The sequence below is a fragment of the Aplidium turbinatum genome, chromosome 10 (genome assembly GCF_918807975.1).
Source record: "Aplidium turbinatum chromosome 10, kaAplTurb1.1, whole genome shotgun sequence".
Lineage (NCBI taxonomy): Eukaryota > Metazoa > Chordata > Ascidiacea > Aplousobranchia > Polyclinidae > Aplidium > Aplidium turbinatum.
The window spans coordinates 24,412,321-24,484,409 of NC_137481.1; the positions used below are offsets into that span (position 1 = coordinate 24,412,321).

The 72,089-nt window shown below is 40.2% G+C and overlaps 1 protein-coding gene across 5 annotated transcripts; it reads right to left on the reverse strand.

Annotated features, from left to right (window-relative positions):
- Window positions 1-223: 223 nt before the first annotated feature.
- Window positions 224-26,701, reverse strand: LOC145777912 (beta-1,3-N-acetylglucosaminyltransferase radical fringe-like). 5 transcript variants are annotated; one of them, XM_082589271.1, is made up of 10 exons: window positions 26,590-26,701; window positions 20,568-20,824; window positions 19,445-19,530; window positions 16,543-16,668; window positions 15,648-15,747; window positions 11,690-11,810; window positions 6,263-6,358; window positions 3,998-4,089; window positions 3,555-3,723; window positions 224-699 (listed from the first exon to the last, which is right to left on the reverse strand). In XM_082589271.1, the coding sequence occupies exons 5-10, from the start codon at window positions 15,665-15,667 to the stop codon at window positions 556-558; spliced, it is 642 nt and encodes a 213-aa protein (XP_082445397.1). In that variant the 5' UTR covers window positions 15,668-15,747; window positions 16,543-16,668; window positions 19,445-19,530; window positions 20,568-20,824; window positions 26,590-26,701; the 3' UTR covers window positions 224-555. The 5 variants fall into 5 exon arrangements, with proteins under 5 accessions (XP_082445397.1, XP_082445398.1, XP_082445400.1 ...); XM_082589272.1 differs by lacking the exons at window positions 19,445-19,530; window positions 20,568-20,824; window positions 26,590-26,701 and adding an exon at window positions 18,167-18,569; XM_082589274.1 differs by lacking the exons at window positions 19,445-19,530; window positions 20,568-20,824; window positions 26,590-26,701 and having other exon boundaries at window positions 15,688-15,747; window positions 16,626-18,567.
- Window positions 26,702-72,089: the final 45,388 nt, after the last annotated feature.

Consider the following 72,089-nt stretch of genomic DNA (forward strand, 5'->3'; position numbering starts at 1 on the left):
TAGAGACTGAAAGCATCATTCTCAATATCATGACGTCACATGCGTGCCAAAGGGGGGGTTGTAACCCCCAAAACCCCTCCCCCCCCCTTGGCTACGCCACTGTATGAAACACCCTAATGTGGTACCAGCTTTCTAGTCTGTCCTATTTGAACAATAGCAATTGTTATGTGTGCCTAATGCCTCCAATAATATTCAAGTTAAAAAGGACACTTTCAAGTAAACGTTTTGATATTTATTGTGGATTCACACATACAACAGTTCACAATTTCTAACTACAGACGAAACGATGGCTCACAGCATCGTTGGTACAATATTTGTGTGAAGAGTGTTTAGCAGGGCTTTGTGCAATACATGAAATAAGCTAAAGATCTGTTGAAAAGACAGAAATCTATTTTTTCTTCAAGATAATATTGCAGTACTTCTTACAAGTGCCATCGTATGAATGAAGCATACAATGTAGGCCTACATTGTACAGGAATGAGCTGAGTGCGGTGTTTATTGTTAGCAAGCACATGTTAGTGAAATTTGAATGGAATCTTCTTTTTCACATCGAGATTACTTTGGACAAATCTCATCGTTTGGATAAAGCAAGCAATGTACAGACATGAATCGAGTGGGGTCTTCCCTCTCGGTAAACGCAGGTTTGTTGAATTCAAATGGAGTCGTCTTTTCAGGCATTGCCCCGAAATAATAAGTTACCTGAAATGTAAATGCAGTGTCAAAAATTTTGTTTATTATAGCTACTTACTCAAGAGATCTATATTTTAACCAACTCAGAACGAACTTACTAGTCAACTACACAAAGCGGCCATTACACAAATTAACCAATCATTGTTTCCGTTGTTTAAACAGATATGGGGACCATCCGCTAGATCAGTGGTTCTTAACCTTTTTCCTTGTTGGCACCACTTTCAAATCACTGACAAGTTCTCGCACCCCCTTCTAGAATTACTCAAAGGTAATGTTATTCTCATCGGTAAATAACAAAATCATCGTCTTAACAAAGCACTTGTCTATTCATATATAACTGACAATAAAATATCACAGTACGATGCTCCTCATACGGGAGATATCAAAATTGCGTTTTTTATGTTTTGTGTCTGCCTTCATGTCTACGATTTAACGTCCCCTCTTCTCCGTATTGCGAGGGTTGGTGGCCAACAGTCTTCTATTCTGTGATGGCATTCTCCATTCCATAGGCTCCTAGGATCGACCGAGACGAGATCTGCTGTTTTGTCAACCGTAGGTCTTCTCCAATGTAGTCTAGTCAACGCTTCTTAGGACACTCACAAGGGGTATACATTGACGTTAAAGAACTAAACTTTCTTTGGCCACGCGTCTTATTCCATGCGTTGCACATGTCCGTACCAACGCAGCCTTCTCCATCTTATAACATCTCAAGCTGATAGATGCCAAACCATGATTAGCTCTTCCATCATCATCCGGTCAGAAAGGCACTTTTAATAGATCCATCGTTCCATGGAAATTATTGCAACATGGCCGATTTCGCTTTTCAAGAGTGGTGGATCAGGTCTCACGTGCATTCAGTAGAACATTCCAAGCACACATATTATGCATGTGATCTCGACCACCGAAGGAAATATCCTTGTCCATAACAATAGGGATGAGCTCACGGAAACTTTTCCAACCCAATTGCACCCTCACTGCCATGGTATACTTACAGCCTTCCGACTGGCCAATCATGTAACTGAGATAGCAAAAGACAGGAACGACGTCGAATTCTGTCTTACCAATTGTCAGCAGTTGCCTCCGAAATTGCCTTTATTTCGTTAGTTATGTGAAAATGCAAAATAATTTCTCCGTAGTGGTGATTAAGCAACAAGCTCAGCGACGTTTTTTCTGTTGTTTCCTGTTGATGATGGCATCAAATCGTATTGTGTGTGTGCTGACTACTACTTGTGTGTGTGCTGACTACTACTTGCATGTCAAGGATCAAATCAATGTTTTTTTTATAGGAAACAAGCAGGAATATCCTGATTCCCTCATAACCCTTTAAAACCAACCTAATCATTCAGACTTCCCGCACCCCCAAAAACAGCTCTCGCACCCTTAAGGGGTGCGAGATCCCCTGCTCTAGATTGAAACCTAACTTGGCAGCTTACATCTTTTAGCATGATGGTCTGTTTCCACACCTCATAGTGGAAACATCGAAAGCTGGTGAGAAGAAGCAACTTTATTGTGTCTATGTTATTATCGTGTCGTTGTTGTGTGATTGTGTCTAGTTTTTCTTACACTTTGCGGTTATGATTAAACCAGTAAGATCACAAGGACAGTTTTCTTGTTAATCTCACCAAGCATAAGGCCTCACGCACTGGCACAAAAACACAAAACGATTGAACGGCTTCAATATTCGCTCAGACTATCATAGACCTACAAAGAAAATCTTCTTTTTGGCATCAGTTCAATCTGAGTAAACGAAAACATATCTTTAAAGCGGTTAAATTGTTTTTTGCAATATTGTTCATTTGTTATGTGTTAACAAAAGAAGATTGTTTGCCAACAAGGTGGAATGCATTGTAAGGTATTTATTGTAAGGAAGAGCTTTCTTAAGCGATATCGATTTGGGGAAATGGTGGGATAAGAACCTTCTGATGATCCCAATAGGGGTGAAACAGCCTGTGAAGGTTTTGAAAAGTAACTGTATTTGATGTAATTCGCTCTGCTTGGCATTGATCACTTTTTGTAGTATTAATAGCATTTTTTGTTTTAAATATTCATGAAGTAGTAAAAATGTACTTGCAGGGATCCAGAAAACCAATTGCTCTCAAAATTTTTATCTTGTTTTTCCAAAAAAAAGTGTTTTACACTAATGCAACCTGTTGATACATTTTCTTCCTCAGAGAAGAAATATATGAGTTGTAGAGCTCAATCTTATGTAAGTAAATTTAAGGCAAATGCAATTTCTAATAAACTTTTTCAGTTTTTCAAATCATTGGTTGGCAAATAGTCGAGCCCGGGATCAAAACCAAAGTGGCTTCCAATCGTGATGGAGGTGAACTCATCCTTGTTTTTAACAAAATTGGCACCATAAGTTTTACCAATGTTTGTTTGAGTAGGATAAACGAAAGTGATGCTAACGTCTTTTAACCTCTGTTTTAACAGCTTCTCAATGTTTATAAAGTTATAGATTGCAAATTATAGGATCCAAAGTGTAAGATGCAACTAATTACTAAAAAAATGAATATATCCAGTCAACAAAAACAGTCAAATTTGGTGATTTGTATGATTTAGTTATAAAAGTTTCGCCACCGCCAAGACGACTTCTCACTTTTTCGATGTTCAAACTTCAGTGTTCAGAAACAAATTCGAAAGATCCATAAATTATGCCAGTTACAGAACTTGGCTGTTTTTTTACTTTTGCTTGAGTGCTATGTTTTACACGACTTTTGGACTAAAAACTTTTCAATTTGCAAAAAACATTATAAAGCTTGAAACGTCATAATGAACCTTGTACGTGTTCAGTTTGGCCTTGACTCAGGTAGTTTCTCGCATGATCGAATGTAAAGACAGAAAATGCAAGTTATGTGACTTACCCTGTGTTTAAGCTCAGTATATCGCAATGAACGACCGTGGTTGTCCAGTTGCGTATGAAACAGCGCAGTGTCCGTTGTTGGAATCTTCAATATGTGATGAAGTAATAGCGCTAATGACGCGTCATCAGCAAGATCGAAAAGTGCGCAGGTTTTAACAAAGTTTCTTCCTCTGCAAATAAATATTTAATTTTGGAGTTTCAAATTCAAAAATGTGATATAGATTGATTTGAATGGAATTTGTTTGGTTCTTTACAGAAATTGTACGGTCTTAGAAAAAATTAAAATCAGCCACATTACCAAGTCAACTATAATATAGTTTAATAAGCTATTGGCAAAGAAAACAATACTAATGCCTTCAAATAAGTAACAGCATAATTTGATTAATGTATGTCTTATTTAAATAATAAAAATATATTATAAAATAAAACTCTATTAATTCTGACTTCAACCATGGCTCCATAATCTTGACTAATGGTCTTGAAAAGCACATTGCATGCCCCGGAACAAAATGAATGAATCGATTCTTCGGTCCAGACTAAAAATAAAAAGAGATTACTTCAACGGTATATGTAGCCTACAACTTCGATTTTTTTACCATTGCTTTCGCACGAAAATTAAATTTTACTTTTGTAACTTTAAACTAAATGAAAAAACCTTGGACACATATTTTCGTAATAACATTGTCCACAGTTAGAAACCTCAATTTCTGGTTTGAGCCATCATAATTTTAATACGTTTTAGCAAAGTTAAACTTGAAAGTGTTTTTTGTCTTGTCCAGGATTAAGCCAGGTGGTTTACATGGAGCGAATGGGAAGACAAAGACATCAATCTTTGTGCTCACCATCAAGTACGGCATTCAGGCTCTTGCCAAGCTTTACAGCGGAGGAGAGTTCGTATTTTTTTCGAAACAGATTTCATATTTTTACTATTTTGCACCAAACTGAGGCCGGAATCACACAGAAAGAAAGTTATTTGAAATTACGTTAACCCTAACGCAAGTTCTAACCCTTGAGTTGCCAACAAGTATTTATCCTCACCGCATACTTCGAGTGGTTTAATAAATATTCGTATGAACGACGATTTCATTGATTTTAGAAAATTTAAAGCGGTATAAAAATCCAAACTCTCGTTTAAAAATTCATTTTTGAATACATCTAGTGTTACTGTCATATTATGATCAGTGCTGTATTCGTAGGGTATACGGCGGTATACGCACCATACTCTCTGCTTTTTCGAGCAATTATAGTATACCCTCTGATTTTCCAAATAGAGTGCGTATGCTATCCTTAGGCTACTGATTCTTGACAACTACTAACTAACTACTTAACCCTTTGAGGACCAATGGTATACGGGTGTACAATGGTACAAGGGTGTACCATGAACCCGTTCTGAGAGTTTTATCATTCAATCAATTCATTCACAGCATTGTTAGCAGAATGCAAATGAGACTTTGCACTAATGCCGACACCAACAATGGTCAGCTACTGGTTGATATCGCTAACTTTGCAACCTGAAAAAATGATAGAAGAAAGTTTGCGTCATGGAGAAGCAGAGGTGAGATGAATTTGTAGACGCTTTGACATTGATGAAATACAGTCAATCCAAGGGTTAAGAGACTTTAGTGAAAAAGTTGAAATTGTGCCCAATAATTTGAAGCCTCTCTTGACAGCTATTTCAACTTTCCTTGTTCTACAGCAGAATGTGAACGTGGTTTCAGTTTATTGAACGATATTACCACAGGTTCAAGAGCATCTTTGCTTATTGATAATGTGGGCTGTTTGATATTTACTAAACTTAATTGCAATGGACCACCTGTGAGTCAATTTACTGCTAAAAAATGTGTAAGATCCTGGCTGCCAAACCACCGATCAGCTAAGGATACTAAATCCCAAATTTGTAAACAGGATAAAGATGTAGATTCCTCTCGGCAGGCTGTTTGGAATGTAGGCCTATTCATAAAAAATAAACAATTTTGTACCTCTCATTCAATTTTGATAATTCATGTTATGGTAGAATAAAGATTAGTATTTTGCAAGTTGTGTATTTATCATTTTATCAAATCTGAGACAGTATACCCTGTGCTTTTTTTACGAATACAGCACTGATTATGATATTGACTTATGACGTTTAAACCTCTTTGAAATAATGTCATTATTTATTATAATAGTATGTTGCAGATGGTTGACATGAAGTAAAGTACAAGGATATTCCAACAAAATTACATTACTTTTGATTTTTAAGTTCAAGCAACAAAGCAAGCCAATATTCAAATCGTTAAGTCGCAAAATTTTGTTGAAAAATAATCGACAACTTATGACTTGGACATAATTAAGCAAAAAGTAAAATCTTGCTGACAGCTGCAAAAAAGGTGATTGATTGAAATATCATTCCTCAGGAGGCAAAAACAGTGTTTTTCCTTGCGACTTCACTTTTGTTGTACGATGTATCCAAGCTTTACACCTAGTGGTTAAAGATTTAGATGAAGTGAACGTTAAGGAAAGCAATCTTCGTGTCCACCTTCACTACGAACGTCGTACCAGGCCTTATAGGGTGTTTCTTAGGGTGCTACACACTCATACTAATTTCCAACTTTTTAAGACACAGATCTCAACTTTTGTTTTCTAAAGAACCCACCAGAATCATCACACGTCGTAAGCACGGGCTTAAAAAATAATTAAACTAAAGGTTAGATATAAATCAAAAATTACCGCTGGAACACCTGCTGGCCATTTCCAAGGGACTACGTATTTGTAGTAAGTTTTATTCGTCACTAAGTTCCATATGTAAGGAGATCCGGCGGTCCCCTAAACATAAAAAAAAATTCTACACAAATTTTCATGTCTTTTATATTTACTGGAAAAATGACAGTAACATTTGCATGCAATGTACTGATACTACTGAACGTTATAGGCTACCAGAAAGGACACTCAATAAAAGCCCTTTCTATTATTGAGGCAAAACCAAAACGTTTAACATGATCTAAATTAATTCAAAAGAAATGTTGTTCCAGTGCTTATTTTTACAAAGATCCATGCAAGTAACCCTTTCATTCATGAATTGTTTTTTAACGAGGAATACATTATATTTTTCTTTCCGAAATGTAAGACTTACTGCATAAGAAATAATACTTCATCACTGGATATTTATTGATATTTCAATTAATATTTCATAATAGTATTCTTATATTTGGTATGATTTTACAATGCCATGTTTTGCTTTTTAAAGCATTATGCAAGGTTGTGCATGAAAGCAGGATACGTAAATATACCCCAGAGAAAAAACCAACAACTATTTTGCTTGTCAGTGAACAAAACACCATTTTAAATAAGATTCTAACCGTCTAACGGGTGATATCTGCTAAAATTAAATAGTGTAGAGTTAGTTTTCTTTGGTGTTTGACCTTGAAATGCAGGAAGGTACTGGTCACAGCGGTAAACCATAATCTCTTCGTGGGAAAATTGTAACATAAAGTTCCCGGATCCGTTTGTCTGCATATAGTGATCGAAAAGAAACACTCCTCGAAACGTCTATTCTTAAAGTGTATTCCTGTAAAATTAGCCCGCGGCTATCGAAATCGAGATGCAAAGCCGTACACCTCTAAAACTGTCACTACGATACAGATTACTTGGATAAAAGACGGAGAATTTGTCCAGCTAGCAAGCACCAAATAAACCAGTTAAATGTGCGACCGACTTCCAACAAACAACTTCGAGAATGAATCAGAAAAATTTGTGATAACTCAAAGGCACGCCAGCAGTAGCGCGACGCAACATTTCATGTTTAAACAGGTTTCAAACTGAAACAGGTTTAAACAGGTTTGACACAGGTCTTACGATCGATGGTGCAATTTTGGCTCATGTTTTAGGAATTTCCATGACGTAATATTCAGTAGACTTGAACGGTTTTTATATGACGTTTGACCAGGCGAACAACCGTCTGGAACAGGTACTTATTATTCTATTTTATTTCACAAAGGTTGGTTTTTCAATGTTTATCCTCGGACTGACAAAGCCTTGATAGATTATTCCTGTAGTTTCGCATACTTGTAGAGGCTTTTGACGCAGGCCGGTTACCGAGATTGGCAGAGTGAAGTTTCCGATTGTTGAAGTGTTGTTGCCGGGGAATTATTCCATCTATTACAGAGGTTCTTAACTTTTACTAACCTGCCGAACCCTTACACTAATCTGCAAGGTTTCGTTGAACCCCAAATTTTCGCCGAATCTCAAAAACAAGAATCTACCACATTTATTAGTGATACAGTAATGTATTAATAAGACTTTCTGTTGTTGTTTTTCTGAGACCAATAATGAGATTCGAGGCTTTGTATCGGAAACAGCAATTCCCATGTCACTTTCGTATGCAAGCCGGTATCGTTTTTCTATTTTAACATCCACACGAATAAAAAACGCATGCTCGCATAAATAAATGGTTACGAATGGCATGAGAACTTCAAGAGCAACTTTTGTAATAACAGGATAACTTTCAATTTGTTGGTACCTGTCTTCGTGCTTACTTTTATCATTCTTTGTTATTAAATATGTTACATTAAAAAAGTTACATTTAAAAAGGTGTGGCAATCATGAGCCTTTCTTTTTTCTAGCATAAGTATCTATATGTCTTAATACAGTGAAGAAAAAAAATGTAGGCCTACCAGTCCGATACTCACTGATGACTGACTACTGAACACTACCGCCAGTCAATACAAAGCCTTAAGCAAACCTGCCTACAAAAAAGTACAAATACAGTAAAGTAAGCGTAGGCTAAAAAAATTTCCTTCGATTTCCTTACAAAAAAGAATTTTCTTAAAAATTGAAAATAGAACTAACATGCAAAAAGCAAACGTGAGGAAATTCATCTTTTCAGAAAATCAAGGTTTTCTTACCGATCGTTTTTACAATGTTTTTACAACATTCTGTGTTACATGCAGATGGCACCATTACATCACGTGTCAAACATACAGATGTTTATTAACCATCACGTAAGCCGCAATTAAGTTTCGGCTGGACAATATTTTCCAAAAATATTTGCTGATATACCATTCGGTAGGACGGGTGCTAATGTTTCAGAGGACGTTCGCGCCGAACCCCTGAAACAGCTTCGTCGAACCCCAGGGGTTCGATCAAACTCAATCGAACCAGCGCGGCGTGACTGGTACTTGGTATTGAAATAGTATGAAATGTTTCTAACATGTGAGGGGATAGGCTCTTGCTTGCAATGATTTTGGTAACGAATGCAAGCATCGGTGAAAAAGGTTTTATGGAGTAAACTACATTATCCTTGCATGTGCGCAAACACACCCGTAAAAAGACAATATTGTGAGTCACAAGTTGACTTTTCATTGTATTTTTACATTCTTTGATCACAGTTGCACCTTATACACTTAAATACAATTCTTGTCACCCAGCGGTCATAAGAAACTTGTCATACAGCGGATATTTTACTGTTAGCATCCACTCTCCAGTAGGCTGTGCCAAAAAATGGCGAGGTTCATGGATTTTTTTTAACTTTCTGAAAGTTTGTAGTGAACTTTTACAAACACAAACGCGAAAAAAAAAATTGAAAATAATGACGTCACACGGTCGCACTGGCAGGGCCGGATTTAGCTGATGGGGGGCCCGGGGCACTTTTAGATCGGGGGGCCCCCGTGCAAAAAATTTTTTTGCGCCTACGGCGTGTAAAACCATCTCTACGTCTACAGTAGCATCAGTCCAGTACTGCACAGCATTTTGCAGAAACTTTAAAGGTCAAAAGGAATAAAATAACACAAAATCACATTTTTTTCCACATAGGGGGGCCCTTCAAAAGTCGGGGGGCCCGGGGCAACTGCCCCCTCTGCCCCCCCCCTAAATCCGGGCCTGCGCACTGGGCGTTTTTATGGTTACCAGTAGGCCTACTCATTTTCATAAAAATCGTCATATTTCGAAAACCACTGGAGATAAAAAGATGAACGTTACATCAAAAGCTGCAGCAGTGGCATGTTTATATGTGCTCTAAGAACACTTTTTATTCTAGGACTACTTGAAAAATATTTATAAGCAAAAACTCAATTTTACTTTTTTGTAGTAGGGGAGATGCAGGACCTATTACACATTTTTTTCCTTTTTTGCTCTCATTTCTTCAGCTTATATCAAAATAAGGCAAAATTTTTAGAGAATACGGCCAAGGTCAATGTTTATTGACTGTGTAAATATCTTGACAATCGAATTTATTTTTGTGAGGTTAAAGCTTATACAAACTTTTTTAAAGAGTGTATACTCGGTCCTGCCCCTGAAGGACCTAGTATACACAAGCAAACATTGAAAAACAAAACATGTTTTTTTACTTTCATTGCAAAAACAAGCACATAAAAATGTGAAATAATAATACTTAGTGTCTATAAACATTTTAATTGCTAAAGTAAGATTAATTAGCGTTACATCAATAGCTCTTAATTGTGTAAGAGGCGTCTTCATAAGGGGGTGTTAAACTCTTTTCTGCCACGGCCAAAAGTCACTCTTTTTGTTGAAATGACTTTTGGAGCGTACATGTAATATAATGTTGCTAGAAAAGTAAGCTTTATTTTTAAAACGTACAAAAGTTAATTCTTCAAATTAATTCTTAATACCAAACTCCCTCTTGCTTTTAAGTTGGATGATACGTGGAAAGGTTGATTTTATTTTGAAATTGTACAAAATCTACAGGCATCACATTTAGCTGTCACTTCGAGTCATCATGGCATGGAACACTAGTTTGTAAATGCAGTGACAACTTTTCAATCTTCTCGCACAATAAATTAGAAATTGCTGGGTTCCAGACTTTAAAACCAAACATCTGTTGAGTTGTTTGACAAGTAGACTAACGTCTCTAACGGACATTATGAACTTGTTTAGCAGGTAGAAGTGAACGCTTGTAAATACAACCTTGGTTGCTGCATCCGCTATATTCACTAAGAAACTTCTAAAAGCACACATTCTTCTGGAACATAACTGATGTTTATAACTTTTTAATCTTCCAGCCTCTTGCTAGTTTGATCCACTCCAGTATATATCCAGTTATCCACTCCAGTGCTGTAGCCTAGTATACCTAGCTCGGCGATACTTGCTAGATTGATTGATTGAATCTTTATCCTCGGACTAGGAAAGCTTCTTGCAGAGCTTAATCCTGGCAGTTTCGCATAATTGTAGAGGCTTTAAATCACTGACGCAGGCCCGGTCACCGAGATTGACAGAGTGAAGTTTCCGATTGTTGAAGTCTTGTTGCCGGAAAATTATTCCATCCATTAGATGCCGCTGAATGGAGAGCAGTCCTTAACGTGCGTTGCTCAAGCGCACACCCCGTTACACCCAGCGCACACCACATGCTCAAGCGCACACCCCAAGCGCTCACCACAGTGTTAACTGCAATGAGGATTTTGGTCCAACATTCTTTCTGCTGTTTAGATGTGAATAAGGTTATGATTCCTCATATTCATAAATCCTTCACTCCTCCTCATTTCATCATTTACTTATCTGAACAAGCTAACTGATTCAGAAAATATACATCACAAAAATGTAAACTGCGTAGACCAAACTTTTGGTACCAAAGTAACATAGATTACGTCAAAACATAGAAACATAGATAACAAAGTAACATTGGTACCAAATTAACATAGTGAAGACATAAGTAACATAGATTACAATGCGTATCTATTGAGGATCAAATCCATGAAGATGTTGGACATGAAAAATGATAAATCATCAAAATTAAAAAAAAAATTTAAGCGCCAAAATTCCCGGAATGCTTTTTTAAGCCAACAAACTCTATATGAACAACCAACGGAGAATGAAATGGCTTAGTTGCAGCTCACAGAAAAGCGCAATGCATTGTCTCTATATTTTGATGAAGTCAGAAGTTTTGTGATCCCTTTATTCATGACGTTAAGGAACAACATAATGAATAAAGGGATCGCAAAATCAGCCCTTCCCCTCTTTAAGGCCCTGGCTCTTACGCCTATGGCAATCGTTAGGTAATCATATACAAATATTATTCTGTGTGTTGTTTTTTACCGGGAGCTTTTTGATTCTGTTGTAAGTTAATAATGATGTCAATGATAGCGTCAATAAAATAATCTAAACAATATACGCACTAAGTTGTTGTTGCCGATGTACATGACTTACCCAGTTCATGTCGGAATATAAACGTCCTATGCGGATCGGTTCACTGGCATTGAGAGAGTTGAGTAAGACCAACAATTGCTTTGTGTTGACGTAGACATCGTCATCGAAATGACACCACCATCTAATGGAAAAATTTAAAATATGTCTATTGTTCCTTTTTAGATTCATTCGCTGTAACTTAATTTGAGCGCCATGGTAATACAACAATACCATCGACAATAACAACTTTTTTTTAAACATTTCATATTTGAAATATCTCAACAGACCAATGTATTACATTAACCATTTAGTTTGTCTTTGCAACTTTTGAACACTAATTTTAATAATTTTCAGTATTTATAGCCTACTTTGCTTGCATATCCTCCCCGATAGCTGAGTTGGTTAGCGCGTGCCTTCTGGAATAAAGAAGCTTCAAGATCAAGCGGCTCTGGTTCAACTCTCGGGGTGTGCACTTGAGCAACGCACGCTAAGGACTGCTCTCCAATCAGCGGCATCTAATGGATGGAGTAGTTCCTCGGCAACGACACTTGAACAGTCGAAAACCTCATTCTGTCAATCTCGGTGACCCGCCCGCGAACATTTTTTTCCCGCAAACTTTCTGTCTCATTTTTGTACTTCTGTTAGTGTAGCCATTACTGATTACCGCACGCGGTAACTGTTTATACCAGTGGTTCTCAACCTTTTTGTCATGGTGGACCCCTTTTGGTGCCTTCGAAGCGGTGGCGGACCCCTAAAAATTTCTATTTGAAATTTTGGTATATTGCGTCTCCTTATGGAATCATATGTTACATAAGTTTCAAAGCAACACACTTAGAAGAATTTGCGCAACGCACTTGACGACGGTGAGATTGACGAAATAATGTTATGAGCTATAGCCAATGTTGGTACACGGGATCAAACATCACTGATCTATATGCTTATTTGATGTTTTTCTATAAATTTTATCAAAAGTTAATCGAATAGCCTACTTGCGAGCGTTACAAAGAATTTATCCCTTTTTTCATTTGTAATCAATATTAATTCGTTATAATTGCAGTCATTGCACAACTGTCAGTGGTAATAGACTATTGACTAACGTTTGAATTTGTAAGTCAATCATTGATCAATCTGCTGTCTCAAAAGAATTAAGTTGAACAAAGCCAACATAGCCTTATTAAAAGGTTTAAGTCATTTATATGATATTTTTAGTTAAGAAATCAAACCTTTGTGCAATGTCCTTTGCAATTTCAAACGACGCACCAGTGCGCTGCGACTTACAGTTTGAGCAACACTGTAGGCTAATACATGAACAAGGTTGAAGAAAGTCACCTCTCTACCAAAACTTATAAACAAAGCATAAAATTTTTTTAAATTTTTTAATTTATTAATCATGCTGAAAACCCGAAAACTTTCGCGGACCCCTTGAAATCCCTTCACGGACCCCTTGGGGTCCGCGGACCCCCGGTTGAGAACCACTGGTTTATACCGATTCATGTTTCTCGCGCGGTTTTCAAAGTCAGCAGCTAAATTTCGCCATACAGGTCCAAATTTAAACACTGACCTTGAAAAAAACAAAGCCTGGAGACACAACCAGTCAAGTCAAGTTTAAAAAATTGTGAAAAGAAATTGATTCTGGTCACTAGTCTAAAAGTAAGATTTTTCGAATTGACTAAGAATTAACCATAACCTTACTTATTTTGAAAAGTTTTTGTGCACCGCAAAAATTAATTTAAAAAAAAACAAAATTGAATTCGATGGGCGTCGAACCGTTGTTCTCAAGAACATTAGGCACAATATGAAACCACTGAACCAAACATGCCAACGAAAAAATGTTGCATTCACACAGTATTAATACAAACTCTATGCGAAGTAACCGACAGATAAATTTACCGCACGCGGTAACCAATAATGGCTATACTTACCGAAATATGTAAATGAGACAAAAAGTTCGTGGGAAAAATTTCGCGACCCGGCCTGCGTTAGTAATTCAAAGCCTCTACAAGTTTGCGAAACTGCCAGGATTAAGCTCTGCAAGAAGCTTTCCTAGACCGAGGATAAAGATTCAATCAATCGATCAAATCATCATGATACTCACAAAGGTTTATTGGCTTAATTTTTTTTATCTTGGCACGTCAACAAGATGCAGTAGGCTGCTTCAGTTAGGAAAGCATCAATCAGCATTACAGTTACATGGTGGGTGTGGAAGTACGAAGTGCCACAAAATCTCATGAATACATTGCTGCACAGCAATGGAGCGTTTCTCAGAATACTGAAAAGTTTGGGTGTTTTACTATCTCTTTCATCAGATGAACGTGGCAACTAGTGCTAGAAACGAGCGTTTCTCAGTCGAACAGACTGAATGACTATCTTGCATAGATCTTGCAACTATGTTTTCATTCCAGTGGAGATATCAGTTCCAGTAGATCATCATCTCAGTATTTACAATGGAAATCCACCAGACTGAGATTAAAAGTAGATTTTTACATTAACCTTCAATTCAACGAATTTAACGAACGAAATGAGAAGCAAATTGAGACAATGATGACGTGCAGTGGCGGCTCGTGCCATGGAGCTGCAGCCCCACCTGAAAGAAAAAGAGGGAAAATATGTTTTCCGCTGTGTTTGTCTGACCCGGTTACTTTTTTCACTTGAGGATTGCGGATCGAAAATCGAAATATTAAAAGTTTTGTTTGGCAACATGGATTTTGGGAAAACTTATCTGCAGCCCGAGATTATGGATTTCAAGCGTTCTGATTAGCTAGAAATTATCCTTGAAGCTCCACCTCTTTTGGTATGTTACAGCACACAGATCAGCAATTTTTGAATCAGTTGAGGCTGCATGGAAAACAGCCCCCCCTCCCTAACCGAGTAACTTTACAGACTTTTTAAAGTTAGTTTTTATTTATTTTTCAGAGTAGCGATGAGCCATGAATGTAGAAGTGTTAGCTGTAAAGTTAGGGTATTCAACAGGTTATAGGAAATGCTAGTCCAGCCTAAGGTATCTCAAAATCACTTGAGCCTTGTATACAACTGCTAGGCTAGTCAAGACCAAGCTGAAATACATCAACTTTCTAACAAAGTTTGAATACATTTTTTCAAATCTTGGAATAATGATATGATCAAAACGCACCAAATTTAATGTGATTTTTTAAATTTTTCTGGGGGAGACCCCCAGACCCTCCAATAAATCGTTCGCCTTCGGCGAACTAAGAAATAGGCTTCGCTTCCAGGATTATTTATTGCAGCCCACTGCTAACAAACAGCATCAGCCGCCACTGATGATATATCTATATTGTCGCTCTACAACCGCTAGAGTCTTTAAACGACAGGACTTATATTCATTTTTTGTATCATACTTTCGATGTCACCACATTTGTGGTGATTTATTTTCAGAATAATCTTCATTGCGTTGTGCAAGAAAGAACACAACCTGTGCTGCTTTTAAAGTCTTTGGTACGTCCCGACATGCAATCAAACCTTGGCCCAACCTACGATTATTGGGGCTGACAACTACTTGGCAACTGAGCTGGTTGAATCAAACAAATGACGACGACATGAGATTGCACAATCAACAGGTCCATAGCAACAATGGAACGGCAAGGAAAAGCTTTGTATCAATCTAAAGAAGTTCGTCCTTACTGTTTGAAGAGAGCCAACTGATCTGAGGTTCATTTTGTGCATGTCGTGCATGGATTCGACAACGATTGATGAAACTGATCCGTGCAGCAAAGTCGCTGTTGCATGATGGACGCTAGAAAGATGATTAGATGGGACTCTGGCCAAGACCTCGGCTGTTGCGATATTTTCATGTGTAAGAGCGTCACCTTCAGTATGTATTTCTGAAAAAATGTAGGCTACAGAAAAAAATGAGTGGCCCATATGAAATGTTTGCAGAGGGCCCCTGATGAAGTTACGCCCTGAGTCTGATATTTGGAATGTCTGTTGTTTATCGATAGTACTGTTAGTGTGAAATACTTACAGTACAACGATTAATTGCATAAACCCAACTGCGTAATTACTTTCCGTTTGTTTCCAGGAAGGAAGTGCATTCCTCTCCTATTTTACAGCACAGATCATCCCTGTAAGCAGCAGTAATTGTTGTTATCAACGATGAATCAATTACTCAATATTGGTGAGCAAGAACATTGCTGAATATCTCATTATCTTATGCTCTACTAGACTATGATATCTTTCATGTGAAGCTCGACAGTTGCCCTTTTGATAATAACAAACAACACTCTATTTGAATAAGGACCTTCTGATGATCCCCCTTTTAAGGTGAAACAGGCTGTAGAGGTTTTAAAAAGTAATAACTATATTTGATGTAACGACACTATATATTATATATACATATATCAAATGGTGTCCGACAAATTGTTCGTAAGCAATTGTTCGTAAAGTAATTGTTCGTAAGCAATTGTTCGTAAAGCAATTGTTTGTAAGCAATTGTTCGTAAAGCAATTGTTCGTAAGCAATTGTTCGTAAAGCAATTGTTCGTAAGCAATTGTTCGTAAAACAATTGTTCGTAAAATTAATTCTTCGTAAAACAATTCTTCCTAAAGCATTTTTTCGTGCATGCAGTTAAAATTTGATGTGTATGAAGAAATGCTTTACGAAGAATTGTTTTACGAATTTCATTTTACGAAAAACAGTTTACGAACAATCGTTTTACGAACAATTGCTTACGAACAATTGCTTACAAACAATTGCTTACGAACAATTTGCCTATAACCTATCAAATATAGTTATTACTTTCTAAAACCTCTACACGTACAGTACAAGTACATTGCACAATGCACATTATTCAGTTGTTCACCAAGTGTATTTCTTCTCAGAAAGTAAATCTACAAATTCACTAAAATATTCCAACATACCGTAGTTAGCGAGCAAGAACATCGTTTAAAATACCGGAAACGCAGCATTCGCTTTGCATCGACAAACTTATGCTGTATCATACCTTCCGTGTGAAGGCGGACAACCACTTTCCACCAGTTTAATGGCTGAAACAACATGGGTAAAATTGTCTATTTAAAAATGACAAACAACAAACTGTATCTCAAAACAAAACTTTGTCATTAAACTTTTCATCAAATCATTTAATGACCTCACCAATGATTCAATAGAATGCGTACCGGTAGGGTGTTAAATCATTAAAAATAATATGAAATAATTTATTTAACACTACGTATGTAGGTAGGGATGGCGCAACGGATATGGCGTTGGCTTTCCAATTATGCAAACCTGGTTCGACTCCTGGCTTATGCTGGTTGTTGAAAACACCGCTCACCTCTACCAGGGTGTAATAAATTGGGTGGGTGTAGTTGCTGAAGTAAAGGCGGCCGAGAGAAAGGAACTGGCTACCCTACTCTCCTTAGTGCCGAAGGCTTACTTAGTACAATGAGAACCTTATCTTCTCATACCCGACACTTGAATCAAGTATGGGACCCCCTTTACCTTTACTTTTATGTAAGTAGGCTACATTTCTCTCGGGAAAGTAAACTCGCAAAGTCTCTGAAATGTTGGGATGATTTGAGGTTGAATTTTCCTGCATATTATTCCTAGTTTAATGTATTACTTTCTGGCTGAGATTCAGTAGGCCTATGTATGCAATTGAAGCACGACCCAAAAGAAAGGGTTGTAGCCATAGCCGTACGAGCCAGGGGGGCAGCCGCCCCTCCTGTTGTTTCAAAACGTCGCGAATCCAGGCAAAATCTTAAAATTATTAGGGCAAAAATTGCTATATAAAAAGCTACAAAATTGCATGAATTAAGAAAAACTATAAATTAATATCTTTTACCTATCAAACTAAGTACAGCCTCTTATTTGCACAAGAAATGTGCCGCAAAATTGTCATTTGGCACACCCGTACTGATGTATTGCATGGTGATCAAACTATAGTATGAAATGCATTTAACCAACTGCATCATGCCAATTTGGGCAGCCACCAAAATATGTCTCTAATACTTTTGTGAAACTGCCCAAATCAAAACACAAAATTTGCTATATATATAGGCTAGCTAATTTTATTAATTTTCACAAATGCATCGTGTTGATTTGGGCAGCCAAAAACATGAAATTATTTGATGAAACTGATTAGTCTTTCTGTTTATGCAACTGCCCAAATTAGCGTGAGGCAGTTTACCCAAAATGAACAAATTCATTTATTTTTCCCATTTACATAACTGTATCGTTTAGATTAAGGCAACAAAAAATATGAAATTATCTGATCATAGTCTATTTATAAAACTGCCCAAATTGGCATGATGCAGTTGCCTCGCATCAAAATGTACTAAGTCTTTAATTTTTTTCATAATATCCATAAATGCATCATCTTGATTTGGGCAACTACAAAATATGAATTTATATAAATCTGGTGAATAGCCGACCGGTACTTTTACAGAACAATTCGGGTGAGGAGGTCACAGTACTTTTTCAACCATAAATGGACATAGCTAAGCAACACCACCACAACATTTAACAAAAACATGTTATATATACCTGTTAAAAGTACTGTAATGTTAAGGTGTTGCTTAGCTTTGTTTGGTTACTTTTATAAAAAGGTTCTGCTACTATTCGGCGAGTTCCCTATTCGGCCAGAGCCTTTTTCGGCGATTTTTTGAAAATCCAACGACGCCTTCTGCAAATCCGATGATTGAATATTATTCAATATTCAGACATTGAATCAATGTAAATACGAACTGTTAGGCTAATTGTGTTCTTTGAATCCTACGTCACTGTCTGTATGCAAACTTAGAATGTATTAAAATTAGTTATTTTTGTCATCAAATTACCTAGCCTAACTATATTTTTAGAAGTAGTGCTGCCAGACCTTTTTATTTTTGTACTAAAATTCGTATCATCAAAACTACTTTAATTGATTGAACAAAGTTTATTTGAACAGAAGTAGTATGTCTGTGTTTTATTACATTTATTTATAATTTCTCTATTGTTATGTACTTTTTTCTGAATCCTCATGGTCACCCTGAGCCGGTTTCCTGCAATGTTTATTTTTCTGAGTCTTTTATGACATCACAACTGAATATTTAAGTGGCCTTGTTTATTATTTGTGGTGTGTAAAACAATGTTTGTTACTCCTACTTACCATGCTCTTCAAAGATGAATTCATTTGTTCTATCTTGAATACTTTGGTAAGAAGTTCTAGCTAGCTGGTGATCAGTGGCGTAGCCAAGGGGGGGGGGGGGGGGGGGGGGGGGGTATTGCAAAGAGCGAGTTTTGCCATTACCAAGCATTCAAATATCTCAGCCAGGAATTAGCAACAGGAATTATTTCTGAAAAATACCGAAGAAAACATGATCTTATCCTTTTGCTATGCCACCGGACAGTATCATTTTACAGGAATATTCATAACCACATTTTTGTTGAAAATGCTCTCAGAATGCACCAAATTCAAAATAATTTTTCAAAATTTTCTGGGGGAGGCCCCCCAGACCCTCCCACTGCTGGGTGTCGTCATAAGCGAAACACGCCCTCAACCCCCGCCCTTTCAAAATTACTGGCTACGCCACTGCTGGTGATCTTGTTATGTTACTTTTTTACTGTTATCATCAGGGATAGTTATCATACACCGCATACATTATATTTGGGCAATTTCTATAAAAGCGTGCACATTTGGGCAAATTTACTTTCTGCCCCCCCAAAATGCTTGGTCTCGTACGGCTATGGTTGTAGCTTAATTGTTCCCGCTTTTACTTCATTTTAAAACTGTAATTAGAATTCGATATCGAAATCAAATCATTTAAAAATTATGCCACAGACCCCTTATAAATTTCATCAAAACAAACAACGAAACCACTTGAATTGTGCTCCAAATTTTTGTCATTTTTGTCCGTGATGACGTATATCTGGAATTAAATGCGACAACAAATTAAAGCACAAAAATAATTGCATTAAATTCTTGCATGTCGTTTTTCAAACAGCAATAAAATCACCTAGTTTGTGTTTAGGAATAGCTTTCAAGTGCATTAAAACCAGGCTGCTTGAAGTAGGTTGGTTTTGAATTTTTATCTTCGGACTTTGAAAAAGCCTCTGATATGTTAATCCTGACAGTTTCGTATACTTGTAGAGGCTGATCCACTGACGCAGGCCCGCTCACCGAGATTGACAGAGTGAAGTGTTGCTGTCTGTAAATTATTCTACCCACTGAATGCAGCTGAGGGAAGCAGCTTTGAATTGGGTTGCTCAAGCGTACACCTCGAGAATCGAACCAGCACCGTTTGACCTTGAGGTTCCTTCGTGCACAAAGTCAGACGCTGAAAAGCAAGCACCTTTACAAAAAGAAAGATATTATTTTCGTTATGATACAGTAATTACACCAAGAAAAGGTAGTTTTCTCCAAACAAGAACATATATCTAAAGCAAATAATCCGAAATGAATGCCAACACAAATATCAGCAATCTGCATTGGATAAAAACAAATGTGTGAGTAAGAACAAACATAAAATTAAAACAAACACTGTATAACCACATCAAATCAAGATGAAATAAAACAAATCTAAGCCATAAAGTCGTATCTCAATAAACTATGATTACATAAAAAAAAAACTGACGTGACACAAGAAGTTTAAGTTGAAATGGTAATTCGGAACTCCCGGTTTGGAACCCTCACCCTGGGAACCCCCCCAGGACTCAGTTTGTAAGTGACCTTATATATAAAAGCATTTCTATTGACCTATATTAAAAAAAGAGTGACAAAGAAAACGGAAAGCGGAGACTCTCAACTCCAGCTTTGCTTGTCATATGCTGCGTTGATGGGCAACTAGGCTATCTGGTAATACTCATCTACGCAACTGTGTAAGCTACTCTTTTCTTCCATCTTTTTGTCACAATTTGTTTTTAATCTTGGCATATGTCGGTTTCAATATTCAATGTGTTTACTTACTTGTTTCTCAGCAGTTTTAAACCAAGTTTTAGCCAATAGAGCTATTTTGGTATTGTGATTCGATTTGCTTGTTCTAATTGTAATATGGACGTCATCCCATTGAAGAGCAGGGCTCCATATAACGTGATCTCTGTATTTTGGCGCGGGAGAAGCTTGTAAGTTCTTTGAAGTGTCGACGTTGGAGCGGTTGAAATGTTGGGTGGTGTGAAGTTCGTTCCTTGCTGTTGACTTGAATCTAAGAGGATTTTTCTTTGTCTCTAAAGTGATAAAGATTATTTTTGTGTGCAAGTTATATTGAGCTTCCACTACAACAAATAGAATTGTTGGAAGAAGCATCAGCTTATTGCTTTTTAACTGATTCTCATAATCATGGAATGCAAGATCGAGTTTCTTGTGTTTATAGACAGATATTTATGTTTCGCAACCACTTCACTGTTAAGCCTATACAGTATAGTTTCAAAGAATACTATTTGTTTTACATTAGTGGATTGCTGTTCGGGAAATTACAAAGTCTTTGCAAGCAAACAATGATATAGCCAGTGATGTACGCGCATACAAAAAATATTGACGCCGTCAGCGTGCCGTAAACGCAAACGTTCGAAAAACCATACGCCGTATGCGTCAACGTAACTTGTAAAAAAAGTTGGCGGCGTCAGCGTTAGCGCATACACTAGCGTAAACTAATTTTGTTTGCTAGGTGCCAAACATTCACACGGTATAAACCACTCGAAACAAACGAGTTTTATTTTGACTTTCCACGAAGAAACACAAGCATCTGAAAGTGTTCATCTGACATTTTGCTGTGTTTTGGTTCCAATATGCCTTTGTCCATTGAAAACATTCTTTCAACTGCAGCGCTGGAAGGTATTGGCGTGTTGTAGCGAAAAAAATACATTAAAAAGTATGCGTTGAAGCTATGCGCTAAAAAAACGCGAAAACTTTACGCGTAGCCTCAAGCGCAAACTATCCAAACAAATGTGGCCGCAAGCGTTAGCGCAAACAAAAAGTCTACGCCGCAAGTATGCGGCGTAGAATTTGCGGCGTATACGTACATCTCTGGATATAGCCATGGACTTCTAAATAGTAGCAATAGACTACTATTTAGAAGTCCATGATATTTCCTACAATTTGATTTAACAAAATTTTGACATGTTTGACAAATTTCAACATAAATCAACTCAAACTTGTTTTCAGTTGCAAAAATATCCCTAATATGGTTTAGTCTGGATCAAAAGGCCCTAAACAACTATTAAATAAAAATGCACCACAAAAACTATCCAGAGAAACTAATTACACTATGCTTGTAGTTCGGCATGGAGGAACCACGTGGGCCTGGGCCCACCTACTTTATTTTCTGGGTGGTTTGTTTTTCATATCTTTATCCTGCATTGCAGGAAAGCGGACTTGAGCGCTATGCATCGGTGTACGCCTTCCGACGTACACCTGACCCACGCTGCAGCCGACGGCAATGTCTGTTTCCTCTTGTCTACTCTACTTATGACTTAAATTTAGTACTACCCATTACTCGAAATCGATCACTGGGTAGAGGCAATTATCGTAAAGTTTCTTGCCCAGAGAAACAACAGCAAGTGCGGGTAGTTGGAGTCGAACATGCAGACTCTTGAGTGCGAGCCCAACGCGCTAACCACTCGGCCACTGCTGCCGACACGCTGGCCCACGGCCTGGCCCACCCACGTTTGAAAGCTAAATTTCTTTGAAAAGGTAGCGAAAACGGCAACTCAGAAAGGGAGTTCCAAAAAAAGTCCACTCATTTGATACACAGTAGTTTGATTATATCTTTGATAGCTCAATGACGAAAACCAATCTTTAAACTTTTCTGTTGAGCCCACTATTGATGGGCAGCACGTGTGGATGTGGTTGCGTGTGATTGGTGAAGCAATCTATCAATCAATATAATTATTCTCTATGGTCTCTATGCTTAAAAACAATGATATCATTACATACGCACGTTCTGTATAAATAATAATGCTGCAGACTATTAGTCCCAGGTGGTATTATAACTGTGTGTGTATTGTTGCCTTTTTATTTGTGTGTACATCGCCATATTTTGTATAGCGCTATAGAGCAATTTAACAATGTTGTAATTTTTTTGACCTAACCGGGCCAAAAATGGAAAAATTTTGCTTGGTGGCACGAAAGGCGTTCATGAAAACACAATGTATAAATGGTTTCAAGTATTGGGAATACAACAATGTCATGAAGTTGGATTGACTTTGGCTGCTGCGCCTTTGGGCCCACCCACTTTTACAATGGTTCCTCCATGCCTGCTTGTAGTACAGTGTTACATGTTGCTATTCGTTCATCCCCGACGCCGACACACGCCCCATTGGCCTGACACTACAAAGACAGGCATGGGTGCGCCTCAACCGTCTCCGTACGGGCGTCGGGCTTTTCCGCTCAACCATGCACCAATGGGAAATGGCCTCTTCTTCCTCCTGTGAATGTGGTGCGGAGGAACAAACCGCAGACCACATCATCAATGACTGTACCATCTTCAAGCCACCTAACGGAGTGGAAGGTCTGCGTGTCATGGATGATGAAACCAAAGACTGGCTGCTCTCTAGTAGCCGGTGTCCGACGTTTTCTTCGTAAACAGTTCTTCGTAAAGCAATTCTTCGTAAGCAATTCTTCGTAAAACAATTCTTCGTAAACTTAATTCTTTGTAAAACAATTCTTCCCAAAGCATTTATTCGTGCATGCAATGGAGATTTGATGTATACGAAGAAATGCTTTACGAAAAATTCTTTTACGGATTTCATTTCACCAACAACTGTTTACGAACAATTGTTTTACGAAGAATTGCTTACGAAGAATTGCTTTACGAAGAATTGTTTACGAAGAATTGGCCTATAACCCTAGTAGCCTATAGTGTTACAGTCCGGGAACATCGTGAATCTGGAGTGGTAAAAGGATAGACCCTCGGCCCCAGAGGCTCACACGCCGACGTCGACATGTTACTCAATCGAATGGTTCGAAAACTTATTGAAATCACAGCAAAGCAAAAAACACGCAAAAAGGATTTGATAGGTAAGCTTCTATGATGTAATAAAGTTTATTAGGCCTAAATCTTATTAGAAGTTGTTAGATTGTTGCTCACATTTTTTTTTTGAGATATAGTTCCAACCAATATATTCCAATGACAGCCGCAACAAAAAATCTTACTTTGCATCTTTTATACAAAACGAAATATAGGTCGGAGAGTGCTTTAGCCATAGAGGTCTTGGCTCGTAGGCTACTATTGCGTATAGCCAGCGTAGCCTACAATTCAATGTTCGTTGGATGCATAGTCCAGTGGTGTGATTTCTAGCACGACACTCGGAAGGGCGCCGGTTCGACACCGCTCAGAAGCATACTGCTGTATTTTTGGCAGAACGCATGCAGGAAGGTGGACAAGAGGGCGTTCTTGTCTTCCTGCTCAGTTCATCTAAACTAGGGGTTTTCAACCTTTTTGCACCGCGACCCTCGCAGAGCAATCAACGTAGGGTCGCGACCCCCACAAAAATATTCAACAAAAGCATATTTAATGCAAAATTTAATCTAATTTGATTTACGATGACATCAAGTTATGTCGTTTCGCTGTTTTAATGTAAACTTTTGAAATCAAAAACGTCTTTTCACGAAATTATATTTCCTCTAATTATTATTATTTCCATTTCCGATCAAGCTTGGATACATTATAGGAGAAAAAAGATTGAGAATAATTTACATTTTTATCGGTTGAATTTATTGCGATCTTTTGCGAATTTATTTAAATCAATTTCAGTGAGATGGCTGGTGCTGCATTGTTTTCACAAGCTTGTCAACGAGTGGAACTGTTACTGAAAGAACTTTTAAACAAAATAGCCTCACACTAAATTTTTTCAATGTCATTGAAAACGATATTGACAAATCCATATTTGACATAAGATACCAAATAACCTTGCGTTTTTGCCACGGTGTGCTTACTAATTAAGTTTAGTTAGCACAGCGCAATGCAAAGGAACTAGGTGAAAAATATCTGGTTCTAGGACAATTGCCCCCTGGACAATTGCCCCCCGGACAACTGCCCCTCCCCCCCCGAACAATTGCCCCTCCCCCCCGGACAATTCCATCAGCATGTGCAGTAAATTGTTTTCTTAATTAGCGCTAATGGTTTGATTCTTATTTACCACAGAAAGATATATAAACATCGCCATTAGAAATGTACATTATGAGCGATTCCTCTTAAAAAGTCAAGTACATCGCGATTTTCATAGTCTTCTACAATGGTTGCATGCGAGCTGAACAGTCTTGGTAGCGTTTTTTGGGCGGTGGTGCAGGAAATCCTGCAACCATTTGGTTAATTGTTACCGTTGTTAAAGCCTTCTCGCTCTTTAATACGTCCATAACCTTCCAAACGTTTGGATGACATGTAGTAATGTTAGCTTGAAGGGGGATATGCCATCCTTCCGACGAATTGTTTGTGCGGGGAAGATCTTCCACTACACGATCATGCATGCTCCATATGCTGATCGGAAAACGGGGTAATCGTCTGTTGATGCGTAGCCTTCTTCCGATGAAGACATCTTCAAAGTAATCTACGATCGAAACAGCTTCTGTTGGCATAGTATCCTGAAGTGTTTCAAACGCACTAACTACGTCATTTGGTCAAACGAAAGCCAGAGCTGGAACCTGGAAGCATACGAATTTTCAGAGCAAAGTCAGTATCTGCCTGATATTGGCCTTGCAATCCTTCCGCCTGCCTTTCCTTTGTTCGCTATAACGAGTAACGATGTTGCCACCAAACGTCTTCGCGATATGAATAAACTTCACCAAGCCATGCTTAAATTTTATTAATCTCTTGGTATTCATTATCCGGGGGCAGTTGTCCGGGGGCAATTGTCCGGGGGCAATTGTCCGGGGGCAATTGTCGGGGGGCAATTTTCCGGGGGCCAGTTGTCCGGATACCAAATATCTAGGGATAGTCCCTAAAAATATCGATTGCTTTTATATTGTTAAAGCCTTTGCAAAAGCTTAAACAATAGAATAACCCCAGGTCGAGGCAAGGTCGATTGCGAAAAAACACAGTTTTCAATGTTTTCTGGCAAAACAAGAATTGAAAACGATACACTGTATTTTCAGGCGTCTCGTGACCCCCAGGTTGAAAACCTTTGATCTAAATCGTCAACCATGAAAAACGTTTATTTTTTTTTAAATTATGTTTCTTTTTCATCGCCTAGCAGGTGCATGTGCAGTAAAAGTATTATTGTCTAATACAGCAACGAACTATTTATAATTGTGCCCTTCACTCGTTTAGCGCAGGCGTCACCAAACTACCGCCCGCGGGCCGGAACCGGCCCGCCACGTGCTGCGGAAATAACAGCTGCACTACAACTGTTAAGTAAAACAGTTACCAAACTTTTTGTAAAGGACTGACGTTGCTGTTTATCATTAGGCCACCACAAATAGGGACAGCCTAGGCCAAATTTAAAAAGATGTAATGTTTTTTCAAGAGCACGATGCCTTGTAGTGTATCACAGCAGGGGATAACTTTTCCAGCAACCTTTCGATTTTCATCACAACTTTGCTATTCCACCGCTAACTTTATTATTTATTGCGCTCAATTCAAGTCAATGGAGATTCTAAATAGTTGTATATCTTTTCGCAATTTGCATCCGGCCCGCAGCTGTTAATCTCGCAGCAATCCGGCCCTCAGAGAAAAAACTTTGGTGACCCCTGGTCTAGCAACATAATAAGAAAAGAGTGAACTATGAGTGCTATTATATTGTTAATTTCTTTAAGGTAATAAAAATTCATTTTAAGCAGTTTAAGTTTAAGCACCATTGAATTAATCTGGTCTAGCTTGGAGTGATAGCTAGTATGTTTAGATGAAATATATTTCACAGCAGTTCTCTTGCCATTTTTTAGGTTTACAACGTCAGATTATTATGTTAGGTCAGCAATGACTTGTCATCATCTAGTTATTCTTGTAACTTATTTCTTATTGCTGATTGGTTGTCGTTCGTGCTTAGAAAATACTCACCAATCTCAACTGTGTTTCCGTACTGCCAAAAATACATTAAATTCAGAACGATGGAGCAAATAAAACAAAGTTTTACGAGTGTGTCCATCGTATTTTTAAAATCTACGTTTCTGAAACACAACGTATATATGTAGAAAAAGAAAACGCGAAAACAAACAAACTTGTATCGAATAAAAACTGAACAAAACTTTCCACGCTGCTCATCAACTAATGTCACAAGTGGAGATGATGCAGTTGTGATCAGCAACTTTCGTATCAGATTGTTCAAGCAAAAACAAGCCGAATGATAACTCCCTGCGCTCGTCTGCAAATTTCCCTATGTGCGTTTGTTAGTCGGTTTCTAACTTACTGAATTTTAGCATGTTTGAAGTACAAAGTACAGAATCATTGTAAGCAACAAAGTCAGTCAGGTTCGGTAACTTGTGTAATTTATTGATAAAGTTTTCGTCATAATAAAAACGGCTTCTTCAGTTTCTTATTCAAATAGATTTTATTGGTTCCAAAATCAGTCATTTGTATTTTTTCGTGTGGTATTTTTTAAAACATTTTCTGGATGTAACCCAGGTTGTCTCAAACAGTGGCGTGTTAAACAGCCCCCCCCCCCCCCGTTTTAAAAAAATGTTGATTTTTTAGCGTTGATGTTATAGTGCAAACATGTTATTGTTCAAGGGTGGTCTTGGGTAGCAGGGCCGTATATTAACCGCTCCTCGTACGCCCAGGGTGTCACGGCTGTTCAGGGGCCCACTCATTTTAGTTTGTTTAACGCTTTTTGGCTATTTGAAATGAAAAAAATGTTGTAAATATTGCTGCAGAAGCTGGATATTTAATATGTTAAATCCTGCAAGGCCCTATTTAACGTTTTCAAAAACCCAGTTAGTGCGCCCACATCTCTGTTTAGGGCCCACTCAGATTCATATTTAGTTAGTGCAGCGTTTTTCAGCAATTTTAAATAGAAAATGTGACAACACTGTTACAAAAAACTCGACATTTCATAGCTTAGGCTGCATCTATCGGTTTTGTATTGTTGATCATCATTTGGAATGACTATTTTAAATCAGCGAAACCATAAAATCTATGTCATTTTGTTGAAACTTACGAAAGAAATAATACTACGCTCTCGCTTTCTTGGAAAATGTGTTTCAATGGTTGATAGCATGAGACTTGTCCAAAACTAAACGCTCGTGAAATGACAAAGATGTTCACTGTTCAGTAATGGCATTCAGAAGTATTGAAAGGGATTATCCAGTATATACTTTTGCATTCGAGATGATTTTTTTAATTAAAAAACTTTTTAGGAGGAGAGAAGGGGCTTGCATACAGAAGGAAACTCCAAGTCGCCAATTTTTTGTAACTACCTTGTTGAAGTGGGCTTTTGCATCCAACCCAGCGAATTTTTTTCAAAACAAACACTGCGTCATTCTTTTTCCTAGTTTTTGTGAAATGTGGAACTACAAACTGTTAGGCTATAAGAAACACACGATCAACTAGATTGGCAAAAAAGGCCTTCGCTCAGTAGTGGGCTACTACAGGCTGAAAATGATAATGGTGACAATTTTTAGTTAACTCCACAGCCCTTTGCATTGTTATGCAGTCAAAGATGGAGTCCCAACAGATTCTAGAGAAGTGAATAAAAAATAACAAGTTAACCTCTCAACTACATGTAGCTCCACACAAAGTAAAATTTACATGCCTTTTGAATCTTTTTTATTTCTTTAAAAGTAATGTCTAAAAAGACATTTTTAAAAGTTACTTTACATTACTTTTAATAATGTCTTTTTAGACATTTATTTTTGGACAATAATGTCTTTTTAGACATTACTTTTAAAGAAATAAAAAAGAGTCAAAAGGCATGTAAATTTCACTTTGTGTGGAGCTACATGTACTTGAGAGGTTAACTGTTATTTTTTATTCACTTGTTGATTCATTCATATCAGTTTGTATCCTCTGTGGATCCTTCTCTAGTATCATGGGCCAATCATATAGATGTTTGCTGGTACACCCCTTCATTTTCTTTGAAGATTGTAGAGAGTTTAATATTTTTGATCCGAATTCACATTTTCGGCATCTTCATTAAAAAGTAGAGACCCACTAGTGAATTTTGGAGGTAAGGGGGCGAGATGGTGCTCACACGGTCCTGTGGGGCAGGCCTTCTTTTTCTTTATATATGTTGAGAGTGCGATATTTTTGTTTAAAGTGCCATTATCAATTACATTCGATATTTAAACATTCACAGAGAGATTCAATTTATGCTTTAATCCAGTGGTTCCCAATCTTTTTTAGTCACGGACCCCTTTCAAAAAGTGATCAAGCTTACGAACCCCTAAATTTTTAAGACTGACCCTAACTAACCAATATTTTTCCACAAAGGAAGCATTGAGGTTTTTCTGTACCATCGCGATCCAAAGCAACGGTAAATCCGTATGATATGTATTCTTTATTATATTTTCTTTTTTTAGCCGCCACTGCAACCCGTCCTTTTGCTAAACTTTATTGCAAACTGTCCTTTTGCTAAACAACCCGTCCTATTGCTGCTGTGCTCATCTTCTCTCGTAGGAAAGGTTGTTTTTTTTACTGCATTTCATTGGGGTTAAATGTCCTGGCATTCTTCGAGCAGCCACTTGAGTGTAGAGTCCTCCAGTGTTGACAAACCAACTGCCCTTGGTGGAGTAAACGTCGGGCAGTGGTAGAGGATGTGATTTGCTGTCTTTTCCTCTGCACCACAGTTGCATGCCGCAGATGTTGTTAGGCCCCATTTGTGCATCAAAGAGGAGAAGCGCCCAACACCTATGCGGAGGCGATTCAGCCGTACCCAGGCAGGTCGGCTGAGCTCCTTTCCTGGTGGCATGGGTCCAGCGTCGGGGACAAAGGTGTGGAGTCTGGAGGTGTTGTGTGTCCACTCTTCTTGCCAGGTATTGGTGATCCAGGATGAGGCACTGGTGTTGTGCTCCAGCAAGGATTTTACTTGACTCGCGAGCAACAAAAGGGCTTCTCGATTTGAAGCGTTTCTTTATTGCCGATCTGGTGATGTGGCTGTGGAGCTCGTGGTGTGGCTCCAGTGACCGGCCAGCCAGAGAGAGTGTGGCAGCTCTGCGGTGAAGCTAAGCAGGAGCGATGCCTGAAAAAAAACTGATACAAAATTAGTAGGTGTAGGTTTCAGGCATCCCGATACAATACGCAAGGCGTCGTTGATGGGTTTGTCGAGAAGGTGAGAGTGAGCACTACGACACCATACAGGGGGGCAGTACTCCGCGGTGGAATGGACAAGAGCCAGGGTTGTGGTGCGCAGAGTTGTTGCTGTCGCACCCCAGCTCGTACCTGCCAGTCGATGAACTAGGACAACACGTGTCGTTACCTTCTTGCGAAGAGATTCCAAGTGGTGTCCGTAAGACGTGAGAGTCCTGTCCGAACTAACACCGAGATAGACTAGTGTGGGGTTTAAAGGTCAGGACCAGGATCCCTGAGGTCCCGTTTTTGAGGCGTCTTGGCCTGCTTCTTCGTCCGCGTACGCTTGTGAGGGTGAAACTGCGGTTCTAGACAAGCTCCATAATCATTCAGACCATGTGCTGGTCGGGAAAAAGGTGAAGAAGTTTACAGGCGAGGCCGCGGTGCCACACTGTGTCATATGCTGCAGTGAGATCAATGAACACGGTAGCAGCCTTTTTCTTTTCCTCAAAACAATCCTCTATGTCTTGGCTTATGCGAGTGACCTGTACTACAGTTGAACGGCCACGGCGAAAACCTGCTTGCTCTGGTGGAAAGAGTGGGTCGATGATTGGATCGACTCTGGAGTGGATGAGCCGTTCGAGGATTTTATAGGGAATGCATAGGAGTGAGATAGGACGGTAGCTCCTAGCGTCATCCAGGGGCTTGTTGGGCTTTGGTATGGCTATGATGTCAGCTCATCTCCAGGTTGTAGGTATTTTTAGGTGGTGCAGACAGGAGAAGAGGAAAGCGTGCAGCCAAGATTTCAGTACTTTGCCAGCGTGAGGGATGAACTCTGGGCATATATGGTCTGGGCCCGGTGCTTTGCCTGGCTTTAGGAGGTTTAAAGCATGCTGGAATTCTTCGTGGGTGAAGTCTCGGGATATACTTTGCTCAGGTGGTGTTGGAATCTTCTACAGTTCAGACACTTCCTTAGCCACTTAGCGAGCCGTACATTTATCCCCTAGGCCTTAGGGCCAAGTTACACCTTAGGGCCTAAGGGGTATATACCCCATTATTTACAAGTTGTAATGCAATGGAGTTGGCTGTAATGGAGCGTTCTCCAAGCGGTTGTCTGGACCTTCCAGTTAGCCTGTTAATCGTGGACCATGCTTTACGGCTTGAGTGGGTGAAGTCGATGTTTTGGACCGTCTCTTCCCATCGTTCTCGTCTGTTGTTATGAAGCCTTGTGATCTTGTGTAATTGCTCAGTCCACACATAAGGACCAAGTTGAAACTTTGCAACATATTGTCTGTCACAATAAAACTGCCATGTAGCCTATCTTTGATGTTATCAGTTAGGCCTACGATCAATTATCTTTCTTCATGCTTCCTCCTGCTTCATGCTTTCTTCCTAACCAACATGGGCATGTGAAGAAACTCAGCTTTGCAAGCAGCAAAGGATGGTGTCGAAAAAAATCTGCCCAAAACGTGATGAGATGAGAGAAGATAGGATTGCCATTTCAAACTAGATTTTTAAAAAATACTGTACAGTACAGTTGCACGGGGTCCTTGCACTGTTACGCGATATCCTTGAGGTGTAACTATTTTTTAACGAACTCTCATATACAAACAAATAGCTTTATTTGAATCTCAACATGACTCAATGATCCATTGTACTCAGACTTCAACGTAAACTAACAAGATGAACGTCCACATAGCTGCGGCACTAAAACGATTGAACTTATTATTGAAACTCCAGTTGGAATGCCACAACATTGTCAAGAAAGCAAATTTAACAGCAGCCAATCAAGAGGTCATGGAAAACGCGTCAGGCAAAAATGCGAAACCCAAGGTAAAAACTTGAAAGGCAAGTTCTCACAAAAAATAAAAGCTTACAGGCACGTTTCCAATATTACATCCCCGCTTGTCTGAAGAGAAAAACAAGCAAGTTTTGTTTTGTTTTACGAAAAGTTACAAAAGCTGATATAAATTTAATGTTTTTTTCCCTTTTCTACTGAATAGCAAATTTTGGTAAAACAAAAGGCCACCTATGCTTCTCATCAAGACAACTACCAAATAAAGATCACTGCCTTTGAAGAAAGAAAAGAAAATTTTCTTCCTCACATATCGATTGAAGTACTGATCCTGACATGAAGTGTTCAAATAAAAAAGTTTTGTGGACAGCAAGTATTAACCCTCTGTCTACCGAAAAAAAACTATGCAAGTTTTATCGTTGGGGTCCATTGGACCCCAAGCTTAAAATGACTTGTTTTGGACAAAAAAAAAGTCTGCTCCGATGATGAAATTAAAGCTCAATAGGAAAGGACGTAACAGACTACAAAAATCACAACTTATAAACACTGTAGAAAAACCAAAAATACTCAAAATTTAACAAACAAGTCATACAGTAGCCCATGCACAAACCAAACTGATACGGAATTGGTTTAATTTTGAGCAATGGTCAACTATTGAGAGATTTAGCTAAAAAAACGCATGTAGGCCTACATATTAGTTCACAAGAAATATTTTGAGTTTATATATTATCGCATTCATTATGATACAAATGATTTGCGAATGTTCTTGGCAAACGTTGAGTTTGCAAATAGCACAGAAATGTCTGCATTTTTGGTGTTTGTGTCTTTCGCAACGATAGCATCTAGCCTTCTTTGATTTTGGCGCCTGATCTTCAGCAGCTGTTTCTTTTATTTTGTTGCGGATTTAGATGTCTTGTTGATATTGAAGTCGAAGCTGGTAATCCAGCAAGCTCTTTTCCTAGTTGGATCTAAAATGTTCTTCTCTTTCATGCTGAATGTTGTGCTGCTATTTTCGCCTTGCAATCGATACCATATCACAAAAGCATTGACAGCAGTGACATCGATCATATTGTAAAACAGAGCTACGGTATCAGCCATCTTCTCGTCATTTTTTTGGAAGTGTATTTCCTAACCATTGTGTCAAAAGTGTCGACTCCCCTTTTAGTGCTGTTGTAATACAAGATTACTTCGAATGCAGCAGGCTTGGGGTCCATTGTACCCCACGGTACAAGATGCTATTATTTTTTTCTATGCTACAAGCTTTTGTTTGAGATCAATAATTATTATGTTGCCCTAAAGATCAAGCAAAGCTGTGAAAAGTCAAGGTATATCAATATCGCATCTGCTATATGTCCTGAGAAATCGCAGAACGAAGTTTGTTTTGGGGTCCACTCCATTGGACCCCACGGTATACAGAGGGGTAAACTTATAGCACGTTTACTCTCGTGCAAACTCCAATAGCAGCACACAGCACAAAATCTCCACGTATCACTACAACACGATTCAAGTTAGACGAACACCTTATCTATCATGTGGTTTCACTATCTGACCATAACGAGTCATACACGGTGCTGGCATATTATTTTTGCATGCCAATGATCAACAGCAGCGTTTTCATCAGCAATAACGTTTTCATCAGCAACAAGTTCTCGACATTTGACTGCGGGTATGGTGTAGTATTATAATGGGTCAGACGCTAGACGTTCGCTGATTAGTTTTCCAACTATCACAAAAATTCGCAATTCGAACGTTAACTCGACCATCTGCCTCCACTTTTTCAAATGTTTTACAACATTTTCTTGTTGGAAGTTCATCTCTGACTTTGTTGCTTGCATCGATGCCATCTCTGACACCATGTACTATTATTGCACGAAGGCCTCGTACAGTTACGCCATATCCTTGAGGTGTAACTATTTTTAACGAACTCTCATATACAAACAAATAGCTCTATTTGAATCTCAGCATGACTCAACGATCCATTGTACTCACACTTCAACATAAACTAACAAGATGAACGTCCCACATAATAATAATGTCATGGTTTTATTTATTGTCGCTCTACAACAGCTAAGGTCTTTTAGCGACAGGGCTCATGTTTATTTTTATATCAGGTTTACGATGTTATCACATTATTACCCGACTCATTCTCACTGCGCTATGCAGGATAGAACACAATCGGTACCGTTTTTAAAGTCTTCGGTTTGACCCGACCTGGAATCGATCTCAGATCTACCAGCACCACAGTCGAAGGCGAAACCACTCGACCACTGAGCTGGTGAACGTCCCACATAGCTGCGGCACTAAAACGATTGAACTTATTATTGAAACTCCAGTTGAAATGCCCCAACGCTGTCAAGAAAGCAAATTCAACAGCAGCCAAGAGGTTAAGGAAAACGCGTTAGACAAAAATGCGCAACACAAGGTAAAAACTAAAAGGAAAACGGTAGACTACCTCACCGATTTTGAATTTACAATCATTGCCAGAGAAAACGACGCGGTACAATTACGCTTCAAAGAGGCTATTTTCATAAGTAGACAGAATCCAAAAATCAACAAACATGCCGAAAGGGAAGAACTAATTTACCTAATCTATTAATCAACAGATGTAATAAATTTTCACAGCAGTAGGCCTAACGCCTAACAAACACAGAAACTCAACAGCCAGCAGCCTCAAGCCAAACAAAAGAGCCGTATGAGAACGAATCACTGACTTCAGCACCATTCGTCATAGCACATGGCTAGGGAACTGTGTTTGGAAAGCTAGTGCAATCCGCTATTACCACAGCGAACTCGCAGCATCAGGCTAAAACAGGCCGTTAAAATCTACATTGTGAAGCAAGCAACGATCATGCTGCTAGAACCTAAACTTAATCAATTGCTTAAAGGGAAAGTTTTCACAAAAATTAAAAGCTTAAAGGCACGTTTTTAATATTACAAATACTGCAAAAGTGCAAATAGATAAAACAAGGTTTTTTAAACTTCAAAAAAGCACTCCAAAAAATCACCAAAAAAAATGCTAAATTGAAAAACCAAAAATTGCTTGCCAAACGCATTAATTATAACGCCAAATTTCTCGAATTTGGCATCAAAAATATAGCAACTCTCCTAAGGCACACTTTGTTTCCACTTGCTTCAGTTTCGCAGCTTCACAATGCCTGCTGATTACCACGTACTATTACGCGCAAAATGCAACGCTTCACTTTCAATACAACTCTATTTCTGACAACAGATTTGCTTGGCTGACCAACCACAACCACAGCACACTTCTGTTGCATGCTTTGATCCTCTGAAAAAGGGAATAACTTCGTACTAACTATATTTACTTGCCAAAAATTTGCGTAAGTGACGATCGCCTTACGAGTGTGCAAAGTGGAACTTTACGAAAAGGCAAGCTATACAGCGTTGGCTATACAACCGTATCACTCTATTCAGCACGAAGAAACTCAATACTTGAATAGCGAAAAGAAACATAGAAAAACTTCCATCGTCATCAAACAGTAGCCTAGTTGTAAGCATTCAATATAATTAATCTCCAACTTCAAGACCTTCAACAGAAATCTGGTGGTGATTTAATGATAATGCTATGATCAAATGTGAAGAGCGCATTTTTAAAAATATTATTAGACCACAAAATATGCAAAAGACAACTAAAACAAGGTTAAAATTTCCCAACTGGCTAGAGGAAAACTCACCAGACTCATTGCCAGGGCCGTACGCGAGATTTTGTAAAGGGCATTCGATGCAATTCAAACCTTTTTGATAAAAAGTATCGCTTCAGTATATTCAAGTTACCGGTACACCTATTCAAGTTACACCTAAAACACTGAACGTAAAGTTAAATTACTTGAATATTTGTAAAAAAAATTGGAAGGGGAGAGCATGGCCCAATACCTCGCATGCATACACGCCGCTGCACATTGCGCTTCTTCTGGCCTAAACTATTAGGCTACATTTTCCAACTTTTCTCTCTATTTTTGCTTTGTCTGATAGAAGATGTTTTTTCTAAATCCACTACCGTGGGATACTGCTTTAGCTTATTTATATGCTAGCTACTGATGTAGCCTATAGCCTACAACTCATGTGTACTTTTGTTTTGAATGGCGAATAGACAGTTCTTTTTTTTTCTGGAATATTTTTGCGTAAACTATGCATTTTACATTTTCATTGGTACAAACTTTCTAAGTGTATTATGTCAACACTTAGCCTACGCCAGGGGTTCTTAACCTTTTTTGTCTCGTTTACCCCTTGCCGAATGAAAAAAGTAAAATTTACCCCCACCGTTTTGGTGGCCCCTTGTGATGTCATCGTGTCCAGTCAACCATGCGAGGAAATGCAAAACATCCTTTTTTCTGGATTCATCTTGGCAAATATCAAAAACAAGCTGTTTATTTGCCGAAGACACGATTGTTCTTGACGGGGTCTTGTGAAAAATACTGTCTACCCAAATGTCCTAAATAACTATGATAAAAGCACACAGGAATGTTTAGCTTTTTTTTCTTTTATTAATAACTGACACCCAATTTCAGCAGTCAATCAGTGAGACTTTTGTGCTTGTTTTCCACGAACAACATTGGAGATTCTTGAAACAGTCGTTGAAAGAGCTACATGCATGTCGTCTTTGGGAACTAAGCGAGATCGATGTTTTGTTTTAGTCAACAATGAAGAGAATCCTGCTTCACACAGATAAGTAGTTGGAAAAGGTATAATGACTTCAATACACGCTTAGTCAGCGTAGGAAACTCTTCGACTAATCCACACCAAAATTTGGAAAAGTCACCATTGCACGATAAGAATTTGGAACAAAGCGTTGTTGAACATTGAAGATCAATCAATTCATCTTTGCAAAGATCATTGTCAGCAATACTTTCTAACTTGGCTTCGAAGGGATGAGTTATCCAAAGAGCAGTAGCCTACTGTTAAAACTTTCACCTTCGAAGTAACCGTCAAAGTTCTTTAAGGCGGCAAGGTGCTGGCATATTTCGACTTCGAGGTCAGAAATCTCGTTGCGACTTCTACTAACTTTCCAATCATCACATGTTGATTGGAAAGTTTTTTGTTGTTGCTTTTCCAATCATCAAATGTTGGAAACTTTACGTAAATTCTTTTTTGAACTCTTTTACTCCACAGATCTAATTTTGTCTGAAAGCCCTGAATTTTATCATATAGCTGTACATCTCTAATGGTAACACTTTTTCCTTGCAGTTGCATATTGAGCTGGTTCAAACTTGAAAAAATGTTTGTCAAGTAAGCCAATGCACCAATAAATTTATTTTCGCCAAAGTGCTTACTCAACGGAGATTTGCGTTCTTGAAGAAAAATCTCGATTTCACCATGTAGTTCGAAAATTCGAGACAAAACAAGATCCCTAGAGAGCCACCGAACTTCAGTGTGATAAAGGAGAACAGCATAAATTTGAATCAAAATCGAGTACAACAATACCAGTTCTTTAATAACTGAAAAAATGAAGTTTGCTTTAATTTATGATTCATTAAATTCACCCCCTCGGTAGGTGAAATTTACCCCCAGAGGGTAAATTTACCCCTGGTTAAGAACCTCGGGCCTACGCTAACCCCTTTACAGAATGGGTGCAGCGTTCGCTGTGTAATATAGGCAGTGTTGTACGCGTCATTGAAATATATTGACGGCGTCAGCGTCAGCGCGAATTGCCTAAAAACTTGACGGCGTAAAGTACTGCGTAAGCTCTTAAAGAAATTGACGGCGTCAGCGCTAATTTCTAACGCTATTTTTTGCCAGCGTCTTATAAAACGGAAATATCTCAACCAAGTTTAGGCTAACAATAGCTATAAATAAAGAGCAGGTAGGCCTATTATGTTTTGAGACTGTATTGTAATTAGCTACTTAACTTATTAGTAGGGCCATTTTAATTTGACCCAGCCTAAAAAAAAATTTCTGACTTTATTTTTATCAAATTTTGACTTTATTTTGACCTAACGAAATTGCTTATTTATAGAGGGTACAGTTCTTTCTTGAATTGATACCACTTACCAAAACATAATGATGTGTCGATTTCAGACCCAAACGTAATACTTTGTCGAAAAGTCAAGGTGTTTTATGGATTATAAAAAGTTCGTTGTGTTTTATAGCCATAGGAAAATCTCCACAAATGTAACTTTTGCTGAAGACAGAAGACGATTTAGCTTGCTTAGGCATTTTTGTACTACGGAATGTCATTAGGCTAGGCTATTCCTAAAACCAAAACTGTAGATCTTCGAAAAGACCATATTTGTGAAGAGGGAGTGTTTCATAAAAATTATATAACGACGTAACAATGAATAAACAAAGGACAATTTGCGATAAAAGTTACTGCTGATCCGTGGTCATTGTGACATATTCCTGCTTTTAATGGGTTAATATGGTTTAATTGTGTCGCAGTTCCTGATTTGCAATGCTTCCACAAGGATTTTGACAAAAATTGCTCTCTAGAAACACAGAATTAAGTTTGTTAAAAGCCATAATTTGACAAATTTCGACTTTATTATCAATTTTGACTTTTAATTGACCTATAAACTTCTTAGAAACAGTCCCTTAGGTGCTGAAAACAACTTTATTCTTTGATTTGTGGATAAACGAAGTCCTTAAAAAATTTTGACTTTATTGACTTTTGCGGGCCCTGCTTATTAGTTATTTCCTTGCAGAAAAACAAGCATTTCAAAGCGTTTGTCTGACAATCTGCTGCGTTTGAGACGCGTATTGTCCTTTCCAAGTGAAAACATGCGTTCCATAGCAGCGCTGGTTGGTATTGGTGTGTTGTATTTCAAAAACAAGTTGAAAACGTTTAGGCTACTCGAAAAGGTATCACTGTTCCAAGCGTGCTGTGATAGTTTAGCATGTATAAATATTTTAGCGAGGTCCACTGCACCAATATCGCTCTTTTCAGGGGCATAAAGCTCTTGAAATAAAGTATCTTCAACGTCCGCGATGCCATTCATGGATTTTTCGCTTTCTGTCTCTGATCCCTCGTTCTCAATACATGTGTGATCACCATTTGGCGAACTTCTTCCGCGTGTATTCCAGGGAGCCATTCCAACCAACGCAAAAGCCGGCATTTCGGATGAGTCGCGTTGGCCAGAATACATTGTGAAACTCTTATTGTGTAACGAGATTTTCCATGAAAAAAAATGACGCATAGCGCTTGACGCTTAAAGTCGGCAAAATAGTTGACGGCGCTATCACTTCCGTCAACTGAAAAATAAATTGACGGCGCTAGCTTCAGCGTCAACAAAAAGTTGACGCTGTCAAATGACGCCGTCAAATTGACGGCGTCAACGTACAACACTGAATATAGGCTACAACCTGAGAGAGGTATAGCCTAGGTTTTCGTTAAGAGTTATGTGATTGTCATCACATTTTACGACCACACTAGTAGCGTAGCCAGGAATTTTGAAAGGGAGGGGGTTTTGACGACCCAGCGGCGGGGGGACTGGGGGGCCTCCCCCAGAAAATTTTGAAAAATTACTTTGAATTTGGTACATTCTGAGAACGTTTTCAACAAAAATGTGGTTATGAATATTCTTGTAAAATAGTGCTGTCCGGTGGCATAGCAAAAGGATAAGATCATGTTTTCTTCGGCATGTTTCGGAAATAAAGCTAGTAGTCTCTATGTTTTCTTGTTGCTAATTCCTGGCTGAGATGTTTGAATGTTTATTATTGGCAAAACTCGCTCTTTTAATGCAATTTTGTTTAAAATTAGGCAATTTTTTTTTGATTGAAAGCATCATTCTCAATATCGTGACGTCACACGCGTGCCAAAGGGGGGGGGTTATAACCCAAACCCCCCCCCCCCCCCCCCCCCTTGGCTACGCCACTGGACCACACTAAGAAGTAGGCTACGAATAGAAAGCTATAAGCTACTTGAGTCTATGCATGTGAAGATGCTTAGTGTAAATAAAATGATCTGATTAACTTATCACTAATTACACCGGTCAAGAGCGTATTTTAAAACGGAGATCCGATAAGTGATTCTTAAAAGGTTTTTGACGCTCATTCCGAAAATGTCTTTATCTTTTTCTATCACAACAGGTTTTCGAGATATTTGCGGTTTAAATTTTCAATGTTGTGCTATGTCTTCATAACAGGCAGACTGTGCAATACGATGTTATGCAAAGGTGACGTAATTCATGAAGCATCTCATCTGTGCCTGACTGATATCGTTGATAAGGACGGTACCCGGTCAGTTGGTCGACAGGACAATTGGTCGACAGACAATTGGTCGACAAGACAGTTGGTCGACAGGACGTTAGGTCGACAGAACGATTCATTTGGTGTACCATTCATTTTAGGGTTAGGGTTAGTTAACTAGGGTTAGTTAACCTAACTCTAACCCTAACCCTAACCCTAACCCTAAAATGAATCGTTCTGTCGACCTAACGTCCTGTCTACCAACTTGGTCACAGCGGTAAACCATAATCTCTTCGTGGGAAAATTGTAACATAAGATTCCCAAATCCGTTCGTCTGCATGTAGGTGACCGAAAAATAAACACTCTTTCGAAACGTCTTTTCAAAAGTGTATTCCTGTAAAATTAGCCCGCGGCTATCGAAATCGAGATGCAACGCCTTGCACCTCTAAAAACTGTCACTACGATACAGATTACTTGGATAAAAGACGGAGAATTTGTCCAGCTAGCAAGCACCAAATAAACCAGTTAAATGTGCGACCGACTTCCAACAAACAACTTCGAGAATGAATCAGAAAAATTTGTGATAACTCAAAGGCACATCAGCAGTTCGTGACGCAACATTTCATGTCCAAACAGGTTTCAAACTGAAACAGGTTTAAACCGGTTTGACACAGTCTTACGAACGATGGCGCAATTTTGGCTCATGTTTTAGGAATTTCCATGACGTAATATTCAGTAGACTTGAACGGTTTTTATATGACGTTTGACCAGGCGAACAACCGTCTGGAACATAGCGGCCCCTAGTTATGACAGTCTGACATGGCATAACTAAAAAAGAATTGACGACAATTGTGAGCCAATGAATAAAAACACATGATACACAAATTGTTTGAATCACTCACGTTTAAGTTAATACGCAAATACAAAGGGCATGCAAAGAATGAACAGCAATAAGAATAAACATGACGATACATGAAATTGGTACCATAGGTATTTGGTACACGCAAAAAATGACGCTATATACAATGGTTGCGATAATAACCGACTGTTTTGGGCTCAGACAAGTGTCGGCCACCGCAGACAAAACCAGGCTCAAACCCTAACACTTAGGTGTTCTTTACGGGGGCGAGGCACGAAATATCCCTCAACACGTAGTCTACTTTCACTTTCCCCGTACTCTCATCATAGTTGCAGACGGCAACTTTAGCTCTACGAACCACAGGCTTCCCTTTCCTAATTTGTGGAACTACCTCATGCACCCTCCCAAGTTGATACTTCCCACGTTTACCAATGTCCTGGAGAGAACCTACCACTACAAGTTGACCAGGCTCCAAATTCTCGGCCATTTTTAGCCATTTTTTCCGGCCTTGAAGACCTGGCAAGTAAAAATCGATCCATTTACTCCAAAACTGATGAGAAAGTGACAAATTGAACCGATAATCCCTTCTTAATTGGTCACGATCATGTGGTTTCCCAACAGCACAGTATGGGTCTAAGTATGGGGTCAAAAGTGAGGCAGGGGTGATGACAGTAAAATCCCTAGGGTCGTCACTCAAAGGTACCAAAGGGCGTTCGTTCACGATCCGAACGGCACTGCCTGTGTACGTAAGCAGTTCAATAAAATTGGGCTTACGAATTGAAGAGTCCAAAATGTGAAAAAATGCGATTTTAAATTGTTTAACCATTGCCTCCCAGGCGCCACCTTGCGCCGGAGCATACGGAGGTATAAATTCCCAGTTTATCTCTCTCTGTCTCAGGGCGTTGTGAAATTCAGCTGATTCTATCAACTCGGGTAACTTTATTTGAAAGAAGCATTTAGTCACATCAGCCATGAGACCAAATCTACCAAGCCGAAATCTAGCCAAGACATTTACCAGAGGGTTTAACAAGTCAGGACACGAAAACATTACATCATTAACACAAGTTCCTCGAAATTCAGACTTGTCATCGTAAACAATGCGCTTTTTTAATTGTGACGTCACAAGGTATGGTAAATACCATTCAAATCCCTTTACATTTTCTGCTTCACCAGCACGCTCAATATAGCCATTAGATTTAAGATCCTTCATGGTGTCAGTAAGGAAATCACAAAGTTCAGGTTGTTTTAAAGCCGTCTTCCTTAAAGCAGCAGCTCTATCTGACGCCAACACCAATTGTTAGGTAAATCAATATCTTCCTTCAACGGAACAGGTATCTCAAATCGACCATCTTTCAACTCAATATTCGGTTCAACAAGTTCTCTAGCCAACTTATCATTGCGAGACAATTCACAGGTTTCATTTTGCAACGTCAAATCCTGAATGACTTTATTCAGGTCTGCTATTTCCATATCACGAGACTCAATTTTACGCTGAAAGCCAGAGATGACATCCGACTCTGAAGACGTCTGCACTCTGCACACTTTAGCAACGCTTTCATCTAAAGGTGACTTACCACCACAAGCCAACCAGCCGAGAGGAGTGAGCAAAGCATGTGGTTCACTACGATTTTCACCAACACGCTCTTTTTTTGCACACATCAAATAAGCGTTGTCGTTGCCAATCAGTACATCTACAGTACTACAATCATTCAAATGAAACATATTCACGTCATGAAAATGACGGAAACCATTTAAATCTTGTTTATGCGGTAAAGTTTTAACATCGTCAGCCCAAGCTGGGTTAACCACCGAAGTTATATCACAAAACAGTTCATCTGTCTCTAACGACTGGATGTTGAGTTTGACAAGGTCAGCACAAGTAGCTTTCTGACCAGCCAGGGTATCCATTTTAAACGACGCTTTATCGTACGGTTTAAGATCAAGTTCACACACCAAATCACTCGAAACAAACGTCAACTGCGAACCAGGATCATGCTGACAATACACCAACTTCGATTTGCCAGTCATTGGATTCAAAACACGAGCAGCAGTAACGCGGTTAAAAGCTGCTTTAACATTTCCAATCTTAACATTACGCACAGGAACTCTGGCACGAGCATCATCTTTCCCAACAGAATCCAGAGAATCACGTGACGTCACATAAAAATCATGCAGAAGAAAATAGTGTTTCCTATCGTTGTTAGGCCCACACTTACGACAGTTATTTGCATGAACGCAATCTCTAACCATATGCTGGCGCAAACAATTCAAGCATTTGCCAGCTTTCACAATGACATCTCTCCGATCTTTAGGTGTCAAGCGCAAAAATTCTTTACAATTAGACAAAAAATGATATTCAACTTGACCACGTGACGAACAACAAATGCATGCCGGTAGGTTTTTACGTCTGGCTTCACCACCACGCGGTGCGCCAACAACAGTCGAGTACTGCGAACTCCCTGACATCACATCATCGTGGGGTTTTACGGACGTCTGCCTAACCGGACATGAAGGCAATTTTCCTTTGCCAAACTTTTTAAAATGCTGCGACTCACCAGAATCGCCCATTAGCATAATGCTAAAATCAGTCGACTTACACGTTTCCTCCCGTACTACAAATTCAAACAAACTCTGAAAAGTAGGCTCATCAGTGCCACCATACTGATCACCTAAAAAGTCGAGATAACGCTGCTTAGCGTCAAACGGGAGTCGCTTAGCCAAATCCAAAACAAAACGTCCTTCCAATTTGTCACGCTGACCATAAGCTTGCGCGTAAAGCAAACACTGCGATAATTCATCTTTAAACTCTTTCAGATCACTGGAAGAGGTCGAAGTCAATTTGCTACCATAGCGATACTTTCTAATTTCTGGTTCTGCGAAAAGACCTCCACGAACCCCAAAACGCTGGGACAAGCGAGCTAACGACATTTCTATCCTGTCTTCCTCTGACAAGCCAGGGGTGTCAGAAACCAAATTAGCAATCGTTTGCGCAGCTGTGGTCACAGCGGTAAACCATAATCTCTTCGTGGGAAAATTGTAACGTAAGATTCCCAAATCCGTTCGTCTGCATGCAATGACCCAAAAATAAACACACTTTCGAAACGTCTATTCAAACAGTGTATTCCAGTAAAATTAGCCCGAGGCTATCGAAAATAGGTGTAACGCCTACACCTCTAAAAAAACTGTCACTACAATACAGATTAATTGGATAAAAGACGGAACCTTTGTCCAGCTAGCAAGCACTAAGCCAACAGTTAAATGTGCGGCCAACTTTCAAACAATCATTTTACGAATGACCAGAATAGATATCAATATCTCAAATTCACGTAGAAAGTAACTGTGACGCAATAAATGAAAGACAATTATGAAGTCATTCCAACAGGTGTTTAAGCTGATGTAATATTTCCTGTTTAAACAGGCCCAAACAGGTCTTATGAACGATGGTGCAATTTTGGCACATGCTTTAGGAATTTCCATGACGTAATATTCAGTAGACTTGAACGGTTTTATATGACGTTTGATTTGTACAGAGATTGGCCGTAACATAGCGGCCCCTAGTTATGACAGTCTAACATGGCATAACTAAAAAAGAATTGAAGGACAATCGTGAGCCAATGAATAAAACACACGATACACAAATTGTTTGAATCACTCTCGTTTAAGTTAATACGTAACTACAAAGGGCATGCAAAGAATGAACAGCAATAAGAATAAACACGACGATACATGAAATTGGTACCATAGGTACACGCTAAATGACGCTATATACAATAGTTGCGATAATAACCGACTGTTCCGGGCTCAGACAAGTATCGGCCACCGCAGACAAAACCAGGCTCAAACCCTAACACTTAGGTGTTCTTTACGGGGGCGAGGCACGAAATATCCCTCAACACGTAGTCTACTTTCACTTTCCCCGTACTCTCATCATAGTTGCAGACGGCAACTTTGGCTCTACGAACCACAGGCTTCCCTTTCCTAATTTGTGGAACTACCTCATGCACCCTCCCAAGTTGATACTTCCCACGTTTACCAATGTCTTGGAGAGAACCTACCACTACAAGTTGACCAGGCTCCAAATTCTCGGCCATTTTTAGCCATTTTTTCCGGCCCTGAAGACCTGGCAAGTAAAAATCGATCCATTTATTCCAAAACTGCTGAGAAAGTGACAAATTGAACCGATAATCCTTTCTTAATTGGTCACGATCATGTGGTTGCCCAACAGCACAGTATGGGTCTAAGTATGGGGTCAAAAGTGAGGCAGGGGTGATGACAGTAAAATCCCTAGGGTCGTCACTCAAAGGTACCAAAGGGCGTTCGTTCACGATCCGAACGGCACTGCCTGTGTACGTAAGCAGTTCAATAAAATTGGGCTTACGAATTGAAGAGTCCAAAATGTGAAAAAAGTATTTGGTCACATCAGCCATGAAACCAAATCTTTCAAGCCGAAATCTAGCCAAGACATCTGCCAGAGGGTTTAACAAGTCAGACAAGTCAGGGCAAGAAGACATTACATCATTTACACAAGTTCCTCGAAATTCAGATTGTTTTAAAGCCTTCTTCCTTAAAGCAGCAGCTCTATCTGACGCCAACACAAAATTGTTAGGTAAATCAATATCTTCCTTCAACGGAACAGGTATCTCAAATCGACCATCTTTCAACTCAATATTCGGTTCGACAAGTTCTCTAGCCAAAATATCATTGCGAGACAATTCACAGGTTTCATTTTGCAAAGTCAAATCCTGAATGACTTTATTCAGGTCTGCTATTTCCATATCACGAGACTCAATTTTACGCTGAAAGCCAGAGATGACATCCGACTCTGAAGACGTCTGCACTCTGCACACTTTAGCAACGCTTTCAACTAAGGGTGACTTACCACCACAAGCCAACCAACCGAGAGGAGTGAGCAAAGCATGCGGTTCACTACGATTGTCACCAGCACGCTCTTCTTTTGCACACATCAAATAAGCGTTGTCGTTGCCAATCAGTACATCTACAGTACTACAATCATTCAAATGAAACATATTCACGTCATGAAAATGACGGAAACCACTTAAATCTTGTTTATGGGGTAAAGTTTTAACATCGTCAGCCCAAGCTGGGTTAACCACCGAGGTTATATCACAAAACAGTTCATCAGTCTCTAACGACTGGATGTTGAGTTTAACAAGGTCAGCACAAGTAGGTTTCTGACCAGCCAGAGTATCCATTTTAAACGACGCTTTATCATACGGTTTAAGACCAAGTTCGCACACCAAGTCACTTGAAACAAAGGTCAACTGCGAACCAGGATCATGCTGACAATACACCAACTTCGATTTGCCAGTCATTGGATTCAAAACACGAGCAGCAGTAACGCGGTTAAAGGCTGCTTTAACATTTCCAATCTTAACATTACGCACAGGAACTCTGGCACCAGCCTCATCTTTACCGACCAAATCCAGAGAATCACGTGACGTCACATAAAAATCATGCAGAAGAAAATAGTGTTTCCTATCGTTGGTAGGTCCACACTTACGACAGTTATTTGCATGATTACAGTCTCTAACCATATGCTGGCGCAAACAATTCAAGCATTTGCCAGCTTTCACAATGACATCTCTCCGATCTTTAGGTGTCAAGCGCAAAAATTCTTTACAATTAGACAAAAAATGATATTCAACTTGACCACGTGACGAACAACAAAAACATGCCGGTATGTCACTACGTCTGGCCACACCGCCGCGCGGTGCGCCAACAGCAGTCGAGTACTGCGAACTCCCTGAAATCACATTATCATGGGGTTTTACCGACGTCTGCCTAACCGGACATGAAGGCAATTTTCCTTTGCCAAACTTTTTAAAATGCTGCGACTCACCAGAATCGCCCATTAGCATGATGCTAAAATCAGTCGACTTGCGCGTTTCCTCCCGTACTACAAATTCAAACAAACTCTGAAAAGTAGGTTCCTCAGTGCTACCATACTGATCACCTAAAAAGTCAAGATAACGCTGCTTAGCGTCAAACGGGAGTCGTTTAGCCAAATCCAAAACAAAACGTCCTTCTAATTTATCACGCTGACCATAAGCTTTCGCGTAAAGCAAACATTGCGACAATTCATCTTTAAACTCTTTCAAATCACTTGAAGAGATAGAAGTCAATTTGCTACCATAGCGATACTTTCTAATTTCTGGTTCTGCGAAAAGACCTCCACGAACTCCAAAACGTTGGGACAAGCGAGCTAACGACATTTCTATCCTGTCTTCCTCTGACAAGCCAGGGGTGTCAGAAACCAAATTAGCAATCGTTTGTGCAGCTGTTCTAACACAAGCTGCTTGCAACAAAGTCAAACGAGTTCCCTTAAAGGGCGAAGCTGCCATCAAGGCCATAACACGATTTTTAAAGAAGACAAATGGCATATTATTACCATCGTAACCAATCAAGGCCGCCTTATCGAAGAACGTCCTACTATTTTGGTATTCAAAAAAGCAATCCTGTTGTTGAGAACTCGATTTAGCGGGAGAAGACAAGCTATATCCCTTAAGGGGCTGAGTGGGCTCAGTCACATGCACAGCCCGATCACGATCCTCAAACACGTTAAAATCAGGAGACACGATACGCCTCTCACAACCACCCAAATTACGTGTAGCTGGGCGATCAGCAACTAGCGGCGCAGAAAACTTTGAAGGGGGCAAAGCATTACTGCTAATGGCGGCCCCGTGACCTGTACGCTCTGGGGGAGGAGTTCGGTTGTAATTTGCAGACCTTGGCTCTACAGCCTTCGGAAGATCCTTAGCCGCGGCCCCGAGACCTCCTGAAACAGCTGGAAAACATGTGGATTGTACAGGTCCACTTACGGATTGAACAGGCGTGTGGAAAAGGTTAGGTAAATTAAACTGTGATTGATGTTCACTTCTGGAATGCCTAGAAGAGCCCTTCCTAGAGCTACGCCGGGAGCCCAACTCAGAACGATATTCAGCTAAAACTACCTCTTTACGTTGTTCGGCCCTCAACTGAGCGTCTTTGAGTGCAAACTCAGCAGCTCTAGCTTCGGCTCTCGCGGCGGCCTCAGCAGCTCTCGCTTCGGCCTCAGCAGCTCTCGCGTCGGCCTCAGCTCTCGCGGCAGCCTCAGCTCGTATGGCCTCAGCTCGTATGGCCTCAGCTCTTGCGGCAGCCTCTGCTCGTGCGGCAGCCTCAGCTCGTATGGCTTCAGCTCTTGCGATGGCCTCAGCAGTTCTTGCTTCGGCCTCAGCTTGGATCTGGAGCTCCTCTCGTCTTAACTGTAGGTTAATTTGTGCAACTATCCGTGACGAGCTCTCAGACATCCTAGTGCTTACATTTGAGGTGCTATCCTCAGGATGTATGTCAGCATCTAACCTATCTGAGAAATCACTTTCTTTTTGTTCGAAGTTATTTTTTAACGAGTTAAATTCGGGATCTACCCTATCACGAAGTTCTGCCAAGATTGCAGAGTTAACAATTTTACTCAAAAGAGCATGGAAATGCCTTAATTCCTCTTCTAAAGTAGATAAGTTAGATCTAAAAATTAACAGTTCCTGCTTATCACTCAAAGAACCTAGGGCCACAGAAAGTTTCCCAATTTGAGTCAAAATATCCCGTCTAAGATGCCGGGCCTCTCGAACTGACTTAGCCTCATCGTTAATGGGTCCCTCCCCAGAATGGCCTGCCCGACCGCAAAGAACATCATCAGGCTTAAACTCAGTCGAGTCGACGGCGGTCGAGTCCCTGTCACCACCGAGTGTAGACATATTAAATGTTGGGGCTAAATTTAACAATTAAAAAAATTAAGTTACACAAACACACAAAATTATTACAGTAGTTATAAAAAACTTAACTGCAAAGACCGTAAAAATACAAAAAAGAATTTAAATGCACGATACCGTATCTGTACGAGTATGAAGTCCTAAAGTCCACAAAACTTGCTTGGATTCTTCCACTTGAATCTTCAAGCACAGATGGATTGCCTTTAATCTTCTTTCTTGCCAATAAATGTCAAAGTTATTTTTCTTCTGTACCAAACTGAGAAGAAATGTCTTTACTTTTCTTTACTTCTTTAGACTACCAACCAATAAGATCTTCTTTTATTATTTCTTTGCTTCTAAGTGCTTCTGTGCCAAACACTAGACAGAGAATCGTCTTTTATTTTTTGCTTCTAAGTGCTTCTGTGCCAAACACTAGACAGAGAATCGTCTTTTATTTTTTATGGTCACAGCGGTAAACCATAATCTCTTCGTGGGAAAATTGTAACGTAAGATTCCCAAATCCGTTCGTCTGCATGCAATGACCCAAAAATACACACTTTCGAAACGTCTATTCAAACAGTGTATTCCAGTAAAATTAGCCCGAGGCTATCGAAAATAGGTGTAACGCCTACACCTCTAAAAAAACTGTCACTACAATACAGATTAATTGGATAAAAGACGGAACCTTTGTCCAGCTAGCAAGCACTAAGCCAACAGTTAAATGTGCGGCCAACTTTCAAACAATCATTTTACGAATGACCAGAATAGATATCAATATCTCAAATTCACGTAGAAAGTAACTGTGACGCAATAAATGAAAGACAATTATGAAGTCATTCCAACAGGTGTTTAAGCTGATGTAATATTTCCTGTTTAAACAGGCCCAAACAGGTCTTATGAACGATGGTGCAATTTTGGCACATGCTTTAGGAATTTCCATGACGTAATATTCAGTAGACTTGAACGGTTTTATATGACGTTTGATTTGTACAGAGATTGGCCGTAACAAGCTGTTCTAACACAAGCTGCTTGTAGCAAAGTCAAACAAGTCCCCTTAAAGGGCGAAGCTGCCATTAAGGCCGTAACACGATTTTTAAAGACGACAAATGGCATATTATTACCATCGTAACCAATCAAGGCCGCCTTATCGAAAAACGTCCTACTATTTTGGTATTCAAAAAAGCAATCCTGCTGTTGAGAACTCGATTTAGCGGGAGAAGACAAGCTATATCCCTTAAGGGGCTGAGTGGGCTCAGTCACGTGCACAGCCCGATCATGATCCTCACACACGTTAAAATCAGGAGACGCGATACGCCTCTCACAACCACCCAAATTACGTGTAGCTGGGCGATCAAAACCTAGCGGCGCAGAAAACTGTGAAGGGGGCAAAGCATTACTACCAATGGTGGCCCCGTGACCTGTACGCTCTGGGGGAAGAGTTCTGTTGTAATTCGCAGACCTTGGCTCTACAGCATTCGGAAGACCCTTAGCCGCAGCCCCGAGACCTCCTGAAACAGCTGGAAAACGTGTGGATTGCCCTGGTCCACTCACAGGTTGAACGGGCGTTTGGAAAAGGTTATGTAAATTAAACTGCGATTGATGTTCATTTCTGGAATGCCTAGAAGAGCCCTTCTTAGAGCTACGCCGAGAGCCCACCTCTGATCGATATTCAGCTAAAACTACCTCTTTACGTTGTTCAGCCCTCAACTGAGCGTCTTTGAGTGCGAACTCAGCAGCTCTCGCTTCGGCTCTCGCGGCGGCCTCAGCAGCTCTCGCTTCGGCCTCAGCTCTCGCGGCAGCCTCAGCTCGAATGGCCTCAGCTCTCGCGGCAGCCTCAGCAGCTCTCGCTTCGGCCTCAGCTTGTATCTGGAGCTCCTCTCGTCTTAGCTGCAGATTAATTTGTGCCACTATCCGAGACGAAGTCCTAGACATCCTAGTGCTTACATTTGAGGCGCTATCCTCAGGATGTATGTCAGCATCCAACATATCTGAGAACTCACTTTCTTTTTGTTCGAAGTTATTTTTTAACGAGTTAAATTCGGGATCTACCCTATCACGAAGTTCTGCCAAGATTGCAGAGTTAAAGATTTTAGTCAAAAGAGCATGGAAATGCCGTAATTCCTCTTCTAAAGTAGATAACTTAGATCTAAAAATTAACATTTCCTGCTTATCACTCAAAGAACCTAGGGCTACAGAAAGTTTCCCAATTTGAGTCAAAATATCCCGTCTAAGATGCCGGGCCTCTCGAACTGACTTAGCCTCATCGTTACTGGGTCCCTCCCCAGAATGGCCTGCCCGACCGCAAAGAACATCATCAGGCTTAAACTCAGTCGAGTCTACGGCGGTCGAGTCCTTGTCGCCACCGAGTGTAGACATATTAAATGTTGGGGCTAAATTAACAATTAAAAAAATTAAGTTACACAAACACACAAAATTATTAGGCTACAGTAGTTATAAAAAACTTAACTGCAAAGACCGTAAAAATACAAAAAAGAAGGCTATAAAAGCTTGAAGTAGCCTACAGTGAGGCCAGGCGGGGCCTTAGACACATGAATAGTACATATCGGGGTAATGATATACTATACAGACGAATTATCCATATTGCGCATAAATGTCGAGGTGTGTCATCGCAGCTAACAGTCTCCCGAACATGCACATAATGCAATGCACTTCAGTGCAGCCTTGGTGCACTTTCAGTGGCCGGTACACCCCTTCTTGCAGTTGCAGTGGATCAGTTCTTGGCAAGATTTTGATGCCTCTGGCAGTGAGGTCCAGAGAGGCTGCCACCTAGAAGCCTTCTTTGTCCAGCCCCAGTCAGATGGGCTCGGAAACTTGGACCAGAGTTTGATTGGACCAGAATTCAGGACCAGAGTTTGATTCCAGCAGATGGCCTGGAAAGAAGCCCGCTTGATGTGTTGCTGGAGTGCTGCCTCCGTAGGAGGGATGTTTTCTAGAGCCCTCGACTTGTGTGCGAAGAGCTGTTTCCGAGCGTCGTTCACTTCCATGATGTCACTGGTGCGGTCACACATCAGCACAACGAAGCGCTCCAGCAGTGACATTTCCTCACTGACATCACTTCGCATGCGTAGTAGTTTTTCCAAGGCATCAGTCACCTCTGGGAAAACTGTCCAAATCTCCCAGGCAGTCTTCTTCCCTCTGCCAGCGAATGCAGACACAGTGTCGGACCCTATGAAGGCATGAAATACCGGGGGAGTACCACATTGTCTGGGGTTCATGGCGGCAGCCAAGCTGTGAAGTACCGGAAGCTGGACCCAGTCCAAGAGCTATCCACAGCTCGACAGGATTAATGTGGTTAAAGGAAGCCACAGCCAGTACCACAACATCAGTATCTACAGTGCATATGGTCGCCTTCCTATCCCCTTCTGGATAGCATCTTCCACGTAGAAACATGCGTGTATCCACCTGCTCCTGAGAACATGGGGAGAGGTTGGTCAAGTCTGACTCGGCAGGAGAGCACAGGACATCAATTTCACAGGTCGCATACATTTCCTTGCCATCAGAAAATGGAAGACGAATGGTCTCTCGTGATAAGAAACCAAAGAGTTCAGTATTGTATTGGTCAACACGAAGGAAGTCCTTATAGTTCTTAGGCACAACGGTAGAAGGAGCCACCCATTTCCTGATGCCCTAACCCCTCTTCTGTCTGGTCGTTGTCTTCAGGCTGTCAGGCAGATATACATTCCAGACGAGGATCAGTCTTTGGGCCTTTTCCAGTTGAGTGAAGATGTAACGTGCAAAAACTGTGTTCATATAGTCTTCTAAGGTCTTTGCCGCAACAGGATTAAGCATTTGAACAATAGCTGCCCCATCAAGGATTATGGCATCAACCACATGTGCTCTTGTGGTTTCAGTTTGGTCTGATTTCAGACAGTGTAGTAGATCTGCTTTGACTCCAATGCGCAGTTGGCCTCCTGTTGATAATGAAGGTGGAGCTTCCTGCTTCTTATGGGAGAAGAACTGGTCATCCCCATCACGTGATTGACATGCAATATACAGCCTCGAGAAGAGACTGCAGTCACTCTTCACTGCTGCGAGATGCATCTGCTGCTTTGACTGCGTCTTGGTCTGTGGTCAACTGAAGAGCGAAAACTTGTTCTTGGTCAGTGTGTCTGTAACTGGCTTCGTGCATAATTCCAGTCTTTCTTCAACAAACATTGTAAATGTATATTGCTTCTCACCAAGGGATTCGATTTTCCTCACAGTTTCTGCCACTGGGGTTTCCACGATGTCCCTCGTGTCAAGGACCAGTAAATCTTGGGAGCTCTCTAGAAAGGGATTTCCCATCTCTCGAAACACCTCCATAAGCGCCCTGACATCCTTCACAAAGGCTCTCTGTACTCCAGGTTTCTGGTCATGGTATGCCTGATGTCTTCATGTCCTCTAGTGGCCTGCTCTTCAAACTCCGTAATGATCCTGTCTATTGCTGGTCTTGTGTACCACAAAGTTTCCAGACTTGAATTCTGCAAGGACATCTTGGTGCTTGTCAATGAGGTTTATCATATCACGGATGTGTACAGAAAGCCACCTGGAATAGTGAATGTGATTTAAGGCGAACATCCAGGGCATGATCTGTGTCAGGGGTTGCACATAGAGCTCAAAGTTTCCTTCAGGAAGCGATCGGATGTACACCAGCAAGAGAATCTCTAATAACAGCGCCGCAGGCCATGTAGACAGATCATGACATCCATTCCTCTATGGATTGCTTCTCTAGAGCTGACGTCACTGTCAACCACCAATACTGTTCGTGTACAGCAGCTTTAGCAGTCAGCAGGTGGAGAGGTCTTGCTGGACGTTGTACAGCCGGTGCAGTGAAGTGCTTCGTCTTCATGGCAACGGGTGGCACACTTTTTATTTGTGATGGATGTTGCATTAAGAATATAACAGTGCCATGGAATGAATCCTTGGCCGTAGCAGAGCTAGGGTTGTGGTCAATATTATCAACATCTCCAGTAGTGAACAGCCCCTGGAGCAGCTTGGGTGGGTAAACAACTTCTTTCATGTTGAAGCGCTGGCAGACGCCAAGATACGTAGACCTTCCACTCCGTTAGTTGGCTTGAAGATGGTACAATCGTTGATGATGTGGTCTGCACTCTGCAGTCTGCCCTTGTACCACATTTACAAGAAGAGGAAAAGGTCATTCTCCATTGGTGCATGGGTTAGCGGAAAATCCCAACGCACAAGTGCCTGTCTTTGCAGTGTCAGGCCGATGGAACGAGTGTCGGCGTCGGAGATGAACGAATAGAGTCTGGTGGTACTTGACTTCCATTTAGGTTTTGATTCATGGTACACACCCAATTTTCCGCAGTCATGTTTTGTCCATCAGCTTAGTTGAGCAGGAATAGAGCGGCTGACACAAATGGATGTCTTGATTTCAGTCGACGGGGGTGCTCGTTTGGGAGAGCAGAGGCCTTGTGGTGGAGAAGATGGTTGGGCTCCAGTGCCCGTCGACCGAGAGACAGAGTGGCTTCTTCGCAACGAAGCACAGCGGGTTGGATGCCAGCAAGAATGGGGAGATTGTCCAATGGTGTAGGACACAAGCATCCGATCACTGTGCGTAGAACACCGTTGATGACAGTGTCGATGTTGTGGCAGTGAGCACTGCTGCACCAAGCTGGGGCACAGCACTCTGCTGAAGAATGGACAAGAGCTAAGACTGCTATACGCTATGTGTCATCCCTCGTTTCCCAGCTTGAGCTTGCCAGGCGTTTGAGTAGCACAGGCGCGATAACAGATGTTTGCGCAGTGACATCAAATGGTGGCGGTATGTGAACGATTTGTCTAGTTTCACCCCAGAGGTATTTAGGCTTGTGGAAGAAGAAGAGATTTTCAATTGTTCTGGACATTTCTTTGGACGATAAACTTCCCGATTGTAGGATATAGATGGAAACCTCTGGCACAGTTTTGGCTTTGTTGAGTTTCACTCCACATTTCTGGAGATACGCTGAGAGGATTTTATGTCCTGGCTCAAGGTGTCTTCTACACAAAGTATATTTTACGTCCTCCCATAAAATGCTTTGCTAACGCACGGCCAAAGGCGTAGTCAAGGGGGCAAAAGAGGCAATTGCCTCTTACTCAAAATATTTAAAATAGAAACTTTACACTTTGTTACAGCATCATTTGATAAAGTTTTACCATTGATTTAGATTTTAGACTAAAGGTAGGCTACTCTCAGAATGCGCAATGTTAAGGTATTTTTTCAAATTTTTCTGAGGGGTCCCAGACCCCTGAGGATGCTCCGCCTTCGATAGCGCGTTGCCAAACTCATTTACATCTGTAAAAATACTTATTTGCTATCACTCCCCCGGCATTTTGTGCTGGCTACGCCCATAACACCCTCCATACGGCCATGATTAAAATGTTTATAAAATTTGGCAAAAAAAAATCAAACAGCTTTTCATTTTCTTGTTATTAGATTTGTTGAACATAACAACGAAAAACAATTCAAAACTAATCGCTCAGAATGTGAAATAAAGTGTATTCACTTTTTGTACAAACCATGTCTGGTGTTGAGCAGTTGTGCTAATTTTGTAAAGGAAAGTGAAGTTTTAAAAAGTGATCAGGTAGATACAGGCTTACGGAGTGTACCCTCAACAGCTGAAAAAATGGCTAAATACAGTATTTCGAACTAAAGCACGAGTCTCTAAGGTCTCCGAGAGAAATCAGGACTGACCGGGAAACAAAATGAAATATGGGCCCCCAAAACAACAACTTTCAGTGCAAATAAAAACAACGAATTTGTATCATGTGTTTTAAAGCTGAACTTATAGGCTATTTTCCTCAGCATTACAAATTGAAATCCTAACTTTCGATTCAACGTATCGACATGATAAAGCCTTCTTGTAATACGAAAATCAACCATAATCACTCGACTACACTTGCAGCAAAAATGCCATTGCTGCTAACTATTCTGTCTAACTAAATTTGCAGAACACTGAACACACTAGCCTATACAAGTAACGAAAATAGCTCAACAAAGCATTCAGTTTAATCCTTTCCGGACCTTTTGCAATACAAAGTTACAAATCACGGTCACAGCCAGAGTTGTACAACTAGATAATTCTAGCTGTCTAATTCGATAAATTAGAGCAAAATATCGTTAATTCTAATTCTAATCTAATTCGGTAGAAACTTGTTTGCTCTAATTGTAGTTCTTATCCAATCTCCATAGTTTTGCTAAAAATTTTAGTTTGTCCAACAGTATTTTTGGAAAATGGAAGGATACTGCGGTCTTTTCAACGTTATACAAAGATAGGCCTAATCCAATAAAATGATCAAGATCAAAGTGTCATTCCATCCCTTGAGCAGCAAAGTCATGAAAAATTTGATTAATTCGTCAATTCACTGACGTTACAGTGTGCTGTATATTATGACGTAAGTGGTTTTGGCGCTGTGATGGTGGAATGCCACTTTGATCCCGAGTTGCCACATTGGCGTTTTTATCCAACTAATAAAAGATATGTGACAACTGCGTCCAACTAATTCTAATCTAGTTTAAATTCTACTCTAATTTGTGAAATCTTGGGTAGCTCTAATTCTAATTTTAGTCTAATTTGTAAAAGCTTAAATTATACTCTAATTGCAATTCTAATCTAATTTCGAAAGACTACAAAAATTCTAGTTGTCCAAGTCTGATACAAGGTTTTAAACCAGATTTCAAGTTTACTTTGCATGCTCAGCAATTTTTATTCAAGCAAAATTTATTTTTTAACCATTTACAGTAGATGAAAATGGCTGTTTTAATTCTATTTTATAGCATATCATACATGTCGTAGTATCATTGTTCATATCTGTTTTATCTTTTTCTTTCTTTTCAATTGATTTTCAAATTTTCTGGCTCATCCGAAAAAAACTCCTAGATCCGCGCCTGGTTGGACCCGCTACTGATGCCTAAGTTTATACGTTGTCGGTTAGATTGGTATAACAAAGCAAGCAAAGCAATCGAGAAGGTATTGATTGTGAGAGTTTTTATTACGGGAATTAAAAAAAGCTTTGATAGAGAGTTTGCTTTGTTGAACCATTGAGAAATAAAACAAAGTATCTTTAGCGGGTTTAACATGATGTATATACACAAATATAACATAATTAAAAATAAACTCTAACGTTTTCGACACGTACGTGTGTACCGACTGCAGCTTTGGATTTGTACACTTTTATGTTATTATTCAATGCAGTCCGGTGCCCTCACATCTTGTAACCTTCATTGCGTCTGGCAGCACTGGCACAATCATAGACGTTCTGACGTCACCTCGCAAATAAATTGATTCGCGTGTTCTCAATCGTCCTTTTAGATCAGGGGTGACAAACCTTTTTGCGGTCGCGGGCCACTTTGTTAATTACACATGAGTTATCGGGCTACACAACTTTTTAATCGTGACGTCATAGATTGGAATCGACCAAAAATACAAGGTGAAGTTGGTGAATAGTGTTGTCACAACTTTACCTTATAGCTTTCCTATTTTGTAACTTTAAACCTTGAAAGTTAGTGCTTAGGGCAAGAAAATAGAAAAAGAAAGGTGTACCAGTGAAGGCAAAAAACAGCTTTGAGATGTCTTTTGTCTTTAGTGCATGAGCGATTGTCAAATTGTTTTGCGGGCCGCATGCGGCCCGCGGCGGCAGGTTCGTCACCTCTGTTTTACATCAACATACTTTTTGCGGAAGGGCGTGACTGTTACTTTTTGCGGAATCTGCTCTGATCGCTTCAACACGTGGCGCAATACAAAAATGTACTTTCTGACTTCAACGGCTGTTTAATCTCAGCTCTCAACCAGAAACGCAGCTATCATCAAATCAAGCCAGAACGTCACATGTGTGTCCTCATCAGGAATTACATATCTGCAATATACATAAAATGAAAATTGTAAGGTAAATTTGGCTTTGCACTATAACTGTATACTAACGACACTCCAGACTGACAAGCACAAACTGAACAAGTGATCAGAGGCGTAGCAACCTCCCTCCGAACCCTCCGATCGGAGGGGGCCCCGCAAGGAATGAGGTCCCCCCGCCGAAGTTTTTGGAAGACTATCGAAATGTAGGATATAGGCTAACCACGTGGTCACAAACGCACGCACAATCGCAGAGCTTATTGGTATTGAGCAGGTGTTTTCAAAAAACACGGTGCGACGTCGGAAGAGAATGCTTGGTTACAAATGTGCTGATGATTCGAGTCGTCTTTCAGCTGAAGAAAAATTCAAATCGTAATTTTTTCTTGTTCTCACTGATCAGGCCATGTCTTCTGTTTCTTTGCACTTTGGCCAACTCGTGGAGTGGTACAAGTTGTTTGAATTTCTGTAGACCTACAACGCTAGCAGCCTGAAGAAGTGTCTCAGAGAAAATGGTTGGTTGGTTTTTGAATCTTTATCCTCGGACTGACAAAGCCTTGATTGATTATTCCTGGTAGTTTCGCATACTTGTAGAGGCTCTTGACGCAGGGCCGGTTACCGAGATTGGCAGAGTAAAGTTTTCCGATTATTGAAGTGATGTTGCCAGGAAATCATTCCATTCACTAGGTGCCGCTGAATGGAGAACAGTCCTGAAATGCGTTGCTCAAGCGCACACCGCGAGAGTCGAACTTGCGCCGCGTGGTTTTGAGCGAGCACGTAACCACTGAGCTAATGGGGCGGACAATGGAACTGGACAATCACTGCAAAAAAAATTAAAAGAAAAATGGGAGGCATTGATGCCAACGAACTAATAATGGAATTGAATTGTTTTATTTATGTCATCGAGAAAGAGAAAGGACTTGTCACGGCAAGCATTTTTTTAACGTAGGCCTACAAGAACAGCCTTCAGGAGATATATCCGAATCTTTGCATTTGCACCAGAATTTTTCTGACCGACCACACCAGTTACTGTCGCCAGTGCTGAAAGGATCATCAGCAGAATGAAACTGATGAAAAATATCCTGCGCTTCACCGTGGCAGATGACAGGCTTTCTGCTCTTGCAAATTACCATCGAAAACAAGATTGCCAAATCCCTGGACAATGACCTATTACAATTTGCGCAGAAGATGGTTCGAAAGAAGAGCTTTGCGTAATTATAGAATATATGTCCACACTGTCACTGTAAACCTATGTAGGCCTATACACCACACAGTGGTGGGCGCAGCTAATGTAAAAGTTAGCTTTCAACAAAGAAATCAGCGGATTTCCAATAATTTTACTTTCGCTAACGAGTCCGCTAAAATTTCTAAATATTAGTGAAAATGCTAATCAGGTAACCAAAGCGTTAGCTTCGCGAATTAGCGGAACTGTGCCCTCTACTGTGTATACATAATATGAACCCTGCATGTTGTGTAAAATAAATACCACATTCCAGTTTATGCGTTGGAAGGGGCCCCGGACTTATGTTCGGAGGGGCCACATTCTTCGTTGCTACGGCCCTGCAAGTGATACAGGAATGATTACAAGTAAATTATGCGGTGGGAAACAGATCACATGAGGTGTAAACTACAGGCATTTGACAAACAATTAGAACACACACAAGAGGAACAATGAGCCACAGGCGAATAACTGCCGGTTGAGAGATGGATTATTACGTTTGATTCTTAAGGCTTCCATGATCTTAGTCTGAAACTCAGATCTGCCTCGAGAAATGATTCTAAATTGGTCGATCGAGACATTGTCAGTGCACGTTCCACAAGAGGCGATGTGCTCTTCTTTCCTGCAGCCAACCAATGAAGCGTGACGTTGAAAACAAAGAATTTCTCTGGCTAAGTTCATAGCCGCAAAGCACAGTTTTAGAACGTTTGGTTGTTGTTATAATCGAATAATCGCTGCTTTTAGCCTTACATTTTGTACTAAAAATACAATACATAGACATAGACATACATAAAAATACGACAAAAATGTATGTATTTCGTCGGCAGCAGTGGCCGAGTGGTTAGTGCGTTGGGTTCGCAGTCGAGAGCCTGCATGTTCGACTCCAGCCACCCGTACTTGCTGTTGTTTCTCTGGGCAAAAAACTTTACGATAATTGCCTCCACCCAGTGATCGATTTCGAGTAATGGGTAGTACCAATTTAAGTCATAAGTAGAGTAGACAACCGGAAACAGACATTGCCGTCGGCTGCAGCGTGGGTCAGGTGTAGGCTACGTCGGAAGGCGTACACCGATGCATAATCGCATAGCGTTCAAGTCCGCTTTCCCGCAATGCAGGATAAAGATATGAAAAACAATACATATCCAATCATATCCAAACTTCATATCCACATTTTGGAATTCTATTTCTTGCCAGCCACCAAGACAAAATTTAGTTAAATTTTATACTGGTTTTAAGGACATCCAGCAATTTAACAATGTTCTTGACAGTGTGTTGCCAGAAAAAAATCGACAGAACATTGTGTAGCCTACTATGATGTGAGACATAAATGATGATGATGATGGCATATGAGCGATCTTTCCAGGCTAGATTGGAGGGCAGGAAATCTTCAGCCACTCAGCAGTCTCGTCGTCCAGGACCCTCAGACCATGCGCACCGTGTGGAGGCCGGTGGATTAGGCAGTGATGGATGACATGGTCTGCAGTCTGTTCAGTGGCACCACACTCGCATTCTGATGAAGGAGCCAGGCCCCACTTGTGCATTTCCGAACGAAAGCGGCCAACGCCAGTTCGCAGGCGGTTAAGCCTGACCCACGCAAGCCTTGCGAGGGACATCCCTGGTGGATGGGGATCGGCGTCGGGTATGAAGTCACGGAGCGTGGAGGTGTGATTTTGCCACTCGGTGTTCCACATATGGTTCGTCCAGTGTGCCGCACTTAAACCAAGTTCTTCTGCGTTCTTAAGTAGTTGTTGTGCGGCAGGCACAAAGGGGCGTCTTGATTTCAGCCGCTGCTTTATGGGTGGTGGTCTCTTGAGTGCTGCATGGAGGAGATGGTCGGGGTCCAAAGCGCGGCGGGCGAGAGAAATCGTGGCTCCTTTACGGCGTAGCTCAGCGGGTTGGATGCCTGCTAGGATGGGTAGGCAGTCCGTTGGAGTGGGACGCAGGCATCCAGTCACAGTACGCAGTGCGTCGTTGATGGCGGTATCAATCTGGTGGGTGTGAGAACTACGACACCAGACCGGCGCGCAGTACTCAGCGGTGGAATGAACAAGGGCTAGGGTAGCTGTACGAAGAGTTTTAGCACCAGCTCCCCAGCCGGAACCCGCCAATCGCCTCAAAAGTGCGACGCGTGTAGATAGTTTTTTGCGCAGTGACTTCAAGTGCCGGCGGTACGTGAGTGACCTGTCCAGGGTTATGCCGAGGTATGTAGGTTCGGCACAGTAGGGCAGGCGTTCCCCATCAATGTTGATGTTTATCTCACGCTGTGCCTCCCGATTGTTAAGGTGGAAGGCCGCCGACACTGTCTTTGACTTGCTGAGCTGTAGCTTCCATTTCTGGAGGTATGCTGATAGTGTTTGCATGTCTTGGCTGAGGTTCCTCTCCACTGACTGCCAGTTTCCTGCTGAGTGCAGGAGTGCCAGGTCGTCTGCGTAAGCATATTTCCTGGAGATGGTGGGGGGCAAGTCGTAGGTGTATATGTTGAACAGGAGAGGAGCCAAGACTGAGCCCTGTGGGACGCCGTTTTTAAGTCGACGTAGTCTGCTTTGACGACCGCTACCGGTTGTGAGGGTAAAACTGCGGTTTTGCACAAGTTCCATCATTATATGGACCATGTGTCTGTCAGGGAGCAGACGGAGTAACTTGCAGGTAAGGCCGCTATGCCATACGGTATCATAGGCAGCCGTGAGATCAACAAACACGGCGCCAGCCGCCTTCTTCTTAGCCGAGAAGCTGTCCTCAATGTCTTGGGTCATAAGTGTGACCTGACCTACGGTTGATCGTCCGTGTCGGAAACCAGCTTGTTCACGGGGGAGCTGCGGATCTATTATTGGTTCGACACGGGCGTAGATGAGTCTCTCGAGGATCTTGAAGGGGATGCAGAGCAGTGAGATTGGACGGTAGCTCTTCGGGTCCCCTGGGGGCTTATTCGGCTTAGGAACTGCAACCACAAGGGCTCTTCTCCAGATTCTGGGAATTCTCAGGTGGCGCAAACAGCAGGAAAGGAAGTCTTTTAACCAGGACTTTAAGGAGGCAGCAGCATGGAGTATCAGCTCCGGGCAAAGGTGGTCAGGGCCCGGGGCTTTACCTGGCTTTATGTGCTGGAGGGCGGCGGAAAATTCTTCCGGGGTGAACTCACCCGAGATGTTGTCCCCGTCTGGGGTTGTTACCCTCCAGAGGTCCGTCATTTCTTGCAAGACAAATCTATCTGATTCACGGTCTCTCGATTTGTATTTCCCGTTCTCCACAAGTTGTGAGGCGATGGAATTTGCTGAAACGGGACATTGTTGACGAGAGGCACGTGATCTGCCAGTTAGGTTGTTCAGTGTACTCCATGCTATGCGGCTGGAGTGCGTGAAGTCGATTGATTCAACGGCTTCTGTCCAGCGCTCCTTCCTCTTTGAGTCCAGCCTTGCCAGCAGAGCTGTGGCTGAGCTGTTGGTGTCATTGCCCTGAGGGGCGTGGAGGAAGTCGGAGTAGAGGCTTTCACACTCCTTATCCCAGCACGGTATGTAGGTCTTTCGTCGGCCGCGGGGGATGGATTGTTTTGCCGCTGATGTTATTGCATCACAAAAGTCCTGGTAGGCTTTTTCCACGTTGTTGGTGTGAGGGGATGGGAGATACTGTGTGGCTTCATTGGTGAGGAGGCTGTAGTACTCCCAGTTAGCCATTCTGAAGTTCCATCGCTTAACAGGCTTGCTCGGGACAGGCATTATGAGCGTTGGAGCCGTGATAATCGAGGGTCGATGTTGGGACCTGGGGAACTTCTCTAGCACACGTCTGTCCGGTTGGCAATTATCGGGGTCATCACTTGCGAAAGCCAGATCGGGGTTTGTACCAGTGTTCCAGCGTCCGGAGAAGAAGCTCGCTGCACCCTTGGGATCGTGCAGTAGGGTGAGGTTATTATTGGCTGACCATGAGGCCAGGCTTTCTCCGTCGAAGTTGGTGGTGTTGTAGCCCCAGTCAACGTGGTGGCAATTAAAATCGCCAGCATAGAGGCTGGGTTGGGGGAACACTGGGATGGCTGTTGGTGTTAAGCGTGAGGGTGGTGGCTTATAGACATTGATGATGTGATAGCCTGATATGTCTATGCATAGCCACTCTATCTCCGATTGGGCACTGGACTGATCTATTGGCGTCCAGCTCAGTTGCTCATGGACAAACGTGGCGAGGCCGTGTTTCCTGCTGATGGTTGCGCCTGCGAGTGTGAAGTTGGGTAATACCAACTTATCCACTGATGTGCAGTGGGTCTCCTGGAGGAGAATGACGAGGGCCTGATGTTTTGTGGCCAGATACTCGATGATGCTGAGCTTGCTGGCCGTAATGCCCTCGGTGTTCAGCTGCAGTACGGTGGGTCGTCGGTACTTTTCGACAGAGGAGCTGCCGCGCCCTGAGAAGGGCGTTTCCCTATCCACCCTGCGCTGAACCTGGGCCTGGTTTGCTCGAGTATGACAAGCTTTGCTTCGCATATCTTTTTTCCTTTAAGATATGGTACTGACGGGAGGGACCACGAGAAGGTGCTTGTTCTTATGCAAATGCAGATAAAATCTTGGTTGTTTCAGAAAGAAAACAAGAAATTGAAAAACATGTTTTATTTAAATGGATATCCTTCCCACTTTTTCAATAAAGTCTTAAACACCTTCATGGCTGATGAACCAAAAGATACGCCTGAAGAAGTAGATTTTAGTTTTTTTATTAGTATACCCATTTTAGGAAAAGATTCAAAAGCTTTGCAAAAAACCTAGCTAAACTTATAAATAAGAAATTTTCATGTGACATTCATCCTGTATATAAAACATTTAAAGTGCACCAATATTTTCAACTGAAGTCGCCTACCCCCTTTGCTCTTTCTTCGAATGTTGTGTGTAAATTTAGTTGTTTGCGTGACGCAAACCAGACATACATTGGTATGTCAACCAGACATTTGTTGACAAGGACCGGGGAGCACTTAAACCCAAACTTAACAACCAAAAGTACAAGAGCACATCGCCTCTTGTGAAACGTGCACTGACAATGTCTCGATCGAACAATTTAAAATCATCTCTCGAGGCAGATCTGAGTTTCAGATTAAGATCATGGCAGCCTTAACAATCAAACGTAATAATCCGTCTCTCAACTCGGCAGTTATTCGCCTGTGGCCCATTGTTCCTCTTGTGTGTGTTCTAATTGTTTGTCAAATGCCTGTAGTTTACACCTCATGTGATCTGTTTCCCACCGTATAATTTACTTGTAATCATTCTCGTATCACTTGTTCAGTTTGTGCTTGTCGCTCTGGAGTGTCATTAGTATACAGTTATTGTGCAAAGTCAACTTTACCTTACAATTTTTATTTTATGTATATTGCAGATATGCAATTCCTGATGAGGACACACATACGTGTCGAAAACGTTAGAGTTTATTTTTAATTTTGTTATATTTGTGTATGTAATACGTCATGTTAAACCCGGTAAAGTTACTTTGTTTTACTTTTCTATGAATTAAAAAAAATTGCATTATTTCTTCGGTTTATGGGGTTTCGGTAAACAAAAGCCTACCCCAGCCTAACTATGGGAATCTAAGTTACTCTACTGGAACGCTTGCAGTTCCGCAAATTTATTTGACCGGAAAAAAAACCCAGCTGAATCGTGTTTAGCCTATGTAAACTTCTGGAAAAGCAACGCAAGCCAGACATTCATCACCGGCAAGCTGCTGTGTTTTGGAAAAGCACTTAACATGCTTGGTTGTGGGAACGATGACTGTCTTCCTATACTTTCAGTACCCTACATAAAATTTAACTATTCAAATCACATCGCCTTTCTGAACACAAAAAGCTAGAGAGGTAAAAAGCTATTTGTAAGCGGTTGTCAAGCCAGTTTATTTGTTTCGAGACCACTACATATTCGAGAAGGAAAGGGCTATAAAAAAAAAACTCTTCAAATATCAAGTAAACAAGATGCACGATAGATGGCACAATCAAGATGGTCGCGATAAAGCACAAGCGGTCATTGAGACAGACACCATCAGTAGTCCGTTGTCCAGTAGCTAGTTTGAGGTATGAAAAATAACAAAACAATATACAAAGGGTGTGAGAACAAAACCATCAGAATTCGGACCCAGCGAGGAACCTTCCTTTGAGGGATAGGCCCCCTTCACGCTGTTCAGCTTTATTGTTTCATGTATACTTTTCATCGAGGTATATGTGGTCAAGAATTTACTGTAGTAGGTCGGCCAGTCCTGATTTACAGTGCCCTACCATCTTGGCTGCTTCGGGTTAATCGTCAGCATTACTAGTTCCGCCACGTAGAGGCGATGGTGTTGGACTTCATAAACCTGCCTTCTTCATCATGATCATCTTAGCAACTGGACAAACAATAATTTATGCAGCCTAGGTAAATTTTTAAACCCATCAGTTATCGATCCCTAATTTTGAACTCCACCGCTGGCGTTGCTGCAAACACTTCATTTTATTTAAGAGCGAAAGACGACATAGTTGTTTTATTTACGTTTCTTTATTCATAAATGCTCGTTTTTTGAGTTTTCCAAATTTTTTTTGTAAGTGATTGGTTGTAAAGTCCCCAGCACATGGGTTCATCAGCTGGCATGCCTTCCGTTGCTGTAAGTATGTGAAGCCGACGGGTTCTTTCAAATAATTCACCTACTTTAAACTGTTAGGTTTGGTGGCCATGCTTAATTAAGTTTCATCTACGAATCTACGTCACATCTAAATCTACATGCACGTTTTAAACTTTTGTGGTTTTACCACCTCTCCTTTTGTTGGTTTTGTTCCCGAACTCTATTTTGTAATTTCATCATTTAGGCTACTACTGTAGGCTACTTTAACAAAGAACAATAAATTAAGTTAAATTGAAAAAATGCTTTACATGACAGTGTGTGTATCAGGTTCATAGTACCGTACAAAATATGAAACATCTTTGCATACAATAATTTAAAACACCAACCTCTTATGGTTTTAGAGTTACGCGAAGCCTGAAACCATTATACTGTGGGTTTATTTCACTACAGGGTACTAATAAAAGGTGAAACTGAATACTTAATCAAAAAGAGATAAGCGGAAAGGCCTGGCAGCTATGAACAACCTTGGGTTTATGTCAACCTAGTTGTTTTAATAGCCTCATATAGAATAGCAGATAAAATTCTCAAGACAATACATTGTGTAATATATAGCTGGGTAAATCGTAGCACATTTGTGATGGTAGCGTATGACCAAAAGCAGTCATCCACCATCCTATAAAACTAATTGTATAAAATAATTAATATATAATTAACGTGTTAATATATAAATAACATATATTTATATATTAACACGTATATATATATATTTATATATTAACACATATATTTATATATTTATATATTATATATTTAATATCTTTTCAGAATTATCGATTCTTTACTGTTTACATGTTTTTTGCAGACCTTCTGATGATCCGTTAGGTGAAACAATTTGTAAAGGCTTCAGATAGTAATAACTACATTTGATTTAAATAACATATATAAGGACATTTTGCCGAAAGGTCATTTTGTCGAAAGATATTTAGCCGAATAGACATTTTTTCGAAATTCATTTTGCCGAAAGACTAACTGCCGAAAGGACTAAATGCCGATTAGACAAATTGGCGAAATTATAGAATTCGGTAATTAGTCCTGTCGGCAAAATGAGTTTCGGCAAAATGTCTTTCGGCAAAATGTCCGTGCACGTACTGTAGAGTGTAGACTATCGAAACCGAAAGTAGGCTACGCTGGTTGGAAGCTATACTAACAATTTTGTTCGGTAAATTAGGCTGGCATCCTCATTATCTGTTTCGTTAGCGTATACATAATGTCAGCATCCATCATCACCATAAAAAGCGTTTAAAAACAACTAAATAATTCGAGATCAAAAGCAGCTGCGATAGCGTGGTGAATAAGCTACTCAGTTGGGCTTAGGCATTTGTAAATCTGATTTTAAATGAATTCTTGAAAGTGAAAGGCCAGCAAGTGCGATTGATGAGGTGTCAGCAATAGAATCCCAAAAAGAGTTTTATCCAAACATTTACAAACTCTTGATAATTTTGGCTACACTTCCAGTCACAACTGCTTCTGCAGAAAGAACATTTAGCTGTCTACGACGCTTGAAAAGTTACCTTAGAAGCACTATGGGGCAGGACAGGCTTTCTGGACTAGCTCCCATGCAAATCCATCGTACTCAAATTCCAAGCGCGGAATTGGTGTTAAACAAACTTGCCAAATCAAGTAGAAAGTTAAACATTATGCTCTAAATTAAAATGTCATTTTGCATTTGCAAAGTCAACTTCTTTGGGCCTACAAACATAAAAACTTGCTGAGCCAACAAAATGTTTCAGGATTGTAATTTGTAATTACCGTGTTGAGTTTATTCATATGTATCTGTTTGTTTATGTTGATGTAAATATATGTTATTGATTAATTTATGACTCCAGTCGTGCCAATGCAGTTCGTAGCCTACAGATGTTGTATTTTATTTGTAACCGACTGAACACATTACTGTGATATTGTAATTTTCTTCCTTGGGTAGTCATAGCTAAATGAGAAAAGGTTACAAAGGCTAGTTTACTTTAATGCTGTAGCCTACTAAACAAAAACGTGATTGACATAAGTTATGACCACTGAACCGTAGCATGGTAGTGCCACACACTCTATCAATGGGCGTGGACATTGACATAAAAATGTCACAATGCATCATTTTAATGTTTGTTCATAATCTTCAAATCACAAATGAATTTTTGTACAATAGATGTTAGATTTAAAAACTTTGATTTAAAATCAAATTTAAACTTCAAAACTCACTCAGTCTAAGAATAGCTTAGCCTGACAATCAATCCGATGTGAAACTACAAAAACTTTATCTTCAAGATCGATAAATCGTTCATTAATTCATTTTAAAAACAAGCTGTGTTTTATCCTCCGGAAAATATGTAAGTTTTCACCACTGTTGGTTTGCTGGTCAGTTTATGTTGTGGTTTTATTTCTGACAATCAAAGCAAAAAATGATTCTTGCCACCACATAGTAAGGAAAGCTAAAACCTCAATTGCTAAGGTAGCAGGGATCAGTAGTCAGTAGATGTTACAGAAAATATATTTCGCACTTATTCAGTGCATCTTCAGTTCTGATCAGGACTGAAGATGCACTGAATAAGTGCGAAATATATTTTCTGTAACATCTACTGACTACTGATCCCTGTTACCTTAGCAATTGAGGTTTTAGCTTTCTAGATATGGAATAGGGATCGTTTCAGAATAAGACTAGGTCAGAAAGCCAGGCAGACTCCGACGCAGCTCAGCATCAGCCTAAAGCAGTTAGCTACACATAGTAAGGATATAGAAAAATGAAGAAGCAAAAAAGCGAACGCACTGTTTCTGCTAAAAGACTAGTGTTATTGTTCTTGGTACCAAAAGTGTTGTTCTTGGTAACAAAACTAATGTTCCTGGTAACAAAACTAATGTTCCTGGTGGCAAAACTAATGTTTCTGGTAACAAAAATAATGTTCCTGGTAACAAAACTAATGTTCCTGGTAACAAAACTAATACTCTTAATAGCTCAAGATCTATTACGAAGCTATTGCGAGTTAGATCAATAAAATAAAAAAATAACAACAAATTCGGTTGCTTTTTGTTTGTGTTGTAGTTTTTTTCCAGCGGTAATATTCTTTGTTTCATAATGAAAGTGGAACGCTGTTGTACCTATGCAGCAACTGCCGGGTGCTTTGGTAGATAACCGCTTGCATCTGGTTATGACCAAGCTTCTGCATGTGCAATATTAGCGCGTTTCCATAAGGCTGCATTGCAAAGAAACAAGCTAAAATGAAAAAGGTTATTCTTTGAGAACAAAATAATTCCTTTCTCATTTTCTCCTTCAAGATTACTTTGGACAAATTTCATCGTTTGGATGCAGCACGCAATGTAGAGACATGAATCGAGTGGGGTCTTCACTTGCGGTAAACGCAGGTTTGTAGAATTCAAATGGAATCGTCTTTTCAGGTTTTGCCCCGAAATAATAAGTTACCTGAAAAATAAATGGCGACAGCAGTGAAACAACACCACTAATCGTCTAAAAGCTATCAATTACAAGCTAATCTGCATAACCATTTGTCCATATCAGGGGTCATGGAGCTTCGGCCCGTGAAGTTCGTCAGCCTGGCCGACGCACTGTGCAAAGAATGTGGCATACACTAAATAAAGATCTTCTCAAAAGTTAACGCTGTGTGGAGGTGTTTAAGCTTTAATTTGTTGCTTCCTTATTTTTTTGTAAACAGCTATTACTGAAAGAAGTAGGCCAACATGTGACTTTGGGAGTTTGTGATCAAATCATTCGTATTACTATATGTACAGTATTGTCTTGGAGCAATTTCAAATGGCCTACTATTGATGATACCAATACATTATGTATTTGTAATGTAGTAGGTGCTGATGCTGAGTCAGTCTTTTTATAAGAATTTGAAATCTTACCCTTTTTCGAAGTTCCGTGTGCAACAATGTACGACTGTGCTTTTGTTTTTCAGTATGAAACAACAAACTGTCAGTTGTTGGAATCTTCAGTATGTGATGAACCAACAAAGCCAACGACGTGTCGTCGGACATTTCAAAGAAATTGCAAGTTTTTACAAAGTTGTCCCCTCTGCAAAAATGTTTAAAATATTTTTGATTTTTCAGTAAAAAATTATCTAATTTATAAACATGATATTTTGCATAAGTTTTACAGCAAAACTCGTATGCAAGACACAATGTCTATTGTCATTGTCGACTTCGAACATCCCTCCAACTCCACAACCATGGTCATAACGTCGACGTTGCCATCAACGGCACACCTCGCATTGTGACAGCATAGCCTATTACAACCTATTGTTACACTTTGAAGCCTCCATAAAAGAATTTTTTATCGATGTTGATTCTTGGGAAGACTTAGCCGCAGAACGACCAACATGGCGTAGTCTCATTTCTGAAGGCACAGAATCAGCCGAGAAACAACATACGCTATCTGCTGTCAAAAAACGAAAACAGCGCAAGGCCGGAGCCTTGAACAAGAACTCATAGCCAATCATCCTTCCCATGTTTATCCTGCAGCAGAAGCTTCATAGCACAGATAGGCGTCATCAGTCATTTTTGCAACCACGCACGCCAACCACATTTTAAACCTTGATTCAGACTCGTTGGTGATATTCGGCAACAGAAGGCGAACATCGTGCCTACACTAGTGTTGACGAGGAAGTCAAATTTTTGGGTCCGGACAATCAAGTTTGAACAAAAGGTCGCATGTATTTTTGCTATAATGAATTTTTAGCTGTGTCTTGTTTTGGAGGACCAGGGATGTCATTATTATCGGGTCCGAACGAATGTCTTAGAGACCCTGTAGCCTACTGTCGTGCTCTTCAGTCTTTTCTCGTGGTAAACCTTAAATATTTTTTCAAAACTTTGTATACTTCACAAATGGAAATGTTAAATTGTGCTTAGAGAAAATTACTAAAATGAAAACTAGCAAAAGGTGGCCCATTGAGTATTAAAAATGCTTAATTATTTTTTAAATTATGGAGGGGCACACCCAAAACTCTTTGTATATAATCGAATGCTGAAAGCGCAAGGGCCTCATGCAACCGGTTAGGTTAATGAAATATGATTGAGCGAGGAAGCAAGCAAAAAATATTGCAAAACAGCAAAAGTTTACGTTGTTGCTTAGTTTGGGGATGCACGTGATCAAGTGCTTCTCCCTGGATCCGTTACAGTATACGAATATAATTCTGTCGTTACTTACTTCAACCAAGGCTCCATTATTTTGACTAGTGGTCTTGAAAAGCACATTGCATGCCCCGGAACAAAATGAAGAAATGGTTTTCCTCGTTCAGACTAAAGTATAAAAAACATCGTTTGCATTGGTAGGTACTACTACACGGCTACCGAAAGATAAGGCTTGATTTGTCACATTTTGCAGAAATTACCAGATTTTGCTAACTTTGCGGGAATGTTTAAATAATTTTTTCTAAAAATTATATTTTTACGCTTTCTTTACTGTATTCCCCAGATGATCGCAATTAGGTTTTAACATCCTCAGATGTTGAAAAACAAAGAAAATTTGATTTCGAAGATTTTAGTCAGACTGTTAATTTTTCAATAACAGTCTGATTCAGCGTTTTTCAACTTACTTTTTCTCATTTGCTACTGCTTCCCCGAGGTAACAAAAAGCTTTTATATCGTTTGGATACATCAAAAAGTAAAAAAATCTCAGAAAATGTCAGTCAAACACTAGCAGTATAGCTGTAATCAAAATCTGCAAAATGTGACAAATCAGGCCTGATATTGGTGTTTTAGATGCAATTACTGGTGGCAAAGCTATGAAATCTCACTTGTCTTTGTATTTTCAGACCAGAAAGACTGTTAACTTACAACAAGTTATGCGTAAGATTAGGCAAAACTGTGTGCGATTTTAGGATGCTGCAGAAAGTAGAGAAATGTGGCGCTTCTCACATTGCATCCGCTGTTAAACTTTTTGATGCGGTTCCACGAATGTCGAAACTATTTAATTAATTTCTTTGCTCTTGTCAACTTACTATTATGTGATTCTTTAGGAGCTATTTGCTTTAATGTTGTGCCGTTATTTTCAATGTTTTCAGCAAGTTAAACAATTTTTACCATTAAATTGTTGACAAACCACAAAAATTCAAAACATACACGCAGTTTACCAATGAGCTATTCGGCGGCCATTTCCATGGAGCAACATGCTTGAAATAAGTTTCATTCCTTATCAGGTTCCAAATAACTGGTGATCCCTCGTTGCCCTAAACGTAAAACATTGAACGATGTCAGAATCAATGTGGATTCACTAGTCTATACATTTTATTAATGAAGCAGCCAAGCACATTGCAAACTTTCCAGTGATTATTGCTGCTGCACACTTTGCTCAACTCACTTAAAAATTGAAACTATTAGCTGCTTTACTGTGACAAGAAGTTTTGCTAGTTTGATGTTGCAGCTTAATTTTATTCTAGACGAGTGATGAAAGTGCCTGCACGATGCTCGGAAGAAGAACCTGTGTCAGACATCTGTTGAAAGTAGGCACTTGCGTCTTAATGACATATAGGCCTATTGACGTGTTTGAAAGCCGGTGCAAATATTGGCTTCCATATCCTCAGAGCAATGCAACCTCAGATTCGAAGTAAAATCCAAAATACGACATGGAACTGTAAAAAACAGTCGGGCGCTCACGCCTTGCTGGTATCAAGCAATATTAATCAATGAGGAAATCAGTTTTTAAACATTTGCAGACGTTGAATCAATGAAAAAAACATCTGATTTACTGTTTGGGTATCAGATGCGCATGATCTACATGCGCAATTGCACATCTATTTGCATCGTACCCACAGCATGTGTGAATAGACTCTTCCCAGCTGGATCGGTTCACTGGAGTTGAGAGTGTTGAGTAAGACCAACAATTGCTTTGTATTGACGTAGACGTCGTCATCGAAATGACACCACCATCTGCAGAATAGTTTTATTTTGTTGCATTGCAATTTCAACGGTTTGTTACATAATTGCAGTAAATAAATTATATTTAGACTTTTGACAGCCAACAAAGACATTTCGTTTGAGTTGTCCCTATCGCGATTCTTCCTTCGAAAAGTAACCAGTTATCGATTGAGCTATAGGGATGAACAATTTCAATTGCGATGAAGACCATGATTACTTTCCGTTTGTTTCCAGAAAGGAAATGCATTCCGCTCCGGTCTTGCAACAC

What these genes read in the sequence shown, in the direction of transcription:
- LOC145777912 (XM_082589270.1), bottom strand. Translation starts at nt 11,929, where the DNA reads ATGTTTAAAAAAAAGTTGTTATTGTCGATGGTATTGTTGTATTACCAT. An exon ending in TATATTCCGACATGAACTGG is followed by an intron (nt 6,359 to 11,689) that starts GTAAGTCATGTA and finishes TTTTATGTTTAG; the next exon opens with GGGACCGCCGGATCTCCTTA. An exon ending in ATTATGGAGCCATGGTTGAA is followed by an intron (nt 3,724 to 3,997) that starts GTCAGAATTAAT and finishes ATTTATTTGCAG; the next exon opens with AGGAAGAAACTTTGTTAAAA.